The sequence below is a fragment of the Podarcis filfolensis genome (assembly GCF_964270895.1).
Source record: "Podarcis filfolensis genome assembly, chromosome: 14".
NCBI lineage: Eukaryota > Metazoa > Chordata > Lepidosauria > Squamata > Lacertidae > Podarcis > Podarcis filfolensis.
In genome coordinates, this window is record NC_139616.1 from 22,405,224 (window position 1) to 22,477,312 (window position 72,089).

At 44.2% G+C, this 72,089-nt stretch overlaps 1 long non-coding RNA gene across 1 annotated transcript; it reads left to right on the top strand.

Moving 5' to 3' along the window:
- Window positions 1-6,812: 6,812 nt before the first annotated feature.
- LOC310749841 lies at window positions 6,813-46,852 on the top strand. The gene is made up of 3 exons (XR_014541840.1): window positions 6,813-6,825; window positions 15,133-15,277; window positions 46,790-46,852. It is a non-coding gene; the product is annotated as an uncharacterized lncRNA (long non-coding RNA).
- The last annotated feature ends 25,237 nt before the right edge of the window (window positions 46,853-72,089 follow it).

A 72,089-nucleotide genomic window follows, 5' to 3' on the forward strand; every position in this document is an offset into this window, starting at 1 on the left:
TAATAAGTGCCTGCAAGAAGGCTTTCTTGGGTTTGAAGGGCAATATGACACTTTTACTTGGAAGCTGATTCCATATCCTTGCCTTCCAGAGAGCTCTTACCATTGGATTCAGAATGTATTAGATGTTCTCCAGCCTTGTGCAGACCTTCATGGTGTGTAGAAATGAATATTTAGGTAGGGGTGGGGTGGGGAAACAAACCCAGTGGCATTTTCTCCTAATTCCACATTTTCTAGGCTTTGCTTGCTCAGGGACCTCTGCTTTTCACACCCTGCAGAAATGAAGAGCGGTTGGTTTATGCTGAAGTTTATGAATGCCCACCGCCCTTTGTGTTAAAGACTTTAAATGTGTGAGCTGGTGGATAAGGTCAGGTAATGATCCTGATGCCTCTTTCCACGCATTCATTTTTATACACAGTGTTTATGAAGTCATTGTCAGAAATTTGTCTTTCGGTATGTATGTTATTGTGCTGAAATGAATTTCTCCACATTTTTCCTTATATGAGTGTTTTAAGTCAAATCTTGTTTGACTTAACTATTACTATTACTATTTATCCACCCTTCATCCTAAGTTCCAGAGCAGGTTACAAAAATGAACAAACATAATTAAAAACAGATTAAAACAATTTGCAATCACAGAAATGAGATGGGTTCAACAACATCTGGAGTGCTGCAAGCTAGGAACCCTGAACTGGCATGTCAGTCTAGGACTGGAGAGTAACAACCTTCTTCTTCCTCTACTTAGACTTCTTCATAGTAATCTCATCTGTGTCTATTCAGAAGTCAGCCTCACTGATCCCTGGTAAGTGGCAATTTTATATACTCTTATCCAGGAAGTGCCACTGAACTTGACTGGACTTACTTCTCAGTATACATGCATAGGATTGCACTGTTAGAGTAGTATTTAAAGTATGATACTCCTGTGGACTACAAATGGAGATTTTTTTTTTTTATAAAAAAAAATATAATCCTGAATTTGATGTTTTCATTGTTTCTTTGCTTTTCTATTTATGTCTGTATATTTCAATCCATGTGTGTGTGTGTGTGTGTGTGTTGGGTTGTTTTCAGTTGTATGTACGAAATTGTTCTTACATATGGAATTGGTTTGAATTGTTTTTACACATGGAATTGGTTTTAATGGTTGATGTTTTCTGCTGTGAAATTGCTTTGAGATATTTCGTGGGAAGCAATTCATAAATGTAATCAAAGAAGTAACTAAAATGCACTGTATGTTATCTTAGCTGCTTTGAAAAGTGGAATGGTGTTTTTTTTAAAAAAATATATCTGTAAAATAAATGTGTCATTTTCCTCCAGCCTGTTTGGACTTTTGGCAATATCGTAACACCACATACACAGCAAAAAAGACCCTCGAGACAACAGGAGAGAACATCACCTTTTTTTTTTACAGCAATAAAAATACTTTGGCATCTACCCTCTTCTCTCTGCTTCCTTACTTGAATGGTGAGCTGTAATATCATGGGAGCCAGTGCAGTGCAGTGCAGTGCAGTGCTTAGTACAGGATTCACCAACCCGGCCCCCTGTAGTTGTTTTGGATTACAATTAGCTCTGCTATTTTATGTGCACAAACATGATTTCCATTCATGACTTGGACTGTATTCACACCATACGTTTAAACCACAGTCCACACTCCACCTCAAATAATCATGGGGACTACAGTTTGCTAAGGGTGTTGGGGACTGTAGCTCTGCGATGGGTGCATTACAGTTTCCAGGATTCTTTGGGTGGGGAGGGGAAATGTGCTTTCAAAGTGTGGTTTTCCAAACCACAAGCATGAGCGAAAGGATTCCAAAAGAGTTAAAACTTCTCTCTGTCTCCCTTTCTCTCTCTCTTTCTCAGGTGACCTTTCAGGCATGTAGCAGCAAAGAAGTTAATACACTTTGCACATGTTAGAGAGCGACAGGTGGCTGCTAAAGCCCCCCATCTGAGCTGCCTGCATTCCTTGCTTTTCAAACTGGTGGCCCTGGTATTCGGGATTTATGCTACCTCCCCCCCCTGCCCCCGGCTCTGACTGACAAGCTAATCAGTGTGCCAGAGAGCCCCTAAGCTATTGATTCCAATGTAACAGAACACCTCCCAGTCAATGGAACGGCAATGAAATGCTTCAGCAGCGAAGAAAAGGAGGCAATAGACTGTTGAGCAACTTGGAAGAAATTTGCTTGCTGGTTGCGCGGCAGATATGAAAAGACTCTTGAGGAACAGGCTTCAATAACCAGGTTATTAAAGGGGAGGGGGGGCGAAAAGTCACAAAGTCAGGCAGTGGGTGAGCAGAGAGGCATAGTTAGGGCACAGTAAGGCATATCAAAGAGGAGAGAATAAATTGTCCCCTCGTGGTGTCAGTGCTGTTTGACAGTGGGACGGACTCCCTTGGAAGGCCGCGGACTCTCCTTCATTGGAAGTTTTTAAGCAGAGGTTGGATGGCCATTTGCCAGGGATGCTTTAGTTGAGATTTCTACATTGTAGGGGGTTGGACTAGATGACCCTTGGGGTCCCTTCCAACTCTACAATTCTATTATATTTTGATTCAGTGGCTTCTTTTATGGCTGATTGGGTTGGCCCAGCCATAGAACAAGATTAAACGGGCTGTTTTAGGCCACAGAATTTAGGATAGGGGTGGGTGGGGAAACTCTGGTCCTTGGGCCATATGTGGCCCACTGCCTAAGTATCTGAAAGACCACCTCCTTTCCTGTTAAGATTTGAAGACGGGGCCCTCTTGGTAGTTCCCCCACTCTCAGAAACTTGGTGAGAGGGTGGAAGCCCAGGAAAGGTCTTCCTCTGTGGTATCCCTTAAGTTACAGAATTTCTTCCTCACAGGGGTGTTTCTGGCACCATCATTATGTAGCTTCTGTCATATGCTAAATATGTGACACCAGAGATACATATTTTAGGATCCACCCTATTCTCTTGACTATAGTTTGCTTCAAACTGATTTTAATACTGTAGTGTGCCTTGCAGCCTTATGGTGAAGGGTGGGTAAAAAAAAAATGCCTCAGGGCACTCCCAGGGAACTCACTCAACACAGAAGTGGCATATAAGATGGCTACCCAGGGCTGAGGTGTCATACCCTCCCAAAGCCAAGCCCCTGTCTTTAGGCCACACCTCTCACAATATTGCTCCATGTGCCTCTTTGAATGCTTTTGCCAGACTGGAGTCTGCACTTGAACTTTGATAATGCCTCTTGATTGCCTCATGTGTGCGCAAACCTCTGGCTGTACTCTGCACAGCTCTTACATTTGTCTGGTTTTCTTGCTCCTCTGATAATGCCGAGATTCTTTTCTTCTATGAGGGTGTTCACCTTGCCCATATGTACGGCAGGAGGCCTACCTGTTTAGAACCCACTTGTCTTCCAAGTATCCGTGAAGCCCAGATTTGTCTGGGTGCTGGGCTTATCCACCCACCCTGCCACTTCCTGAGTACTTCATCTTTTATCTCTCTTTTTGTTCATTTTGAGTTAAGCTACAAATACCGTTCAGAAGAAAAAGTAACGGTCCTCTGATTGCGCATTTGAGAAAATGTTCGTCACGCAGGCAATTGGCCACACAGAAATGTTGGTTAATTTTTCAATGACACCAAAGTGGCTGACTTGGCACAAAGTGTAACTGACAAAATTAGTCTTCTTAGGAAAGTTTTAGAAAAACAGTTAATCAATTATGACTTCTTCTAGTTTCATAGGAATGTAGGGGAACTCCCCCCCCCTCCCATACCCCTTCATCTGTCTCTGTCCGGGCACAGTTTCATTCATGCAATGTTAGCGGTTTTTGTTTTTCCGTAACCTGCAGATGCATAAATCTTGATGTTCCTCTAAACTTCCACTTCCATCTTCATAGATCTCTGTGTAAATCACTCCACTCTCAACTCATACAGAGACCACCTTGTCCCTTATATGCCCAGTGGGTCACTGTTGCAGAATTTATCCTTGCAGTCCCTAAAATATCAGAAGCCTGCTCCACAGTAACTTGGAAGAGAGTTTTTAAGTGTGGTGCTCCCTGTTTTGTGGATCAGCATCCCTGTTGAGATATGACAGGCAGCCATTATTTGGACAATTGAAAACATTTTGGTTTCAGCAAGCTTTTCCAGCTGGGAAGATATCCCTGCCTTAATTCTTTATTTTGTATTGTTTTTAAATCTATCATTATTAATTTTAAAAGTATTGTTTGGTTGGTTTTTTATTATTATTTAAAAAATGTGGATTGCCTGGAGATTCATGTGAAAGACAATTAATAAAAATTAAATAAGAAATAATGCAAGTTGCATTATCCAGTTATTCTCAATGCAGAATTCCAGGCTATATTTAGCCATCTGTTTAGACTGGGAATGATGACTCATCCGTGGAACAACACAGTCTGAACTTGTCCCAAGTGATGCAGGCTCACAGTGCAAAAGGCTCAACCCTGAAGACATGCTGGATGCCTGGAACCCTTGTAGATGATAATCAGTTTAGTCTACATGAAACCGGAATTCCTGCAGCAGCACTTATGCACTCCTCCCGAAAGAAAGAGAAGTCCATCTTTTTTTTGAAGTTGAATGCAAACAGGGACCAATTCCTTTGCAATCAGCCGGCTCGCAAAGGGCTTACTGTTGGCTTTAGATTAGCAATGAAGTCAGTGCTGGCGTGGCGGCCGGCAGCTGTTAATGCCTATCGCTTGCTGTTGACAGGCATTAATAAAAACCTAATCTGAGGAAATTATGAAAAACCTTGCCTTTATGCAATCTGGTTTATGTTTTGGTATGTGGCAAGAATTGGCTGGGTTTTCAGGGGGAAACACCGGTTCCAGCTTCTCCTTGTTCCAACTGGAAGCACCATGCAAGCATTTTGTTTTATTTTTAGGTGTAACTGACCATGATGTTATAATGTTGCACTAGCAATGAACGACACTCCTAAGGACACTTTTGTTAGCATGGTATGTTGAGAAACTGAACCTTTAATGCTGTCCCTCCCCTGGGAAAAAAGGTAAAAAAAAATTGACTCTCAAAAGCATGTGGACTTCAAACCGTGGCCTCAGATTGTTATGGAAAAGAGAAGAATTGTGGTCATCATTGCAGGAAAACAGGTTTCCAGAAAACCAAGGCCACTCCTCCTGTGTCATTATACTAATTAAAGCATTATGAATATCCCAAAGCTTTCAGAACATGAGATGAAATGACCCAACCTTGGGAGCTGAACCCTCATCAAACATATTGCTTCAAATACAGGGGGTGGAAATGTGATGTTTTGGCACATTTAAATTCCAATCCACCAATTACAATGGAAGAAGCAATGCCACCACAGATATATGGAAGTTAAGGACATAATCTATGAAGGTTTTCTTCACAGTATCCGTCAAACGGAATGAAAGTTGGACAAAGTATGCCTCTGGAGTGTGAATGAGAGCTGCCTTTGCCAACTCCTCTTGCACAGCTCCTCTTCCTTTCAGTGAAACTTGCTTCAGGGAATGTCCTACAGGCTTCTGTGTCATTTTAGCTAGAAAGCACCAGCTGTGATCCCCATCACTGTATTGCCTTGCTTTGTGTGTGCCTCCACTGTCAGAAGCAGTATGCTTCCAGTTGCTGGAAAACACGGGAGTGGGGAGCACTGTTGCACTCAGGTCTTGTTTGCAGGTTTCCCCAGGGGCAGCACATCCTGTTTGCGCCACCTGGAGTAAAAGAGGAAAGTGTTGTCCCTGCTGTAGCCTTGCTTCCCACGTCGCATGGTGGCAGGTTCCATCGGGAACAGCACAAGATCTCATGAGAACCCTCACAAGATCTCACCAGAACCCTGAAACCACTGCCACTTCTCACTTCTCCAGTGGTGGCACCCACTGGATTCTACCACCTGAGGCAGCTGTCTCAGTCTGCCTCATGAACGGGCCAGCCCTGGGTTTCCTCCCACAAGCATCTAGGTGGCCAGGATGCTGGATTTGATGGACCACTGATGCAAGGCGCTTCTTATGTTCCTTTGGACTACCACACTCCCCATGGGTAAGGCTTATTTGGGATGTAAGTAGCTGCTTTTTGCTGATTCAAGCCATCAGACCATCTAGCTTAGGAGGCCTCTGAATGCCAGTTGCTGGAACTCGCAAGGGAGTAGAGTAGTGCTATTGTGCTCATGTCCTCCTTGGGGGTGGGGTTCCACTGGGGCACCTGGGGAGCCACTGTGAGAACAGGATACTGGACTTCATGGTCTTTTAGCCTGATCCAGCAGGGCTTTTCCTGTGCTCTTCTGTGTGTGTGTGTATACAGACGAGAGAGACTACAAAATAAAAAAAGTACTCCCTAGAAGAAAGGAGACAAGGAGAGAGAGAGCCAACTGCACACACATGCACACACACACACACACACACACACACACACACACACACAAACAGAGCACTCAATGTAATAAAGTCAATTTAAAATTTGTTCTACCAATCTTTTGCATCTGTAATTTTCCCATTAAACGTAAATGCCCATGAGGCATGCCATTTGCATTACATTGCATTTGCAGTCTTTAAAACAAACTATAAATCCCCCCTCCTTGTTTTGTGTGATTGATGTTGTGTGTATAAATACCACCATAAACCTCAAAGGGGGCTAACAGTGACAGTAAATTAAAGTTTTCGAGTCTGCCAGTATCACAGCACTTGAGCCCTTGATCTTAAGCAGTGTTGTTAACCCTCATCTAATTGCCCTACTGAACTCACCTCTCCCTCTCCCTCTTTCTCCAGCTCTGCCCCTCTTTTAAATTTCTTGGGTAACACCTCTGCATCCATAGAAGCCACACGAGTGGCGGGAAAATGGATTTAATTAAAACAAGGCTCTGCATCTGCTCCAATGTGGCCCAGAATTGTGCAGGTATATTTAATTTTTCTGCAATGGGGAAGGCTGAGTGGAAAGATATGGGTGGGGAAGCATGGCTGAGCTTGTCCAAACAATCATCAGCAACTCCTCAGCTCATTATAAAGCCCCCCTGAGAGTTTGCTGCTCTGGTGGACAGCCACCTCTGCTCCATCTCACTTTTTGTACGTGGTCTGCTCAGGCCAAAAGCAAAACAAATAATACCAGTAGAGGCTGATCATTAAGGCTCATGGGGAACTGGCCCACCAACTTTGGTCTGCCATCATATAGTCCCCACCTGCCTGCCTTCTTACTTACATCCTAAGAACATAAGAAGAGCCAGTGGTGTAGCACGGGGGGGGGGGGTTGCCCTGGGCACAAAATTGCTAGGGGTGCAAAATTTCAACACCCACTGCTACCTCAGTACAGCTGCACACTTCCGTTGCTGGGCTCTGTGGAAAACAGCTTCTCCATGTGAACCTGGAAGTGACCTCTCCAGACAAGAGAATGACTCTTCTTCTCTTATATCTGTGGCTTTGATCTCCTGGGTGACATGGACGCCGTTAGGCAGTCGAATGAGCATGCGTACTCCATCTGTTGCCCTACCACCCACCTACCTGGCACCACCTACTGTTGCCCTACCAGCCCCAATGGATAGCAACCACCACCAAAGAATACCCAGGATGGCAGAGCAGAGGGAAGGGAGCTAACTTCATCCATTTGTGTTGTATCTGACTTTCTGAGGACATCTGAAGGCAGCTCTGTTTACAGAAGACTTTAAGGATTGATGCTTTTATTAGATATGTTGTAAGCCACCCAGAGTGGCTGGGGAAACCCAGCCAGATGGGCAGGATATTATTATAATAATATTATTATTAAGAGCCAGTGTGGTGTAGTGGTTAAGAGCGGTAGTCTCATAATCTGGGGAACCGGGTTTGCGTCTCCGCTCCTCCACTTGCAGCTGCTGGGTGACCTTGGGCTAGTCACACTTCTTTGAAGTCTCTCAGCCCCACTCACCTCACAGAGTGTTTGTTGTGGGGGAGGAAGGGAAAGGAGAATGTTAGCCGCTTTGAGACTCCTTCGGGTAGTGATAAAGCGGGATATCAAATCCAAACTCCATTCCATTACTACTACTACTACTACTACTACTACATTTTCAAATTATTTCCTATTCTCCCCTGTCCCATTGGGAAAAGTCATGTGGCCCAACGTATCTGTCAACAATGGACAGTACGGTGGCCCTTCACAAAGATTTTTCCGCCCATGACCTATGTTCTCTAATGGGCAACCTTTGGTTTGGGATTGGCAAACCACTGGTGAGTGGAGTCAGAGGCAAAACTGGGCAGAACAATGGGTGTGAATTTTGTGTTTGTGCTGGAGGGCAATTTCTGCACATATGCACCCCTCTCTATCCTCCATGAAGTCATGCACGAGGTGTTATCAGAATTCTCTCACACACATTCCAGATGGGCAAAAACACCCAAGGAATGTATTGATGTTGATAAGGGATCTCCCAAGAGCCAGATGGAGAGCGATTTGGCCCCTGGGCTGAAGGTCTACCATCTCAGTCTTGGTAAATGCCTGACCAGGCCAGGCCAAGATGCTAGCCTCGAAAGGAAGGTAGAAATTAAGGTTTTGGTTAACTGTGGTTCCATTATAATAACAGCTTTTCACATCACACGGTGAATGATAATGTATAAACGAAAGGATCACAGATGTAGTCACTCATATTTTCTGTGCACACAAACACAGAAATCCCTTAGAATTATAATTGTACTTATGGCCACTTCACCCCCCTTCTTTTTTTAAAAAACACAATCCCATAAGCCAAAAATCAATTTAAAGAAATAACTCCAATCAGTCTTCACAGAGGGTACAGGGATGTGTCTGGAGAAAGAGTGCATTCTTACAGGATTTGTAAAGTCTTCTAGGAAATTATTCTTCAAGACCTAGGTCAAAAGAGGAAAGTGAGTAAGAGAAAGAGATGAAATGAGGAAGAGAGAGGTGAAACCCAGGAAAAGAGAAAGCTAATTAATTAATTCAGGTTATTAATCTACCCCAGATGTCCTTGGAGCAACTTGGCCATGGTGGAATGTCCCATGTTGATACTAACTGATGTATTGGCTGATATTTGTACATTTCTGAGTTGTTAAGAAATTCATTTTCAGTGCTATAGGGCTACACAACATATGATGCACAAACACCACACCATATTACAACTTAAGCCCAGAGATTCCATTCTAACCTACAGCTTTTGGATGAACAGAAGTGGAATTGTCCCCCCCCCCCGCCCCGCCAATGTTCTTATTTTATCTGTAAGTTGTCCTGACTTCTTCTTCTTCTTCTTCTTCTTCTTCTTCTTCTTCTTCTTCTTCTTCTTCAACACAAGCCTTATTTCCTGAAGTTTTATTTTGACATCCTATTTGCACATATGGACATCATTACAGCTATGGCTCCATCTGCACTATGCATCTTAAGAAGTATTAAACCACCTTAAACAGTCATGGCTTCCCCTTCCCAAGAATCCTGGGAGCTGTAGTTTGTTAAGGGCACTGAGAGTTGTTAGAAGAGTCCTATTCCCTTCAAAGAATTACAGTTCCCAGGGAACTCTGGGAGTTGTAGCTCTGTTGCGGGAATAGCGGTTCCCAGAATGCTTTGGAGGAAGCATGGTTGTTTAAAGTAGTATGATACTGCTTTGAATGTATGCTACAGACAGGTTCTAAGATTTGTCTTTTTTCATTCTATGTGTTATGTTAAACCAGGAATGGTGGGCCTCTGGTCCTCCAGATTTTACTGGACTGCAAATCACTTCACCCCTCACAATTGACCATATTGACTCAGGCTGATGTTAGTCCAACCAACTGCTTGAGGCCACCACTCTGGCCACTCCTGCGTGAATAGAGGGGATACTGGCAAAAATTTAAGGCTAGGTGGACTTTATCCACTTAAAACACAGTGAGGTCATTTCCTTTCACTGCATTTCAAGTCACATTTGCACCTTGCTGTACACATCAGAGAGGGGATGGGGATGTCTTCACCCAATGCACACCACCTGTTTGATTTTCCCATGCTTGCAACCACCCCCTGCCCCATAACTCCTATTCAGGAAACTATTCTGTGCATGCATGATGGCTGTCTCAAATGTACATACCTGGCTTAACTGCAAAGCAAACATGGCTCAGGTTTTATAGTCAGAATGGAGCTAGCTTGAGGTAAAGGTAAAGGGACCCCTGAACATTAGGTCCAGTCGTGACCGACTCTGGGGTTGTGGCGCTCATCTCGCTTTATTGACAGCTTCCGGGTCATGTGGCCAGCATGACTAAGCCGCTTCTGGCGAACCAGAGCAGTGCATGGAAACGCCATTTACCTTCCCGCCAGAGCAGTACCTATTTATCTACTTGCACTTTGACATGCTTTTGAACTGCTAGGTTGGCAGGAGCAGGGACTGAGCAACAGGAGCTCACCCCGTCACAGGGATTCGAACTGCCGACCTTCTGATCGGCAAGTCCTAAGCTCTGTGGTTTAACCCACAGCACCACCCACGTCCCTTAGCTTGAGGTACAACACACCAAAAACAGAAATATTTGTTTTAAAAACAACAGGATCAGTATGGAGTTTGGCCAGTGCTGAGTGTATGTAGATTCAAAAACCAGCAATGGGAAGGCATAGCATGTGGAATAAATGGTAATGTGCACACAGCCTTATTCTCATGTGCTTCAGTGGTAGAGCACATGCTTTGCTTACAGAAATGCAGAAGGAAAGGTTTGAGAGATGCTTGCAGTTGAAGTAGACAAAACTGAGCTAGATGGATGAGTGAGTGGTCTGGCATGAAATGAGGCAACTTCAGTTTGCAAACACACATACACACAATTCTAGCTGCACAAGTAGAATAGGGTTTCTCTCTTATGCTAGGTGAGGAAGGCTTCCCTGAGCTTGGCTAGACAAATTCTGAGGCTGTGTGATTTCTTTCTCTGACGACTTGAGTGTTGAGTGTGCCACTGGCCTGGCCCACCAGTCCTTTGAGCAGCGGCAGCTCACCTCAGTCATCAAATAGAACACAACCATCCTTCAAAATTCGCACTTCTTTGAATTTTGCAACACGGTATTCCAGCCATATAATATGCACAAAAATGTATACATTACAGTAAAGTGTACATACTGTACAAATGCATATGTTAGAGAAAAATGAGATGAAGAAATGCATTGCTTTAGGGGAAAATGCTTCATGAATATGTGTGGATTAGGCATGTGTACAAAAATGTGCATATTAGAACAAATGTGTACAAAAATGTACATAATAGAAGAATTTCACACAAAAATGCTGATAAATTTTGCCCTGGTAAATGTGGTTTTGTTCACCTTGCTTGGCTGGATTGCTACACTGCAGAATTCAGAGAAATGCACGTTTTGATGGCTGGCTGTTTTTTGTTCCTTTTATTGTTTCAGAAAGTGCAAAATAGGTAGGGTCACCTTTAAATGAGAACTGAATCAAATTTCTCCATATATATCAACAATGCTTGTTTGGAGGACTGTGATCTGAGTCTTGAGCTTCTCTGGGGGTGGTGAACAATCAAGATTTATTGGAGTCTTCAGCACGCTGGGAAATGAAGCCACCGAATCTCATTAGCATGCCTATTAAAAAGCAGAGTCTGGGGTCCATCTCAGAAAAGATGTATTCCTTTTTCAACTGTGCAGCAAACTGTGAAGTACAATAGGGACTTGAACTATTTTAAAATGCTCTAAGCTTAAGAAAGGTTAAGGGGGGAAATGATGATGCCTTGCCTCACTGCACCCCCAAACTTTTTTTTTAAAAAAACCCTCATTGTTTCACACAGTTATCATAATTTTTTTTAAAAATCCAAACTATATATTTACTTTCTTCTAGATAGTCAGCCCCTCTCTTTGATGCCAAGGTTGAGGGATCGTGGTGAGTTATTTAGGAGAGAACACAATGGGGGGGACATGAACAATGACCACTTGAATTCAAGTTAACCCCAATTATAAACTTTCACCTTTGTTAATTGGATTAATTTGTCAGCAGGCACAGCATTATGGAAATACACCAATCCAACTTTTGCACCATTTATTAAGAGTTCATGTGTGCAGTCCCCAAACTATTTATGTCAAAATAATCCTGTTTTCGACTGAATGACCCTGGAGTGAACAGAGGCATAGGAGCATAACTGCCTCAGACTGAGTCAGACTTGTACTCTGTCTAACTCAGTGTGATCTACTGTTCATTTATTTATTTACAAAAATATTGCTATACCACCATGTCACGTCACAGTAGAACAATACAAATAATCATTAAGGTGACTGGTGAATAAACCTGAACAGCTGCAAAGGCTGGTCTGCATAAAAAGGTCTTCAAGAGATGTCTGAAAGTCAAACGCGAGGGTGCTTCTGTCAAATCTCTGCTGGAAGAGGGTCCCACAGCACAGGACCAGCGACACTCAATTATCAACTTCCACTTGGGCTCAGTCAGGACTCTGTAACATGTGGGACAACTAATAGCACTCCTCCGGAGGATCTCAGTGATTGGGCTGGGATATAAGTTCACCTAAGTTGTTCAGGGCTTTGTATATCAGCACAAGAGCCTCACACCTGCCTGGTCCAGTAGCAGCCAGTGTAGATGTTCTAACAGAAGTCTCATATGCTGGCGCACACCTGCTCCCATCAGCAGACTAGCTGCTGCATTCTGCATGAGCTGGAGCTTAAAGACTAGGTCCAAATACAGCCCCACACATGGCTTATTGCAGTAACCCAGAATTTTTACTGGTGGGCACTTCCTGAATCTCATGTTGAGACCTTTTCCAGTTTTCTACCAGAGGTTGTTTTAGTGGAGAAGTCAAGACTGCATGTATTTTTTAATGTTTTTATTGCATTTGCATCCTACCTTTTCCTCCAAGCATCTCAAGGTGGTATACATGGCTGTCCTCCACCTCATTTAATCCCCACAACAACCCTGCGAGGAAGGTAAGACTGAGAGGCAGTAACTGGCCCATGGTCACTCAGTGAGCTCCATGTCTAAGTGGGAATCTGAACCTTGGTCTCCTGGATCCTAGTCCAACACTCTAACCGCTATACCACACACACACTAAGCTATGGTCTCTCCCATTGCTTGGAGCAAGTTTACTGCACAATGTGGTGAACAGGAAACAGTTTTATGGAGGGAGCTCTCAGTTTGTTTTTTATTCCTTGATCATAAGACATATGGGTTCAGTGACAGATTCATGGATGAGTGTAGACTAGGGATGGTGAACTTCAGGCCCAGGGGATGCAGGTCACCCCTGTCCCAGGTTTCTCTGCCTAGTCCTTGGGACTCTCCTGTTACTCTTTCTGCAGTGGGGTCCCAGCAAGGTCCTTGTCTCTACCCTCCTCCTCCACATCCTTCTTCGGATACAAGCCTCTTCAAGTTATCTCCCATGTCCTCCACTGTTTGCTGTCTGCATCCCCATGAGCTCTGCTGTTAGTTTTAGATTACACACCCACCCACCACATAGGTGTTCATCCCCTTGCTCTTTTAAAATTGTATGGTCTGCACATCAGCACGGTTTTGTTCCATCAGGCTGAATCATCTTTTGCCACATCTCCTACATATGCCCATTTTAACTTTGCAACCTTTTGACAACTACACCCAGCATCCTATAGCAGACCAATCAGCATGAAAGAGGAACTTTTTAACCACTGAGAATAAGTCTTCCTACCCTTTGTATTGATTGGAGTGAAAGTCAGCCACTGAGGATTGGCTCCTAGGCTCACTCTGGAGAAGGCACATGGGATGAACACAGAGGAGGTGTTTGTAAAGTTAATCACTTAGGAAAACTGAAAAAGCAAGTTGCTTCAGTGTCAAGAGAAGGTGTCTTCAAGTTCTGTTACATCACTCTGAAAGAAGATATTGGAGCACTCCAAATTATTTGCTCTTGTATGCACACAGAAAATAGCAGATCTAGCTGAAACGCAGCACACAGAGATCTGCATTGATCGTTGTGATGAACCCCTAATTACTATTCCTATATAATTATAAGATTATTGCACAATCTTAGAAGGAGCTGTGGTAGTGATGGCTCCGTGCTACCATGAAGAGACCCTACACTTCTGAATTTACTACTGTACTACTGATGCCTCCACATTGGTTAGTGTATACATGGCAGCCACTTTTTGTGAGATCCTGCTGCTGCAGAAATATCCATTATCCATTGCGGGGCAGCCTGTTTACTCAATGAGCACCTCCGTGTGAAAATCATCCAGCAACAACACAACTGTGGATGAGGAATAGGAGAATTCCTACTGTAAGTCTCTGGTACAGTAAATTTTGGGAAACTGCCAGTACAGAGTATCCTATGCATGACATCCATGTCATCAAGGGAGAAACAAAGCAGGACGCCTTTTATGCAGAGTGCAATAATTTTATTTTTCATACTAGTAAAACTGACAGTACAAGGACCCTCCCAGCCCATCACATGACAGTTTGAAAAATAATATGTAACGATTAAATGACTGGGAATTATAATCAATTAGTGTTGGTGATAATGCTTTAAGTCATCTCTGTTGGACAAATATGATAGTGGAGAATGCATTCTTCTATACTGTGGTGCCTCAGGTTACATACGCTTCAGGTTACATATGCTTCAGGTTACAGAATCCGCTAACCCAGAAACAGTACCTCAGGTTAAGAACTTTGCTTCAGGATGAGAACAGAAATCGTGCTCTAGCAGTGCGGCGGCAGCAGGAGGCCCCATTAACTAAAGTGGTGCTTCAGGTTAAGAACAGTTTCAGGTTAAGAACGGACCTCTGGAACAAATTAAGTACTTAACCCGAGGTACCACTGTACTAGATACTTAACCAGAAACTAGAGTTTGGGGTTGCCAACCTTTTTGGACCAATGGACTCATCCGGAATTTTGAGAATGTGTTATAGGTGCCAGTCATAAAAATGGCTGTTGTGGAAGTGTGGCATAATGGCTGCTACATTTGAAGGAGGTATCGGGACCACAAAATGGTGCAGGTTTGCCCCTCCCATCAGGCACCCCATTACTGCCCCTACATCAGTCACCCCAAAACTCGCCAACAGAGAGAAATGATTTGCACCTCTCTGTTCAGAACAGAAGTGAGGGAGGGAGTCAAATTATGGCATCCAATGAAATGTTGGTATGTTAAAGGGGGTTCATCTAATTTAGGAGAGGCTGGGCCAGTTCAAAAGGGAGCTGAGTAGGAATCGAGAATAAGTCTAGAAATTGTGACTGTCCAATGAAGCTGAACATTGGGAGACTCAGTGCAGATAAAAGTCCAGCACATTGCTAAACTATGGAATTTGCTCCCACAGGAGGCAGTGATGGGCACCAACCTGGATAGCTGTAGAAGAGGATCTGAGAAGTTCATGGAGGACAAGGCTATCAGCTTGATGGCTATGCTCTGTCTCCACAATCAGAGGCAGTATGCCTCTGAATACCAGTTTCTGGGAATCTGAGGTGAGCAGAGTGCTGTTGTACTCATGTCCTGCTTGCAGGCTTCCTACAGGCATCCGGTCAGCCACTGTGAGAACAGGATGCTGGAGTAGATGGGCCATTGGCCTGATCCAACAGACTCTTCTAATGTTTGCATGTTCTTGTGTTAAGAGCAAACAGCCTATTGTGCAATGTGAGTTTTCCAGGGGATGCTTACTGTGACCTTGTTGGGATGTCATTAAAGGCAGTGGCAGGCATACTTTTAGGTCCCATCTCGGTAGCTTCTGGTGCATTACGTTAGCTCAGCTGTCATCCTACTGTAGTTCTTGGGCCCTTTGGTTCAGAGTTTGGCTTGTTTAACAGTGTTGCTGATAGTTTTCATGCTGTTCTGCTGCATACTGCTGAAGGAATTGCAAAGGGCTGCCATCTCAGTTCTCTGAGAACAGAGTGCCTCTACTTATTGACCAGCATGAACAGTTAATATAATAAAACTGTGAAGCACTTTTGCCGTGAATTATTATCCTAGCTCTCTCCTTAGAAATAGTCATCCACCCATACTACTTGGAAGCAGGAGGGATAACAATTAGTTACATTCCACTGAATATTCCATAGGTTAATAAGCAAAGTTGCAGACCCTGATTTCAGTTCATAATTGGTGTGTTATGTCTTCATTCCAGGGGGAGCAGAAATATCTGCCTCAGGCACCAAAACAAACTGCTTAGCAGACTATTATGGCATTAAGCAGTATATGGATTTAATAGTAACAACAATAGCAATAAATATGTTGTTTCTAGATTCAGGAAGGTAGCCATGTTGGTCTGACACAGTCGAAATAAATAAAAATAATAATAATTGTCCAGTAGCACCTTAGAGACCAACTTAGGTCTACTGGACATTTTTTATTTTTTTATTTATGTTGTTTCTTTTGTACTGTTATCAAGTTTCAAACTTCTGAATTGTTTCTGATTGCAAGTTTTAGGTGAAAGCCATGTTGTTGATGATGATGTACACATTCATAAGCTGCTTTATAGCTGGAGGCCATCAAAGCAGTATACAAAATGATAAAGATAAAATACAATATATATATAAATTCTAAAAGCAATAACAACCATTTCTACAGACTCTAAACACAATAAACCATTTCACCTATATGACACACTTATATCAGTTTTAAATCACATCCAATGGGATTTCCCTCAAGGAATTCTGGGAATTGTAGTTTAGGGAGAGATAAATTACTATTCAAGCAGTTTAAGCATGCAGTGTACATATTGTAGTGGCACCCGGAGATGCAGATGAACTGAGTCCCTCCCTGGCCTTCATTGGGTCTTCTTGCCCATCCCACTTGTGGTGCCCACAGCTGTTTCTCTGGTTTGCAAATATGCATCAGTGGGCAAGCTCCTTACTGGGATAATGGGGTCCAGTTGCCTTTGTTTGCAGAGTGAGCAGCATTTGGTTAGTGAATCAGGGTTGGAGAGTAGACTTCACTTGCTACAACCACACAAAGAGAGATACTTGTAGGAAAGAAAGCAACAACGTTGTTCATTGTAGGAAATACATAATCTGGATAGAATAGTTTCTAGTTGTAGCCTAACTAGTCTAGGGTAGAACAAAGCAGCCATGCTTTGCTCCTTTGTTCTCCCTGAGGATGGCTAAAGAGGAAGTCTCATCTTGAGGTCTGAGAGAGAAGGGTGAGGAAGAGGGAGTTGTGAACAGGATGCAACCTAAGACATATCAGTCTAAACAATAAGAAGACAGAGAAGTAAGCTGATAGGCAGAGGTCAGCAAACTTTTTCAGCAGGGGGCCAGTCCACTGTCCCTCAGACCTTGTGGGGGCCCGGACTATATTTTGAAAAAAATAACAAATGAATTCCTATGCCCCATAAATAACCCAGAGATGCATTTTAAATAAAAGCACACATTCTACTCATGTAAAAACGCCAGGCAGGCCCCACAAATAACCCAGAGATACATTTTAAATAAAAGGGCACATTCTACTCATGTAAAAACATGCTGATTCCCGGACCGTCTGCGGGCCGGATTTAGAAGGCGATTGGGCCAGATCTGGCCCCCGGGCCTTAGTTTGCCTACTCATGGCTTAAAGGCACAGGGACAGTCCAGGAATGTGGAGACCTCTCACTCTATCTCCCATAACCCTATGCAAACCCCTCTTCTGCAAGTTGTACCAAAACTTCTAATACTGCCTTTCAGAATCAGGTCAGCTGTGGTCAAATCTTCAAGGAATGAAGGAATTATTTGTTTTTAAAGTTCTGAATTGGTTCCTAATTATTTGCACATGCATGTTCTTGCACTTGGGTAATTGTAGTTCTGTAGATGAATCTGTCAATTTCGGTTTCTCTCAGTTTCTCACTTTTCCCATTTCTGCATCTGTTTGTGATTTTTTTTAAGTGCTTGTGAAAAATCATCAGTATTCAGGCAGGAATTTCTCCTGATAAACATACTTTTGTTTGCAATTCCCCCATATATACATATTTTTAGCAAAACAGCTTTCCCCATGAATACATTTTTGAATGCCATTTTCTCTCATATATGCAGTACTTTTTTTCCCTTAAAAAAATTGTTTAGGGGTACTCTCATTTTGACTCAAGAAAATCACCATTTTATAGTTCAAATTGGGAAAAATAAATACAGTAAATGGACAAAAGTACAAAGATTCACAAAATGTTTAGGAGTATGTGTCCCCCTGCATCCCCCCAGAAAAAGCACTGCATATATGCATGCTATCATCATCATCATCATCATCATCATCATCATCATTATCAAAATTTATATACCTCCCTTCATCCAAGGATCACAGGGCAGTTTATAGTACAAAAACCTCAAAAATACGCAACATAATAAACAAAACAATACCTGCCAGTTTAAATTAATTTAATTAGCCAAAGTCCTGGGAGAAGAGGAATATTTTTGCCTGGTTTCTACACACTTTATCCTCATATACACATTTTTGTATGCATGGTTTGGTAGGATAACTGCACCGCAAAATTCACCAAACTTTGAAGGATAACTGCCTTTACATATTGTTTCAGGAAGTGTGACATACTGAGTGTTGCAGTAAAAGGCAAACTGAACCAATTTCCTCCTCCCCCCGTTCCCTAGTAAAGAGTTAATGCTGTTCAACGTCTTTCTGTGCTCACCCACAACGCAGCTGGCTTTGTAGTTCATGTGGTTTAACAGCAATGAAGGAGAGATTCGGCCAGCACAAGGGGGTTTAACATTAAAGAACTTTTGCATATGTTCCTACAAAGTTGTTGGATCTGGGTGTGTGTCTGGTCTGTCGAACACTGACTGTCAAGTTACATTTTAGACTGGAAGAGATATTTGGGAGGAAATGGCTCTTGATTCAGAATACAGCTGATTTTTGTGAGCTGGACAAATTCCTATGCCGAGCGAAGGAATGACAAATTTCAGTGGCATTGCTGCTTTAAGTCTTACTTATGGGTTGTAGACCATATAAAAATAATGGACGTGACTAACTTAGGCCCATTGATTTTAATGGATCTACTCTGAGTTGAAGTAGTTGGGCACACCCTATAGAAATATAATCCAATAATTTGGTGTGTTGATGCTGGCTTGTGGTAAATCTAACCAGCAGCACTCACAAGTGAAAGTTGGGGTAAAAATGAAGGGTTTGAGCCCAAATTCTTGGCACATGCCTTATTTTCAGAGGAAGTGCGCTCCAGACAGCAAGTACCACCTACATTAAAGACCCTACACCAAGTCACAACAAGGTGAATGACAGGAGCATGAGGCATCACCAAGTGGGCATCAGTAAATGATAGCAGTGACCACATGAGGTGTGCAAGGGTGAAATATAGTCTCTCAGGTAACCTGTTCCCAAGTTGTTTAGGGCCTTATATGCCTGTAACAAAACCTTAAACTTGGCCCAGTAGCATATTTGCAGCTAGTGTACTTCCTTTTGCAGAGGAGTTCTGTATTGGTGATTGGTTGTTCTATTCAGCAGCCTAGCCATTGCCTTTCAGACTATCCACAGCTTGAAGGGCAGCTCCACATATAACACACTGAAGTAATGATGTCTTGAAGTTCCCAATGCATGGACCACTGTGGCCAAGATAGAACCCTGTCCAGGAATGGTCAAAATTGATAAAAGGCATTCCTATTGTGGGAAGAGGGATGCGGGTGGCACTGTGGTCTAAACCACTGAGCCTAGGGCTTGCCGATCGGAAGGTCGACGGTTCGAATCCCCGCAATGGGGTGAGCTCCCGTTGTTTGGTCCCTGCTCCTGCCAACCTAGCAATTCGAAAGCACGTCAAAGTGCAAGTAGATAAATGGGTACCACTCCGGCGGGAAGGTAAACGGCGTTTCTGTGCACTGCTCTGGGTTTCTCCAGAATTGGCTTTGTCATGCTGGCCACATGACCCAGAAAGACAAACATTGGCTCCCTCGGCCAGTAAAGCGAGATGAGCGCCGCAACTCCAGAGTCGTTTGCGACTGAACTTAACTGTCAGGGGTCCTTTACCTTTACCTTTTTATCATGGGAAGAGCAGTAGCACCTGGCCCTATCTGAACTTTGCAGTGAAAGAACTACCAGTCGCAGCTACTTCTAAAGAACTATTGGAATTGTAGTTTGTTAAGGGTGCGGAGAGTGACAATTCTCAAACTTGATTGGGAACAGGAAAACAGGAAATGGTTTTTAAACAGCTCTGGGAGTTGTAGCTCAGTGAATAAGGGGACTCTTAACAACTCCCAGTCTTCGTTTCAGTCCCTGGCATCTCACAGTGGGACTGGACCAGGAGGTGTGGTGGTGGAGCAGTAGTGGTCACCTGACCTCATGACAACTGCATTTGCTGTTTACCCTTGGAGGAGGAGGGGAACAATGAGGTGCTGGGGGCGGGGAGTCAGCACAGTGCAGTGGCGTGCAGGAGCACCAGATTGGCTCTGCCACTGCATTTGCACCACTACGACCTCCCCACATCCCTTCTCACTCCTGGTATGCAGCAGTGAGTGACTCAGCTGTTATGCAACCCACTACTGTAGGTCTGGGAATATCCCCTGTCTGAAAACACTGGACAGCTGCTGCCAGTCAGTGTAGACAATATAAAACAAGGGTTTGACTCTGTTTAAGGCAGATTTCTTGATTCCTTTCTTAATGGTAGATACTCGCCACTCTTGAATCCTTGTGGAGGAAGGGCAGAATATAAATTCAAAAAACAAATAAGCAATAAGTAATGCTGTTTCTCTCTCTCTTGTTCCGATTCACCAAATGCCACCCAAGCTGTGACCTCAGAGTTGTCCCTGAGCCATCTAGATCCCCTAGTTGTCTGTGGGAGATGGCAACACAACTCTTGTTCTGAAACAATCAAAGCCTCCCATGAAATGAGCAAACAAATTAAACCCAGATTATGGAAATTACAGAAGCCTTGCTGTTTTATGCAATGCTTATTAGAGATCCAATTATTTTGGGGATAATTTAAGGCTGCCTCTTTCCCTGTTGAACTGGCTCACCTGTTGAAAGCTGATGAGCTCTTGAGAGGGATAAGACCCTGCTAATGTACGTTGACAGTAAATTATGAAAACAATAATCGTGGTTCACTGGCCCCCTTTTGTGGAAAACTGTTTATTCTGATTTCAGTGCCAGCTGTCTCAAACTTTAATTTAAGTGCTAGCTTGAGGCGAGACATTTGGAATACTAGTTGAGAGTGTTTTATAGCCCCAGCAATATGTTTTACTAACCTCAAATACTATGGTGATGATGATTTTAATGGGAAGTATAATTTGTGTGCTGGGGTTTTGGGGTGAGCTTTGATTTACCCAGAAATAGGCACATGGTTGGGGGGTGGGGAAATACTTCGTGGTTTCTGACTTAACTAGCTGCCAAATCTGAGATCAAATGAAGGAGTGAGCCACAGGGGGTGGTGGAGGGGGTGGCAGAAGGAGAGAGCGTCAACCTGAAAAGCAAAGGCATAGCAAATCATTTACCACACTACCTAGAGCTTAATGATAGATGGCTGTGCAAGCAGGACAGGTGGCCACGAGGGAGGGGGAAAGCTGGGCGGAGGGGCCATCAAAGCAAAACTTAAACTGGAAAGCCTGAATAAGTGCTCCAACTCAAGACTAGGAATGTGGGAAGTCAGGCCAATGGCCCACCTAAGCTCCATACTGTCTACACTGACTGGCAGCAGCTCTTGTAATACCAGAGCCTGGAGGCATCCACCAAAGCTGAATGCAGGAAAATTCAGGAGAGTCAAAGGAGGCATTTCTTTGCATAGAACAGAGCCAAACTCCCAGGAGATGTAGTGTTGACTTGAAAAGAGCATTAGACAAAATCCAAAATGTTTTCTGTTTTTCAGTATTCAATATTGGAGACAATAGGCCTTCCAGTACCAGTTACTGTGAATCACAAGTGGGGAGAGCACACTGTCATACTCTCCAACATTCCTCACTCCCACCCCCCAACTGACCCTCCTCAATACCCCCATTTTTTGTCCCCACCCTTCAGAAGAAGGGTGAGACACAATGGGACACAACACACATGCCCTCCAGAGTCTTGAGTAGACCCCTTAATCCTGATTTTATTTGATTCCTTGGTAGATTTACAAAAAAGAAAAACACAAACCGATAAGCAAATTTTAGAAAGGGGCAAGATTAGACATGCACACACAAAGTATTTTTCTAATTCTTGTCTAAGGACAAGACACCTTGTACTCCGCTCTAGTCCCCCTTTCTTCCTGCCCCTCTGCCTGCCCCTCAGAGTCATTGTGCCACATGGGGCTGGGCCTCAGCAGCTTCTCTTCCTCCTCACCTGCTCTCCAGCAACCGCTATGAGCTGCCCAAGGGAGGAAGTTGGCAGCAGCGGCCATGGAGAGGCAACAAGATGTTCCCTCACAGCCACAGCTACTCCAGGCAAGCACTGGTTCATCCTCCTCCCCAAGCTCAGCGCTGTCACTGGTAGGGGAAATAGGGACATAGGGATATAGGGTTCTCTCCAAAGTAGAATAGGTGGCCACATAAGACTCTTCTGTACCACATCAACGAAAACTATAATTCATATTTTGTTTTTTTTATAGGGTTCAGGTCTATGCTATGATCCGTCTATCATACTTAGAAGTTGAGTAGTGGGGTGTCAGTTTCATCAGCCCTGTGTTTGAGTATGCAAGAAGGTGGATCCTTTCTTAAATAATCTTGTTTCACCAGACCAGTGGACTTTGTAGCCATTCTTATTTATGAACACACCGGGTAGAATGTTTGATCACCCCCACCAATACATTTTGAGTTGAAACATCCTGATGGGAACTTGGAGTGGGGGGAAAAACATACTTAAATCAAAACCACACCTCCAAGGCACCCTGAAAAGGCAATTAAAGTCGTTTCCCCATGTACAGCAATGATAATGTTTCCTAAATGCTCCTAATTTTCAACATCTGTTATGCCTTGTCAGGAGTTCTGCTCCCCCACCCCAAGACAATTTTTAAAGATTTCTGCCAATGTAATTTAATTTAAAGCTTTTAATGTCAACTCAACGGGTCATGCAACTTTCCCCACGTCTGGGTTTGCCACATGGAGACAAGGCTAGAAGTATGATGAATGCTTTTCGGCGGAGGATTTTTATTCAGAGCAAATTGCAATGGCATCTTGTTTCATTATTTGCAAAGCGTGCTTTGAAAACATTGCACACTTCCCCTGTTCTCTTACATGTGCACACAGCACCCGATATTTGCAAGCCGTTTTATTGGTCTGGTGAGTTATTTGCAGTTCTCCTGCATTGCAGACAGTAATTCTCAACCAATGGCAATTATTTGCAAAGTGCTATTGTAACTGTTCCTCCGCTGTCTGCGGAACTGTTTGCTAAACAATAAACTCAATCATGCATTCATTTCAGCAAATGTTGCCCTAAGCGAGTGAGCGGACACAACATTGCTTCTCATTTCAGACTCGGCCACTGAGAAATGTGCCTTGGTAGCCTTCAAACCACCACAGAAGCAATTAAATCAATGACCACCAAGCGTGCTGAACGTTATTTGAAAACAAAATGTCCACTGCTCACAAGAAACTTGGTTGGTCTTCTGAAGTGTCTTTCAGCTTCCATTCTCCCAAGATTCCTCAGATGTTTCACCTGAGGAGCAACCTCCAAACAGCAAATTTCACTTGAAGCCAAATTTGTAACCATCTTGACTCCCACAGTCTCTCCCTGAGAAACATCTCTGGTCTTATCAAAACCCATTACTGTTATGACACCCAACATAGCTCCACCCTTGAGGCAGCCCATTGGTCCTCCCTCAGCTGGCCTGGCTATAAATACACCTAGGTCCACCTGACCCTGGGTTCAGTTTCCTGACACCCAACCTGTGTTTGTTGTCTGCTGAACCTTGGTTACTCATTCAGGCTCCACACACTCTGTGGACAATATAACAGTTTTTTGAAACAAGGGTACATCCAGCTTCTAAGCACCAGGTTTCTCTTAATCCAGGGGAAGAGAGGGAGACTCATTTTTAAAATTTTTTTTGGTGGTGGTTTGTGTGGAAGTCATCCCACTTTCATATCATGTGTGGAACTTTGATGACTCATTCAGGCCTTCCCTACTGGAGTTGGGGAGCCCTGTTACAAACCTGTGCTTTAGAGCCCTGACAGCTTGTTGTAGATACACTGGCAGAGGAAGAGGAGTGTGGGGGGAGCGCACTACTCCCGGCAGCGTGATCCCGGTGGGGTGCCATTGTGGTCGCTCGCCCACCTGTGCTGGGCGCCACGCCCTCGCAGGCGGTGTGCCACACCCCCAAGATGCACGTCACGCCCCCAGGACACATGCCATGCCCCTGTGGGCAGCACACCATGCCCCCAGGACATGCACCAGCCCTGCTCCTGCCTGCTCCCTGCCCCCCAGTGCCAGAGCATGAAGCTCCGCCACTGTGTAGATATCCTTGTCTGATGTCATCAATGCATTTGTAGAGCACAAATCCAAAGTCAAGACCGAGCAGAAAATACTCTGTTTCCCACAACTTACTACATCATCCTCAGCTCCACCTCAGTTTTAGCTTGGAATCTCTCTGAAATTGGTTGCCATCAATGGACTGCTAAGTTGGAGACAGCTCCTGCTACTCCTGATTTCACTTCTCCCTAGAAGAGTGCAAGGGCCATAGAGCATCTGCTTGGCATGCAGAATGTTCCCAATTCAATCCCCTTGCCTGACTCCCTGACTGACACCCTTGAGAGCTGCTGCCAGTCAGAGTAGGCAGTATTGAGCTAGATGGCCTGACATAGGCAGCTTCCTATGTTTCTGCACTCAGACAGGGGTAACCATCACTAGGCAAGGAATCCAAATAAAGCTGAGAATGTCACAATGTTATACAGTATGTATGTATGGTGCAATCATTCTTGGATTAATGTGTTTCTGGTTGCCACATCTTAACAAGGATATTGTAGAGCTAGGGAAGGCCTGCATCCCCAGCATGGGGAGAGAGAGAGAGAGAGAGAGAGAGAGAGAGAGAGAGAGAGAGAGACTTTGTGGGGCCATTGTGTGTGTCAGCACAGAGGTGGCCCATCTTCTGATGTGGTGACAGGGAATGAAGCTGTGAACCTTTCAGCATCAACCACGCCTGACATCCCTGACCAGCACAGGCTACCAAGGAGAGTCTCCCCCCGCCCCAGACGCCTCTTCAACCCGGCAGTCCCTCTCCACTAAAAGAACTCAAAGGTCAATTTTCAATGAAGTTCTTACTTACTTGAATCAATGTCGCCTTGATTCTTTGTGAAGGGTGCAGCAGGCATAAAATGTGATATTGATTCTCGAGATGCAGAGCGTTCCTTTGTTCCTGGCCGTTTCAAAAAATGCAAAGTATTTCTTTCATCCCACTGCAGAGCATGTCACCTTAAACAAACTTGAGGTCAGCACCCTTTCCTGCCATTTCATGTTGGCTTGCACTAGCTCCTTCTCAGCCCTCCCTCTTTTTTATATATATCAACTCTCTTCTTGCTTATATCTTTCTCTCCTCATTTTTAAAAAGACAGACTCTCTTCCTCTTATTTTCTATTCTAATTTCTGTATTGCCCTCCGCCTCTTGATCTCTGGAGTACTCTTTGGATTCTGATCTAATTTATCATATCCACCTCTCTCCACGATGCTGAGGCTCTTACCCATCCTTTGACACAGAAACTCTTTCCCACCTGATTCTCCGTTGAGTTTTAACCATTTATTGCCAGCCTCTCCACAAAATCTGCTTAACAGTAAACCCAGACCCCCCCCCCCCGCAATAGGATCTCTTTGCGCAGTTTTTCATGTAAGGTTCTCAGTTTTGTTTCTCCAGGTGAAAAGGCTTGGAGACAAGGCATCGAAAGAATCATCTTTACCCATGTGAAATTGCCCACACCTTAAATCAGCATCAGAGGCTCTGCTGGAGAGTCTACAGTCTTCAGAGGGGAGACAGGAGGCAACCATTGACAGGGCCTTTTCAGTGGTAGCACTGCTTTTTCTTAGAGCTCAGTCATCAGGAAGGGCTGCAGAGCCTTTGCCAATCAAATCAAATACCCTTATTGGCATCACAGTATAAAACATTTCAGGTCACCGGGATATCCTTTGCCAGTCAGTGTTGATAATACTGAGTTAGATGGACCAATGGTCTGACTGGTATATGGCAGATTCCCATGTTTCTAAATTCAGGTGTAACCTGATCTGATAGGCTCCTTCTAGTCTAATGTACAGGTCAGAACTTAGGTCACATTTGCACTGTACATTTAAAACACTCTCGTACCAATTTAAAAGTCATAATAGCTGTCAGGATAGGACAGGAGACTACTCTCTGCACTTTCCAAAAGCAGCTGAATACATATTTGTTCTGCTAGGCATTCCTAGCTGGATAAAAAACGGTTCTTCACCATGAATGTCCTCTTGTTAGGCCCTTAGTCTTGTGTTTTTAACTGCTTTTAATTATCTGAGATGTCAATTGCGTTGAGATGGTGGTTTAGAAAACAATTAATAAATCAATGGTAACAACAACAACAACAGTAATGGACCCAACCAATTCTGGTTTAGTCTCCATTCACCTTTCTGCCGAGTTATGCAAGGGGTGGAAATGTGACCAAAGGAGCAGGGCTGGATCAAGAAATTTTGCTGCCTGAAGCAAATGATGAAATGATGCCCTGCCATTCCCCATACAGAAGTGGACTGGACTGACAGTTGCATCAGCACTGTGGTGGGATAGCCTTCTTTACAACCCCAGAGGGCAGGAGGCTGACTTAGTACATTCAGGGCAGGACACACAGCACATTTAACTCTTTCCTCCAAAATCTTGTTGCTGCTCCTTGTCACCCATCATCTTCCACCTGAGGCAGCTGTCGTATTCTGCCTCCTGGCAGGGCCGGCCTTGCTGAGGATGAGGAAGGAAGCCAGCAGACAGTGCCAGACCCTGGACCGGTTGTAAGCAGGAAAGCAGGCAGGTGGAGAACTGGCTGAAGGCAGACTGAGGTTCTTGGGGCAGTGCCCCATTTGCCCTCTTGCAGCAGCCTCCACCAAATGGGCTGATGCACCCTTTCCTACTTAGCAACTCAGTTGTTTTTTTGCTTGGTGGTTTATATAAGGTTAACATAGTAGGAAAAAAAAATAAAAATGGATATTTTATATATAGTGGAATTGGGTAGTTAAGGAAAGGGTACAGTTTGCTTGCTACCTCAGGCTTGAAAATTTTTCTTACATACTCCAGCACGAAGAGTATTAAAGCAGAATGTAGTGGAAATGCAATATATGGCAATGAATGTCTCCCAACCAGCAATTTAGCACTGAAGCTGAGGGCAAGCTGCCTGTGCACCGACTTTTAATACCCAGACGATTTGTGGCTGCGCACAGTTCCTGCCTTAGGCCAGAGTTGTGCTGGTCTTCTAATGGGTCTAGTTTGTTTGACTGTCAGAATTGCAGAGGAATGGGGAGCGGAGAAAGGCCCTCATCTTGCAAGCAGTAGAGATAATTAGAAGGTCTGTCATGGGGAGAAGGGGGCTGGAGCGCTTCATGGGCTGTCAAAGGGCGGCACTGGCTTGGGAGAATGTGGAAGAATCTAGGGCACGCAACTGCAGTGTCTTACGCTTTTGCATTTGTGAGCTGCGCGTTACCTACACAAGTCACTGGCTCGCATCCCTATGGTTTTGGGAGAGGGCACGGCCACAGAGACCAGAGCAGTGTCCAGCTGCTTTCCCTGGACAACAGCTAAGAGAGGGTAGAAGGGGTGATGCATGGATCTGCTGCCATGGATGTGCATTAGGCAAAGAGTGGGGGACCACCTCGCTTGCCCAGGGTGGTTTCTGCAATGCCTCAGAGCTTTGTACTTTGTTTGATCTTCAGCCTGTGCCAGCCTGATTGTAAGTCGCTTCTGTGGTAGAGAACATGCATAAGAGAATGACATGTGCCCATGAGTCATAGGAACACAGGAATCTGCCTTATACTGAGTCAGACCTTTGGTCCATCTAGCTCAGTACTGTCTACACCAACTGGCAGCAGCTCGCCAGGATTTCAGGCAGGAGTCATTCTCAGCCCTACCAGAAGACGCCAAGAATTGAACCTGCAACCTTTTGTAAGCAAAATGGATGCTCTATCACTATGCTATGGCATTTAATCAATATTTGTATATTTAAAACGTACCTATTACAAGCAAATCTCTAAAGCAATTTCTGAACATTGGCTTACCAGTGTCTGTTTTGTGAATGACCACTGCTATGCATTTAATTATCGCTGTACTTTTTACATTTCGTTTCATTTAATTTTTTACTGTCTCCCCCCACCTCACCATGTATATATATTATTTATTTATTTAATTCATAAAATCTATACACTATTTGATGGTGGTTTTTTGTTTTTGTTTTAAAAAACCCCTATTTAAAACGTTTAAAAAATTAAAATCAGCAATCAAATTAAAATCAAATTAAAACACACTTCAACATTCTGCATATCTGGGTAGGTTTGCCTGACTGTATATTTATTATATATTTATATACATGGAACTCAATAAATAGGGTTGCCATATTTCAGAAAAATGGCAATCAGGACACAAAAGTTGCTGAGATTTTTGGCAAAGTTGCTGAGCTTTTTTGTTTTGTTTTGCCAAATTCTACACTTCTGACATAGTTGCTATACGTCCGGATTTTCCCGGACATTATGTGGCGGTTCCTGCCCGGACACTGTTTCCCACAGAGAAATCCTAGCTATGTCCGGGAAATTCCTCTGATAAAGTGCACTGTAGTCTATGAAATCTAATACAATTATGAATTTGTTAGTCTTTAAGGTGCGACAACACTCTGTCATTTTGATTCAAGTCATGCAATTTTATCAGTTTTTTTTTTAATGTGATTGCACTTTTATTAAGTTCGTAAGTTCTGCTGGTTTCTGGAAGTCTGCTCTAAGCATGACTTAGGACCCAACAAAGTAGTACTCAGAGTACAACTCTCAGTGGTCCATTGAAATGATCAGACCTAAGTTAGTTATATATGTTAATTTCAATGGGTCTACTCTGAGCAGGACTAACACTGGATACAATCCAGTATCTGGATCTAAACCCTATACTTTTGCAAGATGCACAAAAATCTGCTTTTCTTTATATATATATATAGAGAGAGAGAGAGAGAAAAAACCTGCTTCTGCCATGATCAATTGCAATGCTGCCTTACAAGCTGACCATTCACTTGTCAGATCTAGGATCATGGTTTGTTGATGCTGTAATTGATTTTTTTTTTTAAAAAAAGAAATAAAATACATGGCTCATATTAACGGATAAAATATAGCCTCCGCATGAGAAAACATTACCTTGAAATATTAGCAGTATAATATGTTAATTTTGATGGGAGGATGTGACTTCTGATATATATGGGGAGATGGAAATTTCCCTGCACATTTCCTGGCACTTCCTGTGTCAACATAATTCTTAGGAACTTGCCTGCACTATTTTGTGATGACTTATATGATGATGTATAACAGCTTAAGAGGGTTTAAAATGCAGTATTTTGACTAATGCAGTTTGGTAAATAGCTCACAAGACAATTTTTTCACCACCTTCTTAGTTTTATGAGACAGTCCCGCTAGTCTCCAGTATTGATAATAGCAATTGCATAGTAAAAAAAAAATCAGAAACATTCAGGAATGTTGGCAAGCATATAGCCATATGAAATGTTATTAGCAAATATAATTATCTTTCTGGATACAGTTTGTTCATTGTTGTCTCCCCATCTGTAAAAAAGTGATTGTAAGATCCTGAGGGCAGAGACCTAGCTGTGTGCGCACGCACACAATTTTTTCTTTCTTACTGCACAAAACACTATGTACATAGATAGACCTATATTCAGCATCATCATAGGTGCTAAACAAGCTCATATTATCTACAGACTGAAGGGTTAACAGGGTTTACATTCTTTTTTGTACTTCAGCATTTTGAAATTATTTTTTTTGCCCACTGAATTTCCATGAAGACATGACAAATTTCTGTTAAAGGTTAAGGTGCCCCCCCCCCCAAATATGGCAAATAACGAAAAAGGAGGTGATATGCAATTAAACCAACTTAAGATATCATCCCCCCCAAAACAAACAATAAACCATAAATAAACCAGAGGCATTTAAAAATTCATATCATAAATATTCCCACCCTCTATCCAGCACCAAAAGAGGGTTTTCCCCCCTTTGAGCAAAAGTTTGTGCATGTGTGTATGGACACTTTATATTCTGAAAACTTTTGTCATTGTTTTCCTCAGAACTACTTGAGAATATTGGGGTGTATAATATTAAAGCTGTATTTACCGAGTTGAAATAAAGAGTGGGGTGCTGATAATGCCAAGGTTGCAGATTTGATTCCTGTTTGGGACAGCTGTATAATTCATGCATTGCAAGGGGGTTGGACTAGAGGATCCTCAGGGTCTACAATTCTGTGATTCTGTGATTCTATTTCTTTAGGTCAAAATATGAAACCATAGTGCACACACAGACACATACACAAACATGCCAGGGTGGCTATGTTCTGCCTCCACTGAGTGTCAGATGCAGTTGCTGGCAGTCACAAGTGGCGATAGTGCTGCTCTTGCACTCATGTCCTGCATACGGGCTTTGCAATGCCATCTGACTGACCACAGGAAGCACAAGATGCTGGAAAACAAGGCAGCAGATAGTGAGCTCCAGCTTTATGGAGGCATTTGGAGCTGATTGGCTCAGTATATCACCTGGCCAGCCTGTAAATTCTGGCTGGGTGGAGCTTCTGGTCAGTGCAGCCCAGCACACACCTCCTTTATCTGACCAAGCTGGACTATTCAGATGTTACACTCAGTCTAGATACAAGCTGTGTCAATAGCTCTACAAGTATTTGTGTGAAAGAGTGTATGCTTGTTTATTTGTACAGTTCTGCACACAGATTGTACACTGATTGAACATCACATATGAATCGCTGTCTGAATGTAGAGCTCAACTGTTTGTGTGCATAGTTACAGATCATGCACTTGTTGAATGTAATGTGTGAACTAACAGAGGGGAAGGTGCAGAGAGCTGCTTATCGGGGCTCTTCGTTCAAGATTCTTGAACTCTTCTTTCAGTATCCATACATTCCCCTGGTGTTGTTTTATGTTGTTATGTTATGTTATGTTATTTGTATTATATATATATGGAAGTAAGTTTTCTCATACAAACTTGAAATGGACCCTTTTAAAAGGAATGTTTCTACACCCTTTAAAAATAGGGGCAGGGAACAACACAAGCTAGTACATAACCAAAATTCTTCTTAATTTAGCTCCTTAATTTAGCTTCTTAATTTTAATGGTAAGAGACGTTATCTAAATGTGACATTGCTGAGAGATACTAGTCAGTGTCAAGTCTGAGTATGAAAAGTCTGAACACTTTGAACACTTTTTGAATCTGTTCCTGTTCACTCCCACGATGACATCACCACCGTAGGTCTGCCCACAGCAGAAGAGGCAGATTTGGTAACGGTGTGCACACCTTAGTTTAAAGATGAATTTGCATTGTCTTGTGCATTCCAATCACTGTGAAGCTGAAAACAAAACAAAACACGTCAACTGCTTTTCTTCTTCTTCAAAAAGAAACAGGACACACACATACACACTACTGGGAACTTCTTTTGGACATGGGTTAAAAATACAGCACCGGAAACACAGTGAGTGCATCTTAAATTAAGTGTGAACATACCATTAGTCTCTTGAAACAGAGTTTTCTGCCGCAACTTTGTTGTGGCATAAGCATCTGTGGCTCCAAGGCCGCTTTGCCAGATGCATGAAGTGAAATCTCAGCTGGGTGGGGAGTGAGGCAGGAGCTCAACAGCAATGGGATGCAAACATTAACAGCCAGTGACAGTTAGCGCATCAGTGTATGTTAAATAGATACACCTATGAGTGATAAGTGATGGGAGGATGTCTCTTAAGTCCACTGTTGAAACTGAGAGGGCCTACGAGTGAGTGCGTTTAGTTGGACTGTACTTTCAGCACCATTGTGCATGTTTTATTAAGTTCACTGGTAGTGAATCTCTCAAACATCATGAAATCTACTTTTTTTCCTAGCATGAAAGGAAGGAAGAAGGAAGAAGGAAGAAGGAAGAAGGAAGAAGGAAGAAGGAAGAAGGAAGGAAGGAAGGAAGGAAGGAACTAGTGGAGTTATTTCATCCTTTAATGGCCTTCTCAGATGCTCCTGTTTAAGCCAGGGAATGGTCCAAAGTAACATGGCACCCTTAACAGAACAGAAACGAGAGAGCAGGACTGTGTACGTCAAGAGGTAACTGCACAGAACCCCACTCTATGCTAGGCCCCTGCAATCAAAATTCATTGGGGTCATTTTGGGCTTTGATAGTCAAATACAGCCAGAGGGTGTGGGTCTGAAGCTCTAGCTGAACAAGTAGCCCACCCCCCTCTCTTGAGAGAGCCATTCCCTGTCCAGCTATGGCCAGTCTCATTTGTCTCCTGCGCTGTCATTCACAAATCCACTCTGTGAATCTCTTTAAATGTAAAGCAGCTGCTGCGTGCGGCAGGGCTGGCTTAGGATCTCTCAACAGACAGCGGCTCAAAAGCTGGCCCTGAATGCTGTCCATCCCATAATGCTCCTCATTTGGAAACAATTAAACCCTCCATTGGAGATCTTCTCAAAAGGACCCCATTCCATGAGCCCTCTAATCTGCTGAAAACCCCCGTCCTGTTTTTCCCTCCCTCCCTCCCTCTTCCACCCCCAGCCTTTGCTTTTGGTCAGGGAATAGTCACCGTCTCCTTTAAGAACATCTGAGAGCTGGCAGCTGCTTGGCAGACAGTAACCATATCCGTGGTGGGAGAATTTGCCATCTTAATTTTATTTATTTTGCTGCACTCATCCGTACGGCTCAGAGAAAGCCAAGCCAGAAAGAAAGAAAAAAGCAAAGAAAAAGCAGGCCGGCCTTTGCTCACACGCGGGGCGTTCCTACACGAGTCCACATTTCCTTGGGCTCTTTCCCCGGATCACGGGGGTCTTGTTCATTTTACACATGTTTGCCATCAAGCGCAAGGCCTCGGTATCGCCGCGTCTCAAGTGATATGATGAACTTGAGATTAATCTCTTCTAAGGAGAAGCATCTGGCTCTGAGCTAATAAAATCTCAATTTGTAACAGGGCAGGGGAGCTCACAATCAGAGAGGCCTCACTCCATCGCTTTGAGACCCGAATTGGCGCGAGGAGCTGAATCTTCCTTCTTGCCTCCCTAGGCCGCAGCCTTCGCTTCCTCGAAAGCCTTGCGGGTTTCTTTGGAATGCCACCCTTCCCACTGTTAATCACATCGCAAAGCGCTGAATCCTGCTGGTACAAAACCTTTCCTCCCTGCTCTCCCCCCCAACCAAACGGTTTGTTAGCCAGATGTGGCAGACCCCTTGCTGGGACGTTAAACTGGCAACACTCTTGATCCAGGCAGACAGACACTCAATCGGCAGCTTCTGGAAAACTTCCCTCTACACTGGGAGGCTTCTGACACAAACCAGCTGAAGACATTGCAATACCAGAAAGTGCGGCGGCTTGACTGTGTGACAGATTGGCAACGCATAGCGCTGACTCGGAGTCCTTCATGGAGGGAGGAGGGAAGGAGAGGGAGGATTGCAAAACTGCTCATTCACTGTCCAGGCGTTGAGCCACTAATCACAGTTTACATTAGGCAATTGGATACTATTTCACTACAGAATGTATCTGCTTACTGGTTCCCTCACCTTCCGAAAGCATGCATGTGTGAATTAGTGCATGGGCGGATGAGGGGCCTGGGACTGGCTAAAGGGCAGCACTGGGCCATCTTTACCCGGGGGTGCAAAGGGTGTGAGGCACCCAGGCACCGAATTCTGGGCGGCGCCAGGCGCCCGCCACTAAAGCCACCTAAGCTCTAACTAAAGGTAAAGGTAAAGGGACCCCTGACCATTAGGTCCAGTCATGGCCAACTCTGGGGTTGTGGTGGTCACCTCGCTTTATTGGCCGAGGGAGCCGGCGTACAGCTTCCGGGTCATGGCACATGGAAACACCGTTTACCTTCCCGCCGGAGCGGTACCTATTTATCTACTTGCACTTTTACGTGCTTTCAAACTGCTTGGTTGGCAGGAGCAGGGACTGAGCAACGGGAGCTCACCCCGTCATGGGGATTCGAACCGCCAACCTTCTGATCGGCAAGTCCTAGGCTCTGTGGTTTAACCCACAGCGCCACCTGCATCCCCTTAACTATCTACCTGTTATGAAATAATAAATAATTTTGATCAAGCTAGAAAAACAAAATACATATATATCTAGGTAATACCAAAATGTATACCTACTGTTTCACTAAAGGACTTTCGATTTTGTGCGCTCATTTATCAAAGACAGGCCACGCCAGCAGCGGTGCTTGTCATTCACAATGGTGGTGCTTGACTCAATGTATTGTATTGAGCTGTGCTACTATGACACGACTGATGTTTCTCCTAAGTAGGTGCCTAAACAATACTTATAAGTTTAAGTGTGGTGGTGTTGTATACTTAAGTATAAGCGTATTGTAAATAAATGAGCAAATTTAAAAGTTTGTTTCTTTTTCCTCCCTTCTTTCGTAAACAAGAGATAAGGCATAAGCGTGGTGTCTGGCATAAGCATAATAAAAGTTATTTTGGGAGCTAAACTAAATTTGGGGGCGCTGGGCAGATCTTTATACTCCGATGGCGCATATGCTAAAGACTGCGCTGGGGCTGCAGTTCTGTGGTTCCTAATGTGGGGCACATGCCCCACAGGGGCACAATTTGATTTTTAAGGGGAGCAATTCAAGAAGGAGTTATTAACAGTGAATGGCCTTTTAGGCTTCTTCCATGTGAATAGGAGTTCACTTTTTGAATAATAAGAATTATATGTCACTGGTGGGGGGGGGATCAGGATTTTAGAGTTGCTTAGGTGGGGCATGGCCAAAAAAAGGTTGGGAACCACTGCTCTAGACTTTCAGGGCCCTCCACATTGCAGTATCAAAGAATTTCTGAACCATCTGGGCTACAAAATAAGCAGGGAAGCACACTAGGTCTGATGTACAAGATGAGAGAACACTTCATAGAAGGGATGAGCAGATCTCACTGTTTTGGTTCTTTCAGTTTCTTGTTTTCTAATCATAAAGGTAGGTTCTCTACATTTCCAAATCTGTTTGTGATTTCTTGTAAATAATCTTTATTGGTTTTACAATTTCAGATTCAACAATTATTTTCCATCAAAAGAAAAGAATGAGAAATACAGAATATCCAACATGAAATATAAGAACTAAAACAAAAAAAAACATACTTTCTGAGGTTCTCTTTAACCTCCTGACTTCCCTCCATTTCCTTTCCTGGTTCATTGAATATATATATTTTCTGCATAATTTTTTCTTATCCTTGTTATTTTATCTTAATTATATACCATCAATTTTTATTGTTTCAGTTCATATTTCCTTCCATAAACTTCATCTTATTTTAACTGCTTGCAAGCGTTTGGTCAAAGCCTGCCAATGTTTCTACTTATTCACAATATTTTTGTACATATACAATAAATGCCTCCCATTCTTTTTTTACATTTCTCAATGTCATTGTCTTTGAGCTTTTCTGTAAGTGTTGCCATTTCTGCATAGTCCATCATTTTCAATTGCCATTCTTCTTTTGTTGGTATCTTATCTTCCTTCCACCTTTTGCACCGTTTTGTTTCTGATTTCTTTAAATGAAGTCATCGTGAAATTTCATCCTCATCTTAGTGCAAATTTCTCCCGTTATACACATTTTTGCATGCAGTTTTCATTATGCACATTTTTGAAAGCAATTCTCCCTTATGAGATAGAATATAGAAACTTAAGGAGTTGCTTTATAACAAGTCAGACAATCGGTCCATCTTGCCAAGTATTGTCTGCACTGGCTAGCTCTCTATGGTTCCAGGCACAGGGTATTCCCAGCCCTACTTGGAGATGCTGAAGAGTCAACCTTCTGCATTCAAGGCTCTTGCCACTGTGTTATGGCTCATCCCTTGAAGGGGAGGAATTTTGCATTTTCATAAATATATGCATCTATATCCCCATTTTGCTGGAGAACTGCATCAGAAAATTCAGAGAAGTGCAAATTTCGAAAGGCAGCTGTGTTTTGGTTTGCCCATTGTTTTGCAAAGTATGAAGTTCGCCTCAAAATCCTAACCAAACTGAATTTCTGCTCCATCCTTACATATCAAGAACTTTAGGAACATAGGAAGCTGCCTTATACTGATTCAAACCATTGGTCCACCCAGCTCAATTTTGTGTGCAATGGCTGAGAGCAGCTCTCCAGGTTTTCCTTACCCTGCCTGGAGATGCAGAGAAATGAACCTGGGATTTTCTGCATGCAGTGCAGCCACTCAGCCACTGAGTGTTGTTGAGATGGGAGCTTAATATTAAAGAAAACAAAAATCCTCTCTGTAAGCAAAAAAGAAATAAAATAACAGGTTAATATAAAGATATAATATAATATTTTATTATTTATGCCCTGCTCATTTGGCTGGGTTTCCCCAGCCACTCTGGGCGGCTCTCAACAGAATATTAAAAACACGATAAAACATCAAACATTAAAAAAATCCCTAAACGGGGCTGCCTTCAGATGTCTTCTAAAAGTCAGATAGTTGTTTATTTCCTTAACATCTGAGGGTGTTCCACAGGGTGGGTGCTACCACCAAGAACACCCTCTGTCTGGTTCCCTGTAACCTCACTTCTCACAGTGAGGGAACTGCCAGAAGGCCCTCGGCACTGGACCTCAGTGGGGATGGAGACGCTCCTTCAGGTATACTGAGCTGAGGCCATTTAGGGCTTTAAAGGTCAGCACCAACACTTTGAACTGTGCTTGGAAATGTACTGGGATCCAATGTAGGTCTTTCAGGACCGGTGTTATGTGGTCTTGGTGGCCACTCCCAGTCACCCGTCTAAAAGCCTTATGAAGAAGTCTCCCTTGCTCATAAGAAAATAAGAACCCCGTGAACCAGGCCAATGGCCCACCTAGTCTAACACCCTGTTCTCATAGAAGTCAATCAGATGCTTGTGGGAACCCCACAAGCAGAACCTGAGTGCAAGAGCACTCTGCCCTCCTGCGGTTCCCAACAACTGGTCTTCACAAGCATTCTTGCCTCCAACTGTGGCTAGCAGACATTGATAGCTTTCTCCTCCATGAATCGCTCCAGTCCTCTGTTAAAACCATCCAAGTTGGGGGCCACCACTGCCTTCTGTGGGAGTGAATTCCACAGAATTCCACACTATGCATTGTGTAACTAACTAACTAACTAACTAACTAACTAACTAACTAACTAACTTTATTTTATGTGTCCTGAATCTTCCAACATTCAGCTTCATTGGATGTCAATGAGTTTTCATGTTATTGTTTACACTCAATATTTTCTAGCTCAAGATTGTGTACACTGACTGGCAGTGACTCTTGAGTGTTTCACGTAGGGGCCATCCCAAATCCTACCTGAAGAAACCATGGGTTGAATCTTCTGCATATTCTCTATAAGTCGCAGCCCCTTCCCCTTAAAACTTTGATTTTAAGGAGTCAGTATGAATTCTCAAAGATACGGAGAGCACCCAGAAAAGCATATTTAAATTTAGCAGCAGCTGGAGTTAACTTTTTCTCCATTAATAAGGGAAGCAACAAGAATATTACAAGAATAGACGCTTCCTTCTCTGAACCTACGGATTTAAAACATGCACACACCAACACAGAGACAGAGATAAATAAATCATGATCTTGACAAAATGGGATCTTGCTGAGGATAAAAAGACATTTATTAGGTAAATAAACTGTATTAGTCTAACAAGCTGGCATGTAGAGACTTGGTGCCTGAGAGGGAGGAAAGGGGAGAGTTGAGGAAGAATGGATTACTCATTGAGGCAACTTGCCTGTGCCACTAATAAAATTAAGTGTTGGAACAAATGTTTTAATTTCAGTGCAAATGTTCCAAGCTATACCAGACCCCTCCCCCCTCTGCCCCCTCCCAGCCTAGACTAATCCATTTAGAGACAAATTTACATTTTATTTCCCCAAACCCATTAGCATTAATATAAAGGTCAATGCTGAAAAGGCAGCCTCCAGAGCTAACATGCCAGTTTAAGGCACTCTCTTACCAGAGGAGGCCACAGCAGGTCTCTCACCCACTGAGGCTGACAAGAATTTGTAATTTAAGAGGTTGCGCCTTCCTCACAACACTCTGGCAGAGAGAGGGTGGAAGCACTTGCACTGCTAACTCCGAACCAAGATCTGAACTTTTTATTTTTATTTTTGCAACGCGGAAGATGCTGATTAAATTTGGTTATAAAAATGCATATAGAAATATGCCATCCTCGGATCGTCTTCTCTGTGTGCTTAATGGCAGCCCTGCAGATGCATTCTCTGTCAGTGGCGGAGTGTACGCCACCACCTGCAAGGGGTGGGTGCACAGCATGCTGGGTGTTCAGGGGGCAAGGGGAGCCTGCTGCGGCCGCGCCACCCCAGCCCTCGCCTCTGCTTCAAGGGCACACTCGCAGTGTCCTGGCAGCCCTAGGCAGCTTCACGAGGCTGGTGTCAGACTGTTGGAACCCAGCATCGGAAAGTGGCTGTGTGTGTGTTTGTGTGTGTGCAAACATGTGATGGAGCCCAGTGGAGGAGAAGGCTGGTGATGCCAATACCGCCTGACCCAGGAGTGGAGTTGTGGTCAGCTGGTGGTGTTGGGACATCGAGCCTCGGCAGCTCCTCTCGTGCCGGGGGCCAGGTCCATGACAGGCTCCAGCCACAATAAGCCTGTGGTGGGGGTGCACCCCCTCAAAGAAATTGTGCCTGGGGCCACGGCCGCCCAACTCCCCACACTACACCGCTGTTCTCTGTGGCAGCCTCTAAGGCTGTTGAACCCTCTCCCCACCCTACGCTTGGTTCAGAAATGGCAGTTAGCGCAGAATGTGCTGTGCGGTTATGCAGCACAATTGTTGACAGGTGCGAGATCCTGTCAGCATACTGTAACCCTGCTCAAAGATCTGCACTGGCTGCTGATTTGTTACAGGGCCAAGATCAAGGTATTACTATTAGTACATAGAGCCCACAACAACTCTGGACTAGTTTACTCAAGGATTGTCATACCCCAAACATGCCCACTTATCTGCTTTGATCAGCAGAAGTGGCACCGTTACAGTTGCCACGTAACGTCGGTTCCACCCTTTTAAACCTACAGGTTCAAGGAAGTAAACAAGTCTTCTTTTAATCTTTTTGTTGTTTACCTTATTAGCAGAGAAAAATGAACTCCAGCTAGTGCCAGATTAAGTATAATTTTAATTTGTGCGGCTGTGAAAATGGGTATCTGCTCCTTAAACCAGGAAACCCTCAGGCTGAGGGGCCAAATGTGACCTCCAAGCCCCCTGTCTCTCCAGGCCGCAGCCCCTCCCACAGGCCACAACCTCCTTGAGTGTTTTTGCCGGGGTGGCATGTGTCCTTGAACTGTGATAATACCTTTCTTGCTGTCTGTAAGTTACAGGGCGGTTATTTGTGTGTAGAAGCTAGCCTACTGTACAAAAAGGTAAGATTCGCATTCATTGCTTCACCAACCTTTCCTCTGACCCTGCCCACCAGTGGCATGCAGCCCTCAGAGTGTTGCCTAGGAGGAAATGCAGGCCTTGGGTTGCAAAGGATTCCCCACCTCTGTTGCAAGGAAAGAAGAATGTGGACCACAGAAAACAAAGCTGCCTGCATCTGGTACACTGGTTTGGTTCAGAAAACCCTTTGAGACCCCATTTAGTCTGAGCAAGTTGACAGTTTACTGCAAAAAACTAACAGGCACCTTTCAGCACTACCTCAGTCTCTCAACTTTCCCTCACTTTGGGACATGACAGGTTTTCTTGAAGTGGACATGCACAGAACTTATGGCCACTCATTTCTTGCAATGGCCTACGGTATGTAATGACCTATAGTTACAAGAAATAAATATTTATCTCATTTCAAAGAATGAGACTCCATAGTTGTTGCAATAATTTGACCACTAGTAGGACATGGACCCCAGAAAGTTGTCCAAAAGAAAAAGTGGCCCTGAATCTGAAAAAGGTTCTTCACCCATGCCTTAAACCATACCCTCCAAGATTTTTCTGATGAAAATAATGATGTTCTATTTAATAATATTAACAACACAACAACAACAGCAATTTTATTATTTGTACCACGCCCATTTGATCAGGTTGCCCCAGCCACTCTGGGTGGTTTCCAACATATATATTAACAAAACATTAAACTTTTAAAAACTTTCCCATACAGGGCTGCCTTAAGATGTCTTCTAAAGGTTGTATAGTTACTTATCTCCTTGGCTTGGGAGGGGTCATAAAACTTCATACCCTCCAACATTTCTCTGATGAAAATAGGGACGTCCTAAGGAAAAGTGGGACATTCCGAGATCAAATTAGAAACTGGGATGGCCTCTGCAAATCCAGGACTGTCCCTGGGAAATAGGGACACTTGGAGGGTCTGTTGAAGCAGGCTTCTTGATATGGCCTGACACTAATTTTTCCACACCAAATTGCAAAGGAGGGTTTGATGATCCACTTTTTTTGGATGACAAGGTTAATGTCCGACAGAGCGATCTTCCTTTGCTAGTATAAGATGAGAAAGTGGTGCAAGCCTCCCTCTTCTTCCCTACTTGTTCCGTCTATCAGCCATTCCATTCCGTTAACCCTTCTTAGAAAACACACAATGTATAAAGCAATCAATATTTTCCGGCATCCTTCTCTTAATGTCCTGCCACTCAGCTGGTTGAAGAGGGCTGGGGCCGAAGAAGCAAGGGGCATGGTGTGCGAGAGGGGTGGGGGGGGAGGGGGAAGCCGATGGGTGGAGAAGAAAGCTGTACGCGATCCTTATGGAAGCCCGTTAAAATTAATTGGAAAAAGCTTTTAAAGACCCCAAGACGAAGACCAAATGGATCTCAGGCACACTGCCTCATCCCTGACGCCAAACGGGGGAGGTCACAGTGAAGCTGTAGATTTATGCGGAAGGCTACAGCGATGGAAAATTGAGACAAAAGCGTTTGGATTTTATTATTCCATTTACTCTGACCCGGGGCCAGCGAGGGGTTTGGGGAGCCTGGTTTATGTATTCAGCTGGTTGCCACACCGACCAGCATTTGGAGGCACTTAAACACAACGGCCGCCACACACACCCAGCTCACAGCTGTAACAACACCGTATCAAATACAGGTTAGAGTGGAAATGCAGGCCCAGCGTCTCCAACAGGTGCACATGGAAGGCCTTTTCCGACTGCCTCGCCCCTTGGAAATGTTGATCTTCATGCTGCGGGATTTAGAGAACCCACAGGAGAACTGTCACTGGGAGTCAGCCGCTCAAAAGGCAGATTTGTCCAACAAAAGAGCGCCCTGGGTGGGCAGATGTATCTGAGTCTACAGTTTGAAGTGAGCCAAGGCTGAAGGACTGGTCATGTTGCCTCTGACCAATGACTCAGTCCAATCCCAGGGGGAACCATGTCAAGGGAAATGGATCCTTTAAACCCCCAGTAAAAACAGCCCGAGAGGCTAGGCAGAACCCTCTCCTTTACTGTGCAGCTAAGATTATAGGGAAGGGCCAGAGCTCAGTAGCAGAGCATCTGTTCTGAATGCAGAAGGATCCAACATTCATCACTGACAGCCTCTGTAGGTAGAGCTGGGAGATACTCTTGCCTGAAAGCCCAGGAGCTGCTACCAATCAGTGTGGACAGTATTGTACTAGATAGACTGGGGATAAGGCAGCTTCCTAATTCCCTGTGTTGGCTCACATTGCTCTATTCCCCCACCAGTCAAGGCAAAGGGAAAGAAGAAAAGGGGTGCATTCTGGGAATCACAAAATGGGGGCAATGGAATTTCCTCCTACTGAAAACAGCAGCTCAAAGGAGAGATTTTCACCTGAATGTAGCAGACAAGGAGGTGGTTAAGCCCCCAATTCCGAGCAGCCACAACCCTAGAAATTGTCAGTCAATTGGCTGCTATTTTCATTTTTCCTAATGCACACATTAGATGCATTCAAGGCTAGCTTGGCTTCAGGTAGAGCCCCTCTAGGAACAGGAAGGTGCTTTATTCCATGTCAACATGAATGCAGAGGAGTGCAGAATTGTGCCACAATTGCCAACTGCTGGAATTCTAACAGGGAACAGTGGAGTTTATACTGAGTCCTTTGGTCTGCCTAGCTCAGTACGCTGACTGACAGCAACTCTCCAGAGTTTCAGTCTCTCCCAGTTATACCTGGAAATACTGGGCATTGAACCTGGGACCTTCTGCATGCAAAGCAGCTGCTCTACCACTGAGCTTGGGCCCCTCTTCACTATAAGTTATAGCAGCAACCTTCCCCCCCCTGTTCCTATACAGTGGTACCTCAGGTTAAGAACCTAATTCATTCTGGAGGTCCATTCTTAACCTGAAACTGTTCTTAACCTGAGGTACCACTTTAGCTAGTGGGGCCTCCAGCTGCCACCGCGCTATTTCTGTTCTCCTGAAGCAAAGTTCTTAACCTGAGGTACTATTTCTGGGTTAGAGGAGTCTGTAACCTGAAGCGTTTGTAACCCGGGGTACCACTGTATATGGTCTTTCTAACCCTCCCCTTTAACTCTTGTTTCTTTCCTGCCTCTTAAGCCCCCCCATCACTGCCCCCCTCCCCGCCACAACCCTGTGGCTTCAAAGTTGTTTAGACAACAAATGGAGTGAAGCACTCAGTCTTGTGTGACAGGAGCTCATTGTATGCAATTTTGCTAGTCGTGCTTTATTTTGTGTGTCTTCTGGAAAATAATCCCCGTCCTCCAGGGTGGAGCCTGTGATGGGCCGAAGGAAAGATGGCCTGAATCCAGAGACTGCTGCGTGGGGAAACCGGTGTTACTCAGGTCTGCAGAAGTCACTGCAATTTGATCCCTGTCACAAGGGTTAGACTGACCCTCATGGGTTTGTTTTTATGAGCTGACTAGCCAACTGTTTGGTTTTCAAAAATAAATTGGGAAGGTAATAGCATGAGCATATATTCTGGCTGGTTTTTTTTAACTCTTGTTAGTGTTGTTTCCAAACAGGTATAGTCAGGTAAGGCTCCACGATATGAACAACAGCAGCTAGTGGTCTAGTACTTAGGAAAGGGCTGCAGCTCAGTGCCAGAGCATCTGTTCTCCACACAGAGGATTACAGGCTCAATTCCTCGCAATTCCAAATAGAGCTACGAATGTTTGCTGGAGAGCTGCTGCCAGTCAGTGTAGGCAATAGGAAGCTAAATGAGCCAATGGTCTGATTCAGCTTCCTATGCTCCCACGCAGTTTCTTGGTGCTGAAATATGCCAATCCCAGGATATTATGTCAGACATGCTTGATTAAAATGAGCATGACAACAAGTGTCAGGTGCTGCTTGGGTATAGCTCAGAGAAGTTCCTATCCTGGCAGGTGAGAACCTAAGAAGAGCCCTGCTAGAATCAGCCAGTGGCCCATCTGGTCCAGCGTTCTGTTCTCACATTGCCCCACCGGATGTTTCTGGGAAATCTGCAAGCGGGACCCAAGCACAAGAGCACTCTTTCTTCCTGAGGTTTCTAGCAATTGTTATTCAGAAGCATTAATAGCAGGAAGGGCCCAGATTCAGAGCCCTGCTCATCCATAAAGTGCACCTAGCCAAGTCAATCTACACCAGCAAAGCTACAAACTTCATTGTTGAGATAAAGTTGCATGATGTCATGTATATTGCCCTGAAGTTCCTGTAGGAACCTAGGGATGTAATGAAATGTTTATTTTCTTCTGTTTAATGTATCTGTATCATGCCACTTTTAGCAAAGCAACCTCCTCACCAGGACAAAGGAAAGCAAAGATGCATAAGAAATGAAAAAGCATTGTATAATAATAATAATAATAATAATAATAATAATAATAATGAAATAATAATTTATGAATTGGGGCAAAAAAGGAAGACTTAAGGGAGGTTGCCTCTGGTTTTGTTATTTTTGGGTTTTTTTGGAGCGATTTCTAAATGGAGGATGAGGGAGATGATATTTAGAACAACTGTCCTTTGCAAAAAGGAGAAGTAAAAAGTTGCACTTTCATTGCAACTTCCTTCGTATTCTCTCCCCGCTGCTGCAGTTCTATAGACATGCAGAGGACAAACACAATATCCACCTCTGTTAAGCAAACCGGTGTCCATTCCTGCAAACAAAGAGAAGGGGGATAATATGTAAATTTCTTTTTCTTTCAACTCTCCCCTTTTCCTTTTTGTAAAAGAGAATCGCCCTCCCCACCACATTATTTGAAAATAGCCAGGCTGCTGCTAGAGTAATGTTCTTAGATATAAATTGAAATCCTTTTTGATATTTACACTACTGATTTCTGCACTTTCTTTAATCTCCTCTTTCAAATTAATAGACAATAACAGCAGATTCTTTCTTTGGCTGGCCTGCCGCTTGTTCATATTTACCCAAGTGTCTAGAGAGGAGATTGTACACATTGCTCTAATCCACCTGGCTGTGTTAGTTAAAAGCCCAGATAAAATCAGCTGCACTTAAATCTTAACCTTTTAAGTCTGAAATGTTTTTGAACGTCTGGGATCATGGCAACTGTCCGGAGGGAGGGAAGGAAGGGGACAGAAGGAAGGGGAGCCCTCCAGCATTGGAGGGCTGAAACAATTTGTTTTTTCTCTCCCCCCCACCCCCATGCTCTTAACTTGCATGGATAGTCCACACAATCAAGTAAAACAAAGAGGACTGCAACACTTTATAAGCAAGGGTGGGGCAACTTGAGGCCCTTAGCCTAATTTCATGTGGTTGGCAAGGAAAGAGAGATAGGAAATAGGAAGAAAGGGGGTGGCAGAAAGAGAGAGTGAAGTGGTGGTGGAGATGGGGTAGCAAAACAGACAGTAGAAAGGGGGGTGTCAGAGACCAAGAGGAATGGCAGAAACACCCAGAGTAAAGGGGGTGTCAAAGAATGAGAGAGGCAGAGTGAGTGGGACAGAGAAGGGGTGACAGATGCACAGGGAAAGGGGGTGTCAGAAAGCAAGAGAGAGAGAAGGGGGTGTCTTGCTCATGTTTAGCCATGGACCCACCCACTTTAGATTTAAGTCCCGCTGGCATGCGGCTCCCAACAGATTTCCTTCAAGGGAATGTGGCCATTGGCAGAAAATATAAAGTTTCCCCACCCGCTGTTTTTAAAATTCCGATATATTTATTGTGGCAGAGGCTTACCGGAAGATGAAGACCATTATATATAGACGTCTGGGGATGCCATGGGGAAGGGCACCAATGGGCACCAATGACACAGGGAATTTTGTCAGGAGACACCACTTCTCTGCTTCCTGCTCCACAGGGTTACAGTTCAGAGGATGGGATCTCACCCATTTCAGGTCAAGATACAAACACAACAGAGAAGAAACTTTGTGGCTGAGGGCACTGAGGGTGTCGCCTTGGAGAGAATAACTCTTTCGGCTGTCGAGCTCCCAGGTGTGCCGTGCTCTCGGTTTAAGAACAGCCCTGTTTACGAACTATTCGGTATATGAACTCCGCAAAACCGGAAGTAGTGTTCCAGTTAGCGTACTTTACCTCAATCTATGAACGGAAGCCAAACGGTGGAAGGGCACTGGCAGCGGGAGGCCTCATTAGGGAAAGCACGCCTCAGTTTAAGAATGGCTTTGGTTTAAGAATGGACTTCCGGAACGGATTAAGTTCGTAAACTGAGGTACCGCTGTACATATAGAGGGCACAGTGTTCTTGATGGAAGATACTGGGTTTCCCCATTGCATTTGCAAAGGCCCAACAGCAGTGCACCGGGGAATGCTAGTTTCTGGGCAGGGAAGGAGCAAGTGAGCGAGAGTGCTATTGCCCTGTTTGTCAGCTTCTGGAAAGTCAATTAGGATGAATGAAACATAACCGATTTGTTTTATTTTATTTATTTCTAAGATTTCTTACCCACCCTTCAGCATAAGGTCGCAGGGTAGGTTACAACAATATAATATACAATTAGAAGAACAAGTAACTCATAAAACAAGCAAAACCATTCCAGATGGAACAAGATAGTATGAATTTAACAAAAGAGGCAGGTCCCCACAAAACAAGATACCTTAACTTCTAGAGGTCAGGGTGAAGAGGTGCCTATTCAGCATATGGGGAAAGCTGTGCACTGAGGATGCTAGACAGGCCCATCTCTGTAGAGAAGGAGTTCCACCACTTAGGGGCTGCCACAAAGAATGCCTTCTTCTGGGCTGCACTTCTGAGTGTGGCAGAATCACTAAGAGAGTTTCTAATCTTACAAGGTTGGTAGAGATTTTATTCCATAATTGTTGAATCATTAGGAGAAATATTTCTTTGCTTCACTCAGATTTAATTCCATTTGGGACTTTTGATTTTTGGAGTGTAGATGGTGGAGGTTGTAGTCAAAGTAGGTCTAGGCAAGCTTCCTGTCACCACAAGGGTTTCCCGTGTAGGGAAGTTCTTAATGGTTTATGTTTTGTTTTGTTATGTTTCTGTATATGCTGGAAGCTGCCCAGAGTGGCTAGGGTGACTCAGTCAGATGGGTGGGGTACTATCATCATCATCATCATAGAATTGGGCAGAATCTGATTGAGGTGAATTCCATAATGATTGGGTGTAGTAAGATGTTGTAAGTGGATCAGTAAAACCAATAAAAGTCCTAAGAGAGTTTTTGGGAGAAGGGTCTCTTTCTTCTACCTGATCTCTGATGAGTTAGTAGGTCATTCATTTCTTTCCATTTCAGACAATCCTTAATCTTCCCAGAGTTCTTAAGAGCAGTGTCATAGACTACATCATAAATGCTTCTAAGTTTACTGAGCATGATTTCAGCAAACATTGCTTCATTGATGCCATGCATGAGCTGGCAGTGCTTCAAAAGAATACTTGGAGATAGGAGTTTGGACTCCTTCATGCTTTGCTTTGGCAGAGGTCAGCAACACACACACTTTCATAAACAGTAACTCTAAAATTATTGTTGTCCTCAGTTCATGGCACCTTGGATCTCAGGTTTAGTTGGCTTCCTCGTTCAGCTTTTAGAATCCTGCATCCAAATATTCATGTACTCTTCAATCAGGGGAATTGTAGTATAAGTTTGGTCTTCTGTCCTAGTTACAAACTTCATGGCAGTCTATCTCTTCTCTGACCAGATCCTCCAGCTGATCTTGCTTACAAAGTAGATCAAAGGTGGAGAAACCTTTTGAACCTGGGAGCCACATTCTCTTCGATGCAACCTTCCAGGGGCTACATGCCGGTGGTGGATAGAGCCAGAAGCAAAAGTGAGTGGAATAGCAAATGTCAATGTTATCTTTGTGTAGGTGAAATTTCTCTACGTACTTGCCCACCTTTCTCTATTCTCCATTAAGAAGCATTATTCGAGTTCCACAACACATTATAGCCAGGCAAAAACACACAAGGAGGGTGGACAGCCTAGCTGGTAAAGGGTGTGGCCTACAGAGAAACCTGAGGGCCATATGGAATACTCCAGAGGGCCTCATTCAGCTGCTATTCCTGAGGTTCTCCAGCACTTCAGTTGTGGATTGACATATAAATCTCTCCTGTATTATAGATTTCTATTACAGTAATAATTTTCATAAAGCAGTCATTATTGGTAACAGACATGTTACCATGAAGCTTATACTTCCAGCAGTGGGCTTAAATCAGTTACGCTTTATATACAAGACTTGAAATAGATCCATGCAGTGGTTCGCCATGTATATAAGACAGTTAATTTGCAAAGCACTCTGTAATAAAAATATTATCTATTTTATGGCTTTTCACATAAGAAATAAGTCTAATCTTAATCATAATGAATGCTGAATTACTCTGGCCGTACCTAGATGATGCAAAGCACTTAGAAAGGTAGCTTTTTAGTGGAACAACCAAAGGTCATACAAGTAATAATAACATTTAACACTTACTGTATATAGCACATGTTGAGTATTCAAAATGCTCCACATTCATTCGTCACACCAATAATACATAAATATATATACCATTAGCACTAGTGTATGATCTCCTGAATCTTTCAAATACCCTCAACATAAAGCTTGCATCATACTACACTAGGAAATCACAGTAGAACGAGGTGGCATTGTGTGCATGTGTGTGTGTCATTGTGGTGGGGCTGTTGCTTGGTGTGACCTGGCCTGGCTGGGTTGAATAGCCATGGGCAATGGCCACACAGTGTGGCCTAATGAAGCCCTCATCATGTCAGGTAAGGAACCCAGGGGTGGGGCATCGGTGAGCAGGGGTATGATTTCCTCAAGTGGGGGCATCTGTGGGGGAGGAATGCTCACTGAACTCTCTCTTTCCCCTTCTGCATGTCTGCACCCACCCCCCATGGCTCCTCTTCTGCCTTGCAGGGTTGCATCACCCTCTTCTTCTCCTTCCCTACTTCCTCCTGTTCTCCCCCTTCTTTCTCCTTCCATCTCTGCTTTTTGTGTGGGGGAAGGTCTTCCTTCTTGAACTGCGCAACCCCTGGGAGGGGGGCTTTATCTCTTCCATTCCCACCCCTCTTTTGGTGGTTGGGTGGATGTGCTAGATGCATGCAGAACACACACACACCTCAGCATCTCCTCATTGGGCTTGGAATGTCCTTTGCTTGAAACCCTGGACAGCCACTGCCAGTCAGTGTGGACAATAGTGAGTTAGGGCCTCTTACCAGCTCTTAGCACCTTTGCAAACCACAGCTCCTAAATTTGTTTGAGAGAAGACATCACTGTCTAAAAACTGTATCATGAAATGTATTGTGTGAATGGGGCCATTGTAAGGAGATTCCTGTTCCCCTCACAGAGCTACGGTTCACAGGGTGAGCCCAAGGAAGAAAAACTGATTGTTAAACTACTCTGTGAATTGTAGCTCTGGAAGCACCCCACAGCTCCCAGAATAGCACCCCACAGCTCCCAGAATAGCACCCCACAGCTCCCAGAATTCTTCACAATGAGCCATGACTGTCTAATGTACCACGGCAGCACTTAAAATGTATGGTGCAAATATGACTCCAGTCTTGTAGACCCTTTGTCATGCCATTGATGACTCCAACCCTAGATGTCGCTGTTCGAGACTATTGCGATGTGACTATTTATAGCATATTATTATTATTATTATTACTATTATTATTATTCTGAAGTTTCAAACTAACATGACTGCTGAGAAAAATATTGGGAAGGGGGATGTATGTGCACACCATCCCCCTGCCCCATTTTGGGTTCTTTCTCTCTGTCTCAATCTAGCTTCAACAAGGGTGTTTATAGAACACAGCATAATGGAGCATTGTTTGGCTCGGGATTTAATTTCCCTCCATCACAAGCTGCCACGGCAGCCCCTGTCATCACGATTGGTCACACTTTTTGTGCGCGCTATATCTCGCCGAAAGTCACAGCCCCTCCTGGGTTGCATAATCTCCCTCGTCTGGAGCGGAGCTCCCTTGACATAATAAGAAGCGGAGACGGGGGAAGTCAGGGGCCACCATTGTCAGCAGAAGCCTCTCTGTCCTCAGGCTTCCCCCATGCCCCCTTCACTCCGCAGATTCACACAAATTGAGCAAAGCGAACTTAAGAGCCGAAGCACATGCAGTGCTGTGTTCCTGCGTTTTCTATCTTTTTGAGTCTAGAGGCAACCCCATTGGTTGATGGGAGGTGTAATCCAATCCTCTCCAATGGTGGGCCACCAACTGGAGCACTGCTGAGGGATGCCACTCAGTCTCACCAGGGAGCCAAAAACCCTCTGAAAGGATTTCATAAGGAAGTGAGGGGAAAATAAGAGAAAGGCCAGTTTGGATTAAAGGAAAGAGCTGACCCTAATCTTGACCCAACCCTATACTAAATTGATGGGCTTTTTTGGGGTGGGGGGTGAGATAACCCTTCATGAGTGGCCATTGAAGCTCAGTAGGCAAATCCCCTCCTCCTCCCATTGCCCCCTCCCTCTGTCAAAACTGACAGCTGGTAAAATAAGACAATTTTATTTTTAACCATTGTGTGATAAATCATTTCTCCCGCTAATGCTTCATAAGTGAGGAGCAGGTTGTCGGAGAGTTAAGGTTTCCACACAAATTCTCACACCCACAGGGAAGGGCGTTTTATTTGATCTACACACAAAAAAGTAAAGGTAGCAGTAAAAGCTTGTGCAGGGTTTTTTTTCCTGGAGATGAACTGAAAGCAAAATTTCACCCCCCACAGAGGGAGGATTCAGCTTGTCTGTGTTCACCACAGGAGTCATCGCTTGGATGATATGACTAGAATCTGGGTGGCTGTGCACCAATCCATTCCCAGCATGACATTTTCCAAGCCTGCAGTTGGTTAGAGCAGCCTCCCCCCAACCTGATGCCCTCCAAGTGTGCTGGGTGAAAACTTCCATCAGCCTCAGCCAGCCTGGCACCACTGAGTCCAAACTGGCTGTGAAGGCTGCAGCTGATGGGAATTGTAGCCCATACTGGCTCTGCTAGCTGCAGTTGGTAGGAGTTGGAGTTAAAAACGGTCATGCTGGCTGGGGTTGTAGTCCAAACTTGCTGTGCTGCATGGCGTAAGGTTCCCAGACGTTCCCATTTCCCGGGAACAGTCCCCGGATTTACAAATCAGTCCCCATACAAAATCCATTGAAGTTGAAAAGTGTCCCTGGATTCATTGAAAAAAAATCTGGTAACCTTAGTATGGGGTGGCGGTGGTCCTGATGGTCATTCAACATAGCTGGAGGGCAACGAGTTGGTAAAGACTGGGCTAGAGTGAGGGAGTCAAAGTGTTTTCCTGTTGACCAGACGAGGGCAAACAAGGCCAGGTTCCTACTGTAGTCCACCACCTGGCCTGGCCATTTCCCAGACTTTGTATTTTCAGCCAATGACAGAGCCTGATGTAGAACAACCCTGTTCCACAACTGGAGAAGACTTCAGGGTCTGAGCACAGACAGAAGTGATACACTTACTTTAAGGAATTTACTCTTTATTACAGAACTTGACTATTTTGGCACTAAGAATGAATAACTCAAGTGAACAAATGGAAAGGAGGTGAATTTGATCTCTCTCCTTTCCCTGGAAACAAAATTACCTTGATGGCCTCCAAAGCATACTAACTTGCACTGGTATGATGATAATAATAATAATGATAATAATAATAATCCTTTTCTTATGCAGGCATACGTCTGCATGTCTGAAAGCCAGATTTCAATAAACCTTCAAAAGAAGGAACTTAGCCAGGAGAAGGCTGCATTGCAAAAACTTTACAGTGCAAGATTTGGCTGACAGTGGATACAAGTGGGGGAAAAAAGATTTTAATAGGTTATGGCAATAAGACATCTTTGGCTTCTAGTACCCTGGATGAGGTCTTGCTTCCGATTTAAGTTTTCCTTGGAATACTCTCCAAGTTATTAATCCTTCTGTGCTCTCTCTAAGCCAGGGGGAGCAGTTGTCAACATGCTTTGGGGGCCATCTCTGAACATGCTGGCCTGCTGCTTGGTATAGTATTTCTCCAGGAAGATCCCTGGGTGGTCTTGTCTTGTGAAGGCAGAGAAGGAGAGATAACAGAATCCTTTCAAGCATGTTGTTGCTGGCCTCTGTCCTTGGGAGGGGCACAGATTCACCTTGAATGATACTGATTGCCCCCCAAAACGCAAAACAAAGCGTAGGAAGAGGTCGGGAAGAAGGGCAGCCAACTCAAGCCCCTCTTGAAAGAAAACACTTTTGCTTGTGGCTCTATTTCATTGGCACTGGGGTTTCCCATAGCAAAAAAAATCCACCCTGAAACCCACACATAAAAATAAGGTCTGGAACAGGAAAGATGCAGCACAGCATCAGCAGCCAAGCATAGTGGCCTACCACATGTGTGGTGTGGAGAAAGTGGATAGGAAGAAGTTTTTTTTACCTTTTCCTATAACACTAACTATAGTGCAAAATATGGTCTGAAGCTCAACATCAAAAAAATGAAGATCATGGCCACTGGGCCCATCACCTCTTGGCAAATAGAAGGGGAAGAAATGGAGGCAGTGAGAGATTTTACTTTCTTGGGCTCCATGATCACTGCAGATGGTGACAGCAGCCACAAAATTAAAAGACACCTGCTTCTTGGGAGAAAAGCAATGACAAACCTAGACAGCATCTTAAAAAGTAGAGACATCACCTTGCCAACAAAGGTCCGTATAGTAAAAGCTATGGTTTTCCCAGTAGTGATGTATGGAAGTGAAAGCTGGACCATAAAGAAGGCTGATCTTTGGAAGGAGAGGTGGAATATAATATGAATAAAGAAATGTAATGAAAACATCCCCAAATACCACCAAAATCTAAAAGTATCAAGAACTTCTAAAAAGTCTAAAAACAATTCCAATACAGATGCATATTGGGAAAGAGCTCAACCTGAAAGACTCATCGGAAGAAGACCTTCAGTAGATGCTATAATACAACAGAGATGGCAGCTGTTTAATATTGTTATGGGCCATCACAATCTCAGAGTGGTGTGAGATTCCAGGGGTCCAGGCACTCAAGCAGGGCTTGTGTTTCATTTTGGAAATTAGGCACAGCGGAGACTGCAGTGTCTTTATGATATATGGTTTATTTACACCTATTTATACATACCTGAGTCAACAGTGGAGGGATTTCCAGCGTTCACATCACAGAAGTGTAGCATTGGATTCAACAGCAGCCAGACAGCCATCTCTGCATCTCTTTTTAACAGCTTGCTCCAGTCAGTCCCCAGAACTTCTGCCCCTGCTCTTCTTCCCAGAAGCCTGTGCCAAATGCAGCTTCCCCTTCCGCTGACATCATCATCACTGTAACCCTGGCAACCTCCTCCACTGTGCCCAGCAGAGTCTTCTGCCTTGTTGATGGCTTCCATTGATGGGTTAAGGACTGGCTATTTCAACCTTTGTTTCTTAATGGATTATTCCCAGCTAGCTATAGCAAGCTGGGCTTGTTTGTTATTCTATTAAACAAACCTTGATTTATTCTGACTTTTACTAATTCTAGAAATTATGGGTGTCCCAGCACCCACAACTCTGGGATGAGAACACATAACAATATTTAACAAGAGGGAATTCCAAAGCAGGGGTGTCACCACACAAATGGCCGATTCTGTGGAGGGAACCTCTGATAAGTTGGTATCTGCAGGAGGCTCTTGCAGAGCAGAGTAACTGATTGGTTCTCTAAGGGGTGAGATGATCTTTTAAGCAACCCAGTCCCAAGCCACATAAAGCTTTGTACACCAGCACTTACCTTGAACCCAGCCCAGTAGCTAATTGGCAGCCCACACCATTATTATACTACATCTCCCACCATCCCTGACCACTGACCATGCTGGGTGGGGCTGATGGGAGATAGAAAAGGGGCAGCCTTCTGGGTGTTGTTGAACTCTAACAACACCCAGAAGGCTGCCCCTTTTCTATAGTGACACTCATTACCTGCCTTTCCTCAGGTCACAAGTTCAAGACCGGCTGTGGGTATGAGATGCAGTGTGTGTGTGTCAGAGAGAGAGAGAGAGAAAGAGAGAGAGAGAGAGAGAGAGAGAGAGAGAGAGAGAGAGAGAGAGAGAGAGATATCTCAGATCTTCACACCATTACCTCCACTTCCAAACATCCCACACTGAGCAGGAATGTCTGAAGGGGGTCCTAAATGTTTTTACTGAGTGTGCTTGATCTGAAATGCTTCATTATCAGGCTCCATGATCACAAGGAAGCTTCCAAGTCTGTCCATCTGTCTAATCCCACTTCACTGGGAGTGGCTTCTTGGATTGGGGCCACCCTGAAGCTGGTGTGCTATTGACTCCTGGCATTGGCTACCAGGTGGTTGCCTCTCCTCTTGGCCACACTGGAGGCTGAGGGACCACACTCAAACTCGGGAGTGCACACCATAACTGTTCCATCTGTAATCAAAGTTGTGGCCTAATTGGACTCCAACCCCTTTCTTCTGCCTTCTTTGCCATCTGTGCACCCACCACAACCTCTCTGTGCCTGAGCGCATAAGCATCTTCAGTGGAATGCATTCAGAACCCCCTTGCAGAAGTTTAGGGTTGGAGTAGGCTTGTTTACATCCCCTATACCCCCATTCATGTTGGCATTCTTTGTTCAGACATGATGCCCAGGCAGGACTCTTATGAATGTGGCTTGCCAATACATTAGGTTATATTGTTAGATTTCTAGAATTGATATGAGTTTTTCTTGGGGGGGTTAACACATTTGCTATTGTTTTGCTATATTATGGAATTGCAATGTCATTGTCCTGCTATGTTATTATGAAACTGCTTTTGTAGTGCTTATTTGAAATGCACTCCTCTTTCTTTGCTGTAAGCCACCTTGAGCATGATTTTTGGGTGCGAAAAAGCAGCATACAAGTAAAATTGAATGAATGAATGAATGAATGAATGAATGAATGAATTTAGCATCCCAGGGCTAACAGTTTGTGGAAGGACTGTAACTCAGTGGCAGTGCATCTGCTTTGCATGCAGAAGGCCCCAGCTTCAATCTTAGGCAACTCCAGGTAGAGCAAGGAGAGACTACTGTCTGAAACCCTGGAGAGCTGCTGCCAGTCAGTGTGGGCCGTACTGAGCTAGATGGACCAATGGTCTGATTCAGTGGATGGCAGCTCCCTATGCTCATATTGCACACTGCAGAAATCTGACTGAAGCATTTGAATCTCAGAGGAGAATGTGAATAAAAACCCATTGGATATGATCATCCAAAGCCTATTCAGGCCTTGTTCTCTAAGGAGTTAATGGCAGGCAGGGGGTCTGAGAGGGGTTGAAGTCCAAAGCTGATGGAGTCAGGAACAAGGGGAGGGAGGGAGGGAAGGAAGCGGAAGAGTAGATGAGCTGACCACGACAGATCCCCAAAGTGCAACAGCTGTTCCTCGTCTTTGAGGAGCGAGGATCAAGACGAGAATATGAGATAGGCAAACGTTGGCTTAAACTTTCTTCTCCCTTTGATTGTCCTTGGACATCTGCCCCCATCTCCCGTCAAGAATGCTTGCCAGCTGGTTGCTCAGAATAACAGCCCTGCTCACTCTCCGAGACCTCTAATACTTTAAGCCAACGAGTCGCCACTGTGTGCCTCCCGACTGAGGCGGAACTATGCTAATGCCTCCAGCTCATTTCGACTTTCTACCCTCTCCAGCCAAACACCGTTGCTTGTTTGCGCGATTTATTTGGCTCACGTGCTAATTGGCTTTAATTTGTTGGCCAATTGGATTTTTTCACGTGCCCCCCCCCTTCCAAAAAGCAGAAGACAGTTGTGGACAAAAGAAGAAGCTTTGACTGAAGAGCGTGGGATCCAGGGGCTATTCAGCCTGGTTTCTCATGCCACCGGCTCTTTATGCAGATGTGTTAAATCTTTGGGCAAAGGGAGTCCTAGAAAGATTGCTCAAGCATATCCTTTTTCTTCTTCTTCCTCTTTCGAATAATATTCATTCATTCATTTTAAAAAGCACTTTATTGCCAATCAATCTGTATTGCTGTCAAAGACCAGACAACAGAAATAACATCAGCAACATAGACTACATCAGCACCCAAGGGGCGGACGCGAAAGACAAAATTAAAAATTTCCTATATATTTATTTACATTAAAAACAACACTCCTTCAGCTAAAATCCATTATCCAGAGTTTAAGATCAGTATTTATTCACCAACCATCACTGTCACTGCAGGCTCTTTATTGCCATATAAAAGGCACCTGGTAAAAACATAACTTTTTCGTCCATGCTTTTGATGGGCTATGATGACGATGGATTTGGTTTTAGAGTGGCTGTTATTTTGTATATTTTTAAAGAAGCCCGTGTGTTTCTGTATGATTGTATCTAGAGTATGGACACAATAATACAGAAACACATCATACAGAAATATAATGTATTTATTACCTTATATAGACATATATTGCAAGTCGCTTGGAGACCCTTGTGCTGAAATAAGTACTAAGTATAAGGCCCCCATCTGCACTATGCATTTAAAGCTGCATTGTGCCACTTTAGACAGTCATGGCTTCCTACAAAGAATCCTGGGAGCTGTAGTTTGTTAAGAGTGCTGAGAGTTGTATGGCGACCCCTATTCCCCTCACAGAGCTGCAATTCTCAGAGCAGTTTGACAATCAGACTGTTTTCCCAGAGAGTTCTGGGAATTGTAGGTATGCTCAGGGAACAGGAGCTTTCTAACAACTCTCATCACCCTTCACAACAGAGGCGGTTTTGGGGTAGCGCAACTGGTGTTGCTGCACTGGGCGTGGAGCTGCAGGGGGTATAGAATGGAGTATGAGAGGTGGAAGTGCTGAATTTTAGTGCTGCACGGGGCGCCGCTGAAATTTGAGAGCCCAAAGTCCGCCTCTGCTTCACATACTACACTTCCCAGGATTCTTTGGGGGAAATCATGATTGTTTAAAATGGCATGCGACTGTTTTAAATGTGTAGTGCAGATGGGGCCGAAACCACCAGCATCTAAGGACCTTCGACTTGCGGAATGCTTTGCACCAGCAACCTTGGAGCCTCTGCAGAAACATTCACTTATTATATAACAAATGGGAAAACTGATGGAATGCTATGCTGCTATCACCCACCACCACTGTGAACGAGGGGCATACGAAGGGGGGCGGAGGGGGCGGTCCACCCCAGGAGCCACTTGGGGGTGTTTGTGTGTGACAAGATGGCCCCTGCCTCCACCCAGCTGTAGAGCGGCCGAGGGCGCCTTTTGCACACCGACCGTACGGGCTGCCACATGTGTGCAGTCCGTACGGATGCTGCACGTGTGCAGTCTGTATGGATGTTGTACGTGTTCCACTGGGCAGTTTGCCCCAACCCTTGGCATCCTGCCCCAGGTGCAGGAGAGGGTTCCTCCACCACTGCTATGAACAGGGCCTCCCCAAGCAGTCTTAACATTGGGATGGGTTGATAGTCCCCATGTACCAGCAACCACATCATTCATACGTGCACATTGCTGTCTGGTGCCAAACTCTGTATCCTAAACTTCATTAAAAACATGTCTCTTGATCTTGTGTGAGGCTGAAAAATTGAGACTATCATCTGATGAACTTTTGCCACAGGACTTGTGTGGGAGAGAAGGCCGGAGAACTCCTTGGCTGGCTGCTCTTACAACTAAAAACATATGAAGAGCCTTGCTGCATCAGGCCATAGGTCATCCAGCCCAGCACCCTGTTCTCACAGTGTCCAATTACATACCCTCCAACATGTTGAGTGCCAAACTGGGATACATGTCTTCCCGTATGTGTTCCTGCAGGAGTCCCATGAACTGCGCAAGACCATGGAGCTCAAACTGTGCACTTTTGCTCTCACAGTGCCCCAAAACACACGGGCGAGATCTGAGCATGAAATCACATGAAATCACAGTGACCAAAATGACCGCCATGCTCACATGGAAAGAAACAGGATTTCCCAGTTTTCCTGGGACACTTGTGGGGTATGCAATTAGGTGCCTATGGGAAACCCACAAGTAAGAACCCCAAGCACAAGAGAACTTTCCCTCTGTTGTTGTTTCCAGCAACTGGTATTCAGAAGCATTACTGCCTCCGACCCCAGAGGTAGAAAATAGCCGTCATGGCCAGTAGCCATAGTATTCTACAAGAAGTAGAACAGCATTATGCAGATTAAGTGCATCTAGAATAGCATTATGCAGATTAAGCAGACCCGGTGCACCATCTGGCCCACTTTTTGGCCACATCAAAGAGGAACTCTCCATAAACGCTTGTTAACAATGTAATTAATTCAGACAAACAAACCATGATGCCTTTTTCAGAATGGAAACAACAACAAGGAACATTTCAGCAATGTAAAAAAGTATTCAGAGGACAGAACTTCCCAATGCAAAAATGTCACAGTAGAGCCCAGTTTGGCATCATGATGTGTCTTATTTAGCTTTTTTATCAACAATTTGATGATGATGATGACAACAACAATAATAATAATTCTCCTATTGCAAAGTGGAGAGAAGGCACGGCAAGGCTCGGCCATCCTTCAAAACATGCGCTTCTCTGAATTTTTCAGAGCAGAACTTCAGCCAAGTAATGTGTAGAAAAATGCATATACTAAAGTATGCATAAAAATACATATATTTAGTGAAATTAACATGCAACAATGCATTATATTGGGGAAAATATAAATATTACGGAAGGTGTGCTTTGCACAAATGTGTGTGTTAGGAGAAATGCATACCATAATGCTAACAACTTTTCATGAGGCGTTAACAAAATATTTCCCTGGAAACTGTTTTGGAAATGTGAACTAAAGTTAAGATTGAAAAAAATGAGAGACTGATCTGGATTCCTATCTGCATGATTGTCTAGAACAGTGATTTTCAACCAGTGTGCTGTGGCACCCTGGGGTGCCTTGAATGATGGTCAGCGGTGCTGCAGGCAACACTGGCCACTGTCCTTCTTCTTTCCCTCCCTCCTCTGATACCCTCTCGCATCTCTGTCTCCCAAAGGCTTGCACAGCTATTTGTTGCAGTGGTCCTGGCTACAAGCTCCACAGGTGAATAGTGCCTCTGGGGCTGGTCAGGGAGTGCTGGTAGCCAGGACCTGAAGCAGCCTCAGAGCAAGCAAGCAAGCAAGCAAGCAAGCAAGCAAGCAAGCGTGTGAGGCAGCGCAGCCAGTCAGTTCACCACCCCTTGCTGTTGGGAATGGACAGACAAGTCCCAGGCCCCTATGGGGCAGTGTGAAGAGGCACCTCTCTTTGGCGTAGGGTGGGAGTACAGCCCAGAGACCAGGGGCAGCAGTAGCGCCTGCCCAGAGGACTCCCAAGGAGAAGAGAGAGGAGAGGAGGCTAAGGGAACACTCCACCAGGGAGGGTCTTCAAAAAAGGGTGAGAGGCTGCCAGCTCTGCAGGCGAGTGGTGGCACAACTGGGTTTCTGAGCCCCACAGGGGTGCCACAGAAAGAATGTAGTTGATCAAGGGAACCATGGACTCAAAAAGGTTAAAAACCTCTGGTCTAGGAGGTATGGATCTTGGCCAGTTTGTACCAGAATTTGTCAGGACTGGATTTCTTAATTATCTCCACTTCACAGCTCAGGTTTCTTTACTGAGTCTGCTCCACCAGGTCTAAAGAGGAAGGCAAAAGTTTGCTCCTTCTCATCTGTCCTAGCGAGGCTAAAGAAAAGGATTAGAGGCGACTGGGTGGTAGTTGTTTCAGAGAAGGCAGTGCAATACACTCCCCCGCACACATTTCTTTCCAATCTCTCTCTTTATCATGAAGCTAATGGTCTATTTCCAGCTCATCATGAGCTTTGCAGACAAATGGGGAGCACTGGGTTTGAAGAAGGGCTGCATTTGTTAGAATTTGCAGCTCAGTTGAGCACTTCAGTCTGCTGGCTGATGTTATGTAACACGGGTGACTGAGAGGGAACATCAGACCAACATCAGGGCGACCAGATGCAGACCTAGAGGGGAAATGCTGCAATCCACCCACCCACCACCACCCCTTCTCATCTGCCTTTCCTGGTATGAGGATCCCAGGGTGAAATAAAAAAGAGCATTTAGAAAGTTCATGAGTCATGCCACAGTAACATCGGGCATTTTGTTTCAGCAATCCGACTCTGGGAACTTCCTTGCAAAATTGATTGGGGCTGACTCAGAAAAACTACATCCTCTGGTCTGATGCTTGGAAGTTAGAAGATGGTTCTCTGAAGTTTAGTGCTATGTAGAAATCCATCCTCTGGTTTCTTGGGAGTTTTCTTCTTTTTCCACAAATGAGGCTGCCATTTCTCTCTCCTCATTGTCCTTGCACTTTGCATGGGCACAAGGTTTTCAGCTTACAGTGCCACTGTGAAGTAGTTGAAGGTGGTACCCTGCCCCCCCCAAATACCCTGTTTTCTCCAGTGTTCTGCAGCCTCACCAGCTGCCTGCACTTGCTGGCATGAACACCCCCCCCCCTTCATGGAAGGAATTGTCCTTTGTGGTCTGACTGAAACACAGTCACCCAGGGAGGCTGCATAGTGCGGAACACCTGTGAGACAATTTGTAGAATGAAAGGAAGAACACTCCCAAACCCTTCTCAGCCACCTCAGAAGTAAGCAAACCATGGCAAAAACAGAACAAAACACCCTGCACCCCACCCATGAGAATTTCACTGAAAGTTTCTCTCCATTTGGATAATTTCGGAATGCAATTTCTTTTCTCATAAACTGATGGATGGTTAAAAAGAAGCAGGAGAAATTTCCAGCACAGAGCTTCCCAAAATAGCAGGAGAGGGAGTCCTCTGAAGTCCTCCTTCAGCATAGCTTAACAGTCACTCATTAAAGCAGGAGGAGATGCTGCTGGACTCCACACACCCCCATATGGTGAATGGTCAGGCAGGAATGGTGGGAGTTGTAGGCCAAAAACATCTTGTGAGTCATAAATTCCCACCCACTGTCATGAAATTGACTAAAACTAGGTATTTCAACATCCAAGGTCCTGTTAAGTCCAATAAGCATGGTGCTGAGGGTATCCTGTGAGTAGATGCTTGATGATGAGAAATCATCATCATCATCATCATCATCATCATCATCATCATCATCATATATTTGTACCCTGCCCATCTGGCTGGGTTTCCCAGCCACTCTGGGCGTCTTCCAACAGAATATTAAAATACAATAACCTATTAAACATTAAAAGCTTCCCTAAACAGGGCTGCCTTCACATGTCTTCTAAAAGTCTGGTAGTTGTTTTTCTCTTTGACATCTGGTGGGAGGGCATTCCACAGGGTAGGTGCCACTACCAAGAAGGCCCTCTGTCTGGTTTGCATCACTGCCATGGTTTGCATCAGTGGATTTCACAGTGCTGTTCTCCAAACAAACTGTGTAGAAAAATGTATATATTTTGGGGGAAAGTATCCATAAAAATGAATGTGTTAATGGAAATAGCACACAGAAAATGTGTGAAGCAAAAAACTGGTGATAAAAAATGTGTATCTGGTTGGACAAATGCACTCTAAAATGCTGAGGATTTTTCATGTGGAATTATTTTTTTTTAATTGACAAACTGAGGTGGGAGTGTGGCAAATGGAACTGAATATTGGGGGGAAATGAAAAATGAAGACCAAAATAAATTCATCTTGTTAATTTATTGGGAGGTATCTTAACTGATTCTCCCACCCCCACCCCAAAAGCTGTACACCCCAGTATAGCAATCCCACCATCATTAACCTGGCCAGGGTGTAAGAGGGTTGAAAACGGACCTTGGGAAAGCAGAGCAGCAGAGAAGCATTCCCCCCACCCTGCCGCCATTAGCTCTTCACATTGGTATTTATGCCTCATTTTAACTAGGGTGCACAGCCGGCCATATTCATATCCTTCATATTTAGCCAGAGCAACCTTACATATGTTAATAGTAACAACACAGGAGAGTGTTGGTGTGTTTGCACTATATCAGTTGACACCTCTATAAAATTTTATATCAGATGCCTTTGGCAACAACGTCTTTCGGGGGACCTGAAAAAGATTTGCCCTTTCACCATTGCTTGCTTTCCTCATTTTTGCAAGACAGAATTCCCCGCTAGGCCACTCGCTTCTCTCTCTGTACAGGTCCAAATCAAGGGGCAGCTTAATCTCCCAATGTTGCGTAAATTCTGTGGCCTGGCTGCATCCCACACAGGGGCTTTGCGAAGTCTGTTCCAGGGTGTTTCAGGGGTTTGCAGCCTTTGGATCATTTTTGTCCTGCTGAACTTGGTGTGAGGTTGAGAGAAGGAAGAAGAGCCAGAGTGTTAGATTGTGACTGAATGGATATGAATTCAATCCTCACTCTGCCATGAGGCACAATGAAAGATCTCGATTTGGTCTCTCTCCCTCCCCCATCTCTCTCTTTTTCTCTCTCTCTTCCCATAACTTATCTCACAGAATCGTTGCAAGGATCATGTTGAGGGAGGAGGAGATAACTATGGACATTGCCTTAAACCTTTTGCAGTTGGTGGGGTGGGGGAAGGGTGGATGCGAATGGAATAAATGGAGAAAAAAGGATAAAATTAACTGCAATCATTAGACATACAGTGGTACCTCAGGTTACATACGCTTCAGGTTACAGACTCCGCTAATCCAGAAATAGTGCTTCAGGTTAAGAACTTTGCTTCAGGATGAGAACAGAAATCGTGCTCCGGTGGCACGACAGCAGCAGCAGGCCCAATTAGCTAAAGTGGTGCTTCAGGTTAAGAACAGTTTCAGGTTAAGTACGGACCTCCGGAACGAATTAAGTACTTAACCCGAGGTACCACTGTATTGCTCTAGAAAGCAACCAAGTGACTCAGACTTCAGCAGGATGCCAGGAGGACTACTCTGAGGTAAAGAGCTGATGAAGCACAGCCTTCAATGAACTTCATCCACCTCTCTTTCTCTATTATTCACTCCCCCTCCCCAAAAAATAAAGTTGGGAAAAAGGTGTCTTAATCATACAAGAATGGCACCTGCACCGGCTGATTAACCCGGCAAACTTTGTGTTAGTAATTTAATAAGGGCGTATGGACGGGGGGGGGGGGAGGGCTGCCAACATTGCTGCTAAAAATAAGTGAATGCTGTAACAACAGACTCTCTCTCTTTCCCCCAACCAGCTTCCAGGCACAATGAATGTGCTCATAGGAGTTTCACATTTATGGAGCCACGCATCTGAAATATGCATTACTGCAAGGGATGCTGGAGGGGGTCAACCTTTCCTACCAGTTTCTTCCCAGGCACAAATCAAAGCATAATGCTTGACAGGTGAACCCCTAAAAAAGGGTTAGGGGACCTCAGGCCCCAGGTCCAAATATGGCCCTCTAGGTGTCTCTTTCTGGTCCAAGGCTACACCCTCTTTTAGGCCACACCCCTCACATGTCCTGTTTTGTGCCCTCCTTGCACAGATGGCTGGAGGATGGAGACAAGTGTATCAGAGATGTAGAATCATGTGGCTTTTGTTCTGCTGGAATGGAACCTGCTGTTGCTTTGCCCACATTTGTCCACCGGCATGAAGGAATGTGGTCCTCAAACTGAAGATGCTCCATGCTTCTGCAGTAATGGTTCAAGAACGAGCCATCAGATGAAATCCCTGCTCCCAAACAAATCCACCCAACTGTTCAAAACTTACTAAAAAACAAAGCACGAAAAAGTGAGAGAAACAAAAATTGACAGGTTTGCTCATCTCTACTTGTGGACCTCCACTTGGTTTCCTTCTGAAAGCAATTGGGGCCCATGGAAAAGCTTCTGGAAGGAATTGGATGGTGAGATAGGCTCCTGAAGAAGGAGGGGCAGTCCCAGCTGTTTAGGTCTGTAAAAGTTAAAACCCAGCTCCTTCAATTGGGCTCGAAATATGAGGCTCTATAGTTGTGACAAGGCTACATGAAAAATAAAAATGAAGGTTTTGTGTTTGTCTCTCTCCGTCTGCTGTTCCTCCTTTTCTACTGGGAAATCTCAGGGGCCTGGCTTAAACCAGAGTTTGTATTGGGGTAATGGAAAATATGACCTCATTAGCACCAAGTTTGTCATTTGTTCCATAACAAAAAAGTAAATTACAGTATATTAATGCAGTTTGTGTTGTTTTTAATGTGCACAGAGACACAATAAAACTTTTTTATTGGGGAAGTGTGATGACATGTTCGCACTTCAGGACTACCACCGGGGCTCTGATAGGGCGCACCAATTGGATGGCTCTGTGGAACACTCTTATAATGATGTAGTAAAATTTGACTCTGATGTAGTAAAATCTGTTTATGGCAAAGCTGTTTTCTCCCTGCAGAATCCTATCGGGCTAGGCCGGGGAGCTGAGTAGTGGAGTCTGTATGTGTGTGTGGAAACCTCTAGAGCTGTATTTCTATAAAAGGAAATGACTTGGATGAAATTTTTGAATGATTTGGATTCCATCAATAAATCCGCCCATCTCACTCAACTCTTCCCAAAGATGCAATTCATGTGTTGTAGTGGGCAGTGTACTTCCAGGGCCTTCCCTTAGATGGGTTCCCCAATATTTTGTAGATCAAGCCGATTTAAGTACAGTGGTACCTCTGGATACGCACACTTCTGGTTGTATATCCTTCAGGATGTGGATGCAGCAAACTTGGAAGTATTTTTCCAGGTTTCGCTGCTCACGCAGGCACAGAAGCGCTCTACTGCCACATGCGCAGAAGCAGTCCCTCCGGTTGCGGAAACCTCGGGATCCGACCAGAGCTCTGGAATGGATCGCATCCACAACTGGAGGTACCACTGTAATACATTTCCAATCCATGTTTTCCTTTGTGTATGTACCCAAATTAACTTCCCATTCGAAGAGCAGGCTGATACGATCTTTCTCTTCATTTGACAACCAGCTAGCAGTGTCCTGGTCAAATATGTAAAACGTTCTTCTTGTTAAAAACCAGAACTGGGATGCGAAAAGATAACAAACTCCAGATCCTGCCAGATTTTGCCTATATGCCAGACTTAAAATTGAAATGGAGAGAAACCAAAACCGAGAGATTCTTCCGCTTCTACTTGCAAGTTGTTGATATTTGTGGAGGAGAGAAAAGAGTGTACCCTGGATTGTTTGAAGCATAGTGTGAATGTTCTTTTCAGTGGAAGTCCATGGAGACAGTTACTGTTGCCCAACCAATCACTTTCAGTATACTTGTGATGCACTGTAATAATGCAGAGTACTTTTCTTTGCCTACACAGAAATGCATCCTTGAAGCATCAATGACTTAGCAGAGCAACACAAGTTCAGTGGTTATCAGAGGGCTGAAGAACAGGAGGTCGCCGAGTGCAACATCGCTGAGGTTCAGATGACACTTCCATGATCTGTACTGAGTGGAAGTGGCTTAAATAGCTTTCCATTTTGTCTCTCTGTAAGCAGAACACTCTGGGTAAGGAAGTCTTTCCTTTCTTCTCCACTTCACAAGAAAGGGAGTAGATTTCTCTCCCCCAATAACTTCCCACGGTGGTTCCTTAATGAAGCCATTAAATGGGTAGGCTTTGTTTTTATCAATTCAATCACCAAAATGAAAATCATTATAGTTCCCTCCAATTTATTAGGTGTCGTTATTTGCCATCATGTGTAAATTCATTTAACGAAATAGCCGTGCTGACTGCTTTGGAATCACACTGCTGGTGCTATTGGAAGTGTAATTCAGACTGGCGGATGGTTGCGTTTCAGGGTTTGTCTTTAGATTCTTTAGCGACTTATTTTTGTAGAAAGTCACAAATGAAATTACCAAATGAAGATAGCTTTATTTTTAAAAGGGAAAGCTAGAAGGGCATTCCGGGCTCATTGGAGTATGTATGGAGTGCAGAGTAACCCTGGTGTGCTTTCCATGCCTATTAAAATGGAATGTAAACCCTAGCTGAGTGTGGCTTTTTAATATCTACTAAGAGAACACATAGCAGAGAAAAGAATTGACTTGATGACCTCCTGGATCACAGTTCATCCTTCATGCCACTATGCCATGCTAGCTCTCTTCTATTCCCTGAATAGTCTCTTCCTGATCACCTGGAGTCTATTCTGCTCCCTACAGGTGAGCAGGTGCCTGGCTGTTTACAAGCCCACATAGCCATCATCTGCCTAGTTAACCAACACTATGCAAGTATTCCTGGGACTTTAACAAGCAGCCCCTCTCTCCACTAATTTGCAAATGTCACATTGAAAAGGTATCCATCTAATGAGAATTACAGTTCCCTGCTTCATTGATCCTTTGTACAGCTCCATACGGCATTCCTCCCAAATGGCAGAGCTTTCTGATAGGCAGAGAAGAGTATTTTTGGCTGAGTTTTCAGCAGGAAAAAAAAAAATCCCAGCAGTGAGGACAATAAATCATTGGGTTTGATGGAACATTGTTATATAGACAAATAACTGGCATGCCAGGAAATAAATGATGTGCGTTTTCCAAACATCAATAGATGCCTGGGCAAAAGCCATTTAAAATGGGAACAGATTGTGTGTGTGTGTGTGTGTGTGTGTGTGTGTGTGTGTGTGTTTTGTGGACATATTGCAGCTCCTAGTTCTGAAAATGTACCCCATACATCTCCACACAAATAATTCTCTCCTCTAAGCAAATGCACACCAGGTTTATGGATGCTCTTGAGTGCTCCCAGTCCGACCATTATAAATAATGATGCTTCCATGCCCTCGGTCTTATACTTCGGAATTCACTAAACTAAGCTGACATATAGATTCTCAACACAAGTTCTTTGCAGCAAAAAATTCCTTCCATGGTGCATAGCCACTAAAGTGATGGAACGTGTCACAGTTCTGCACCAAATCGCACCCCTCCCCCCCCCCCAATTATCCTCACTTGACCTTCTCCCCAGATTTTGGAATTCTGAATAATGTGATCTTGTTTCCAAAGCAGAGCTGGTGCATTAGGCAGGGGTGGCGAACTGGATCTGGCCAGATGGCAGGATACAGAAGAGACCTACCTTTTGCAAGCCACTTTGACAAGTGGGGAGGGCCACTTACCTGTCAGCCATCTGATGTTCAAGCCTCAGCCCAGTATACCTGAAGGAGTATACTGGACAGCCTGGACACTGAGGTCCAGCTCCAAGGGCCTTCTGGTGGTTCCCACTGCGAGAAGTGAGGTTACAGGGAACCAGGCACCCGCCCTGTGGAACGCCCTCCCATCAGATGTCAAGGAAATAAACAACTATCTGACTTTTAGAAGACATATGAAGGCAGTTCTGTTTAGGGAAGTTTTGAATGTTTGATGTTTTGTTGTGTTTTTAATATCCTGTTGGAAGCCGCCCAGAGTGGTTGGGGAGGGGTGTAAGTAATAAATTATTATTGTTGTTGTTGTTGTTGTTGTTGTTGTTGTTGTTGTTGTTATTATTATTATTATTATTATTATTATTATTCCTGCAAAGGAAGGCTTTTCTATTGCTGCCCCAGCTCTTTATTTGCACCCCTGGCTTGAAGACACACTTGCAAAGGGCAATTTGAGCTAGGGATGCAACACAAGGCTCAGGAGTGCACTCCTTCTACCTTTGCAGCCAAAATCCAGTCCTTTTTGAATTTGGTGACTTTTTCTGTTGCTGTGCAGGGCAATATATAAAGGTACCACTTTTTATGCCCTGCAAAAGAGCATAGGAAGCTGACTCTTGCCAGGTCAGACCATTAGACCATCTAGTGCAGCTTACACTGACAGGCAGCACATCTTGGCTCACCAGGATTTCAGGCAGGATTCTCTCCCAGCCCCACCTGGACATACCCTCCAACATTTCTCCAATGAAAATAGGGACGTCCCATTCCATAATAATAATTTTACTATTTACACCCCACACATCTTACTGGATTGCCCCAGCCACTATGGGCAGCTTGCAACATATATAAAAACATAATAAAACATTAAAAAACAACCTTCCCTATACAGGATTGCCTTCAGATGGCTTGGGAGTCAACTAACTCCATAACCTCAAACATTTCTTCAATTAAAATAGGGACGCCCTAACGAAAATTGGGACATTCTGGGAATTAATCAGAAACCGGGACGGCTTCTCTAAATCAGGGACACCCCTGGAGAATAGGGACACACTGAGGGTCTGCCTGGAGATATCAGGGATTGAATCTGGGACCTTCTGCATGCAAAATGGATGCTGTACCACTGACACATTCCAGTCAGGCAAAAGCAGTGTGGAGCAGAGCTGATGAGTGTCACCTGGAGAGATGGGGTGTGGCCTGAGTCGTGGGTGTGGTCTAAAGAGAGTCCCGAGGGCCAAACAGAGAGCCCCAGAGGGCTGCATTCAGCCAGAGGGCCTGAGGATCTCTGGTTCTGCCAGCTCTTAATAATCATAGTGAGCTGTCCAGAACTGTCTGAGAACAAAGCACTTGTAATGTGCACACCTGCCTTTCTTTCAGGATGTTAAAGGCCCATTGTGGAGCGGATAGGGGCAGGAAGAAGGAAAAGAATGGGGGCCATATCTGCAAAAGCCTGCAAGCAGATGAAATCTCAGTTCGATCTGTTATCTCCCGGCGCTCCAAAGGTCTTCCAGTGGGAGATTAAAGAGCAAGGTTACTGTGACAATTTGTTTACATGCAGGGAGAGATTAAGATCTCATTGAAAAGGAATAAAAATAACATCATCTCAGGCTGTCACAGCATGAGCCCCATTGTAATCAACACTGGTCTGATTTCAGGGATAATTTAAGACCAATTTATTATCTTAATTAAAAAAGAGAGAAGGGGAGGGAGGGAGAGGAAGGAATTCGTGTTTCAGATGCCAATCTGTTAGCTATCGGATAACACTTTTGGATGACCCAAACACCATAGCATATGCACAAGAGGAAGAAGAACATTTTTTTTGCTTTAAAATAAACAATGAAGCTAGCTGGATATTAGTTTAAAAATGCCACTTGTTTCCTGCACGAAGGTGTGTGCAAGGTTTTGCACGGTGGACAGCAAGACGACTTCTTTCATCATATTAGAATTCCGGGCCTTTCAATGAAGCTCATTGTTGGAAGATTCTGGACAGACAAAAGAAAGGAATGCTTCAAACAACAGATACTTAAACTGTGGCCCCCCACTAGAGGTAGTGATGGCCACTGTAAGGTTATCAATGACTACTAGCTACAATGGCTGTCCAGAGGCAGTATGCCCCCAAATGCCAGTTGTGGCCAGTTGTGTTCATGTCCTGTTTGCAGGCTTTCAATGGGCATCTGGTTGTCCACTGTAAGAACAGGATGCTAGAAGAGATGGGCCTTTTGGCCTGACCCAGCAGGGCTCTCCTTGTATTATTAAGCTCACTGTCGGCAACTGCCTGAGAACTAGACTCAAAGGCAAGCCAGAGCTCAGTGGACAGATGGCCTGACTCAGAATAAGGCAGTTTCCTATGTTTTAAATCCTTCCCCTCAGGTATTGTTGCAGTCCATAAGAACATAAGAAGAGCACTTTTGGATCAGCTCAAAGGTCTATCTAGTCCAGCATTCTGCTCTCATGGTGGCCAGCCAGATGTCGGTGGGAAGTCTGCAAGCAGGACCTAAGTGTAATAGCAGGCATAGGCAAACTCGGCCTTCCAGAAGTTTTGGGACTACAACTCCAATCATCCCTAGCTAACAGGACCAGTGGTCAGGGATGATGGGAGTTGTGGTCCCAAAAACATCTGGAGGGCTGAGTTTGCCTATGCCTGGTAATAGCATTCTTCCCACTTGTGATTCCCAGAAACTGGCATTCAGAAGCATATTGCCTCCAACTGTGGTGGGAGAACACAGCTGTCCTGGCTAGTAGCCGCTGATAACTTTGCCTTACATGGATTTGCCTAATCTTCTCTTAATGCCACTCAAGTGCAGAACGGTTGCCCTCTTCCCCATGAACTTCCAAAAATAGATTTATCCATCCTGCTTTGATTCACCTTTTTAGGAACTCTGTTCCATAGAAAGAATGCTGGAGAAAGTGTGGTAGTCCATTTGGAATATGGCAGGGCAGTGTAGAAATCTGCCCCTGGTTTCTTGTAAGTTTTCTTTCCATGACAAAAAGGCTTCAATTTTTCTATCTCATTCAAAAGACACATTAGAATTTACATAGAATGTCTGTGGACATGGGATTGTGAGCTCACTTTAGGAATATATGTCAATTTTATATAATCTCAGAATCTCATTTTCCCCTATTAGTTTCAATTTGATTTTTTAAGGCAGTCCCACATATCTAGGTATAGATAGAGATAGATATTAATACAGAGTTACTTGTTTTACAAGAATGTTTAGAAAGATCATAGTGAGGTACAATAAAATCATTAAAACCTTATAAAATCATAAAATTCAGAACAAGTGGCCAACAATTAAGCGATATATGACTTACAATAATTTAAAATACAAGGGTACAAAGATAGATTGGTAGAGCAATAGATCAATTTATAGATTGATGCTTCTAATGCCCATGCACCACTCAGAATGGAAGGATCTCTCTCTCTCTCTTTCTCTCTCTCTCTCTCCTTCCATTTCACTCTTTCCCAAAGAAGCAGTCAAACCATCAACCTAGAGTGTCATCAGAATCTGGACCAAGAGTCCCTTTGAGAACCACTCCCCACCCCCAAAAAAAATCTCTGCAGGAAGGAAGTTGCCCAGCAGGGAGCCAGGTGGATAGCAAACATGTATTTTTCAATTACAAATGACTCAAGGGAAAAGATTGTTGTTGTTTTTTTTAAAAAAAGAGTCATCCTGGCTGTTTTGACCAGATTAAGACCCAATGCAATACCCCTTGGTCAGCTCCAAGCCCAACATAAGTCCCACACATCTATCCCGCTCTTCACTCCCCCCATTTTTTTTTGTTTACAAACATGTTTACAAGTACTTGATAGGTGACCTTATTTACTTAGCAACCTGTGGATTCATTTATCTTGAAATTAGTAGGTAATGAACTGGAAAGCTCCAACAACCCTCCCACTAATTAACATGATAATGGGATTGTTTTGCTACAGAGGTACAATTAGCATGGAGGAGCTAGAGGAAGAGAGGGAGGGAAAATCAATAATGTGTCTGAAGGGTACTGCCAATCCCATGGCTAGAAGGGAACCAAAGGGGAGACCTCTGTGATGGGGAGAGAAATGTGGGGTGGTGGTGAGAGCCTCCCATAATTATGTTTTTTTGGTGGCAGGAGAGTGAGATTACAAATCCCCAGTTCAAATCTTGTCTCAACCAGGAACTTATGAGAAAATATCGAAAACTGTGCTTAGAATCTGTGTGCTGCATTCACAACACTCCACAAGCAGGATCCTGCCATCACGGGCCAGATCTGAACCATGATAACTTTTTAAGTGGCCACCTGTCAGATTATTTATCAGTGGTGGTATTGGAGGTACCAGAGGAAAAAAATGATGTGCATACTATTTGCTAGTCTTCCCCATCTGAGTGTTGGAATATGTGCAGAGGAGGGTGACTAAGATGATGAAGAGTCTGGAAACCAAGCCTTATGAGGAACAGTTGAAAGCGTTGGGTCTCCTTAGCCTGGAGAAGAGAAGACTGAGATGTGCTATGATAGTCATATTTAAATATCTGAAGGGCTGTCCCATGGAAGATAGAGCAAGCTTGTTTTATGCTTCTTCCAAAGGGGAAGACCTGAACCAATGGATTCAAACTGCAAGAAAGAACTTTTGAGTTGTTCAGCTGCAGAGCAGGCCACCTCAGAAGGTGATAGATGGACTTTCACTGGAGGTTTTTAAGCAGAGGTTGGATGGCTACCTGTCAGGAATTCTTTAACTGTAATTCCTGCCTTGCAGGGGGTTGGACAAGAGGCATTTTGGTGTACCTTCTGTTAAGTTGTGGGTGAACATATCAGACGACACAGCGATTCTTCAAACAGCTCTTGTTTATTCACAGGCCAGAGCAGAACTGAACTGAAGGGTTCAGCCAGCCTGCTTATATAGAGCTCCAGTACAACGCAACTGTAACAACTTTCTGTAACAATCCAATCCCTGAACGCCACTTTCAATCCCTTATTTGCATATGTGGACCTGAGTGAAAACTATCTACAGTATCCCCCTGCTGGCCCAGGGTGAGAACTTCCAATTCTACAATTCAACATAACGCCTTCCAATTCTACAATTCAATGGTTTTACTCCTAAACAGCACTGCAGTGGGGATGAAAATACAGATTTCATTGCTCTTCATATAGATTAGTGCAGAGAGGGCTTGATTTTCCTCCCTATTCTGTCTGCTCAGCCCAGTGTGGCAATGAGGAGGAAAATATTTTGATAGCTTGGTTGCAAAGTGAGGCTGTGTGTGTGTCTTTCCCCTAAAGATGTTCCCACTTGCAGCCCAAAGTGGTACTGGTATGATGTTTTGCCTCATTGGGACATGGCCACCTCATTTTTCCATATGTGCTAATTCAGCTCAATCTGGTTTGAAACCAAGAGGCAGCGTACAGAATGCCTAAAGCTGGAATATTGGTGCTCTGCTTCCCCACCCATAAGAAGAAACCAGGAGACAGAACTCACAGTGCCTGAGTCTTGGGTTTTAATTTGGTCAAATGCAGCCATTGACTGTGTTGGTGCAATCGCAGGGCAGAGGGCTGTGAACAAGCCCTGTGTTCCAGCTGAGCAGTCATTTCATTACAGCTCCTGCCACCTTTGCAGGCAGGGATCAGTGCCTAGTGTGGGAAAATAAATGTGGGAAGAGCTTCAAGCTTGGGAAGAAGAAAAAGGGGGAAAGAGGGAGGGAAGGGATCTTTGTCATTATCAGTGGGCACCAACCCCAGGGGGAAATCATGATATATGCTTTAACTCTCTCACCCGCTTCTGCCCAGTACACACCTGGTCTGCTCATACTTCATTGAGAGTGTCTTTTGTTTATCGTAGCATAGGGGAGTTAGTTCTTTCAAATGAAGGAAATGCTTCCATGTTACCTCACCATTCCATCCTCAATTCCTGGTTTGCCGTTCAGTAATGGGGGAACCAAAACTTTGTTAAAAACTCTCCTTGCCTTCTTTGCTGGGAAATTTGTGTGCCCCAGTTGTCTTTCCCAGTTTCTTCTAGAGGTGGTGGGGGATAGGCAGAAGGTAAGTGAATAATGCAAGAGAATTTCCTGATACACCTATCTTCAGGATTACTTCTGGCCAGTCTGTGCAACTCTGAAGGCCAATTTTAGAGC